Below are 66,302 nucleotides of genomic sequence, written 5' to 3'. Positions count from 1 at the left end.
TTTTGCACAGAGCAGCCCGATCCTTCTCTTCTCAGGTACCCCGCCAGGGCTCCTGGCTTCTCCTGCTGAGTGCCCCCAGGCACTCGTGCCTGCTTGCTCCCAAACCGCCGCATAGACACACAGAGCGCAATTCAGCCCCTCCCCCTCTCCCTCCTCACTGGCTGTGGTTGACAGCATCAGGCGCCAATAGCTCCCACTACTGTGTCTCAGCCAATGAGAAGGGGGAAATCTGAGAGAGCTGGTGCCCCCATGCACATTGCTGGATCGAAATCGGGCTCAGGTAAGGGGGGGCTGAGGGGGAAGCTGCACACTGAAGGTTTATTACCTTCATGCAAAGAATGCATGAAGGTAAAAAACCTTCAGCATTTAGAATCACTTTAATGGTATGAATACCCATCTTCCCACTAGACTTTCACTGGGATAATGATCCTGCATAAAAAGCCGAAAAGGTTACAAAGGTTATTGAGCTTATTACCTCCTGGCAGGTTCAGTCTGATATTTTAAATCTCCTAAACTGAGACATTATTAGGATTATTGGTATGACTAGTAGAAATGTTTGTAGAGAAACATATCCAAAATTAAAATTTACCTTTCAAACAAATTATTTTGAACTTTCTAAATCTAAAACAGACCAATCAAATCCTAAATATTTATGGCCGTAGTACAACCAAGGTATAATATGTTGGGTCAGAAAAATGCCTATGGGCAACATACACTATATTGCCAAAAGAATTGGGACGCCTGCTTTTACACACATGAACTTTAATGGCATCCCAGTCTTAGTCCGTAGGGTTCAATATTGAGATGGCCCACCCTTTGCAGCTATAACGGCTTCAACTCTTCTGGGAAGGCTGTCCACAAGGTTTAGGAGGGTGTCTATGGGAATGTTTGACCATTCTTCCAGAAGTGCATTTGTTGATGAGAAGGCCTGGCTCGCAGTCTCCGCTCTATTTCATCCAAAAGGTGTTCTATCAGGTTGAGGTCAGAACTCTCTGCAGGTCAGTCAAGTTCCTCAACCCCAAACATGCTCATCCATGTCTTTATGGACCTTGCTTTGTGCACTAGTGCTCAATCATGTTGGAACAGGAAGGGCCATCCCCAAACTGTTCCCACAAAGTTGGGAGCAGGAAATTGTCCAAAATGTCTTGGTATGCTGACACCTTAAGAGTTACCTTCACTGGAACTAAGGGGCCAAGCTCAATCCCTGAAAAACAACCCCACACCATAATCCACCCGCCACCAAACTTTACACTTGGCACAATGCAGTCAGGCAAGTACTGTTTTCCTGGCAACCGCCAGACACACACATGTCCATCAGATTGCCAGACAGAGAAGTGTGATTCATCACTCCAGAGAACACGTTTCCACTGCTCTAGAGTCCAGTGGTGGCATGCTTTACACCACTGCATCCGACACTTTAACTTAAATAAAGGAATGCGCTAAAACCACAAACTATTCCTAATTTAGTGTAGAAACATTAGTGCAAAAGATATATACAGTATATCTATTCTCAATTAATATCAAAAAATATCAAAATTATGTGCAAAACTATTTTTTAGTGCATAAGTAATTTAAATAATTAAATTAAAAAAATGTCCAATTCTGAATTTCTTCAAATGTCCAAACAAATCCTTTTCAAATTCAGGTGCTCTCAAAGAAATTGTGACAAAATCCACCACCAAAGTAAAGTTGGGTAACTCACCAGAGCTCCATGCTGATCAATCTCTAGAACAGCAAAAAACGCTTTTTGCTCTGGGAGCAGATGCAATGAATCAACTTCTCAGGTGTGATGATCAATAGCTACACAATCATCCATAAGGTAGGTATCCACCACTCAATATAATGGTTCCAGGAGCATTATATCACTCTCTCTTTTTATATCTCTCCACCGAGGTCATGTTTGGGAATGAAAGAGAAAATCATGGTGCAGCCAGTTTTTTTATAAAAGTATCCACCAATTTAATAAAGATTTACACTCACAAAACGGGTGTCTTCACCGACACCAGTATAACAGCATAAAACAGCAAATGGTATAACAGTCTCCTGTTCCCCGCACACTCACTACAGCGCTTGTGACTCAATTTTCTCCACAGACGTCAACATCCAGCAAGCCAAGCCCTACTAGTTTCGTCATGAATGACGTCTTCAAGGGGCGGCATCCGACACTTTGCATTGCACTTGGTGATGTAAGGCTTGGATACCGCTGCTCAACCATGGAAACCCATACCATGAAGCTGTTGTTGTGCTAATCTGAAGGCTACATGAAGTTTGGAGGTCTTTAGCTATTGACTGTGCAGACAGTTGGCGACTTCGGCGTACTGTGCGCTTCAGCATGTGCTGACCCCGCTCTGTCATTTTACTTGGCCCACCAGTTCATGGTTGAGTTGCTGTTGTTCCCAGTTGCTTCCACTTTGTTATAATACCACAACAGTTAACAGTGGAATATTTAGTAGCAAGGAAATTTCACAAATGGACTTATTGCACAGGTAACAACCTATCACTCTTGAATTCACTGAGCTCCTGAGAGCGACCCATTCTTTGACAAATGTTTGTAGAAGCAGTCTGCATGCCTATGTGATTCAATTTATACACCTGTGGCCATGGAGATGATTGGAACATCTGAATCCAATGATTTGGAGGGGTGTCCCAGTACTTTTGTAAAAATGGTGTATCAAAAATTGTTTGCTATATTCATATCTTAGCTGTAAAAGACATATTAGGAAAGGATCCTTTCTTACTTTTCAGATGAATAGTGGTAAATAAATTCTTCATATCATTAGAATTGCCAACATAGTTCTGGATTTAGGAGGTGAAACTTTTGTAATCAAGGAGTCCTGGAAGAATCTTGTAATTTTTTTCCTAAAATGTTGCTTAAATTGTAGACCCTTCAAATATACTGAGCACAGCACCTAATAGTGAAATCCATAGGGTCACTTTTTATGGGTGCCAGTCAGTATGCTAAAATAACAGGGGAGGACTTGGGAATTTTGTCCTTGGAGCAATTAACCCTTTCACAGTAGGGATAGGTTTCTCTGGTCTAAAGAATTTGTACTACTCAGTGTTCAATGGTGTCATATTGGTAGGTATGGTAAACAGCAGAACAATGTAGCACAGAAGAGAGTGCACCGATCTTGTGCAATAACTAAAACAATGACTAAACAACTTTGCTAGTACAACTTAAAGGTCTTACAGGACAACTTCATGTGCCAATTGGTGGATGCCCCCACCTGAAATATTGCACTGATAGACCTATCAATTAAAAATGGCACAGATCTGATAGCACATGTGGAAATAAAGAACAACTTGGAATCCAGCGATTACACTATAATTATATTCAGCATAGATCATAGGAAAAGGAGGCACATGGGTAGTGCAAGAGCACTATATCTCAAGAGAGACAACTTTTCTAAACTGCACTCATTAATACAAAATATTAAATGGGAACAAATCCTAGAAGCATTGAACACCTAGGAACATATTAAATATAGGTATTAGCCAGTGCATTCCAATAGGCAACAAATATAAAATAGCCAAGATTAAACCTGGGTGGCTAGTCTTTGAAGTGAAAATACATATTAAAGAAAAAAAGTAATTTAAATAAATTATAAGGCATAGGAGTCATTGCTGGCATTGCAACACCACAAGGAATGCAATAAGAAGTGTAAGAATCCAATCAGGGCAGCTAAGGTAGATTACAAGAGACACATCGCGAGGAGAATAAAATAATCCCCAAAAATTCTTTAAATGTATTAATACCCTGTTTCCCCTAAAATAAGACCTACCCCGCCATTCCGCCACCTCCGACACTAGCCTTGCTCACACCCATATCTACTGTCTCTTATAAACACAGAAGCACGGCTGAAGTGACAGCACCATCCACTCCCACAGAACCTCCCTACCTCTGTACTCACTGTGGGACAGGGAAGGAACAGATATCTGCGGGTGCAGTATGCAGTGTGTTTAGGGGCGGGGCATCTCCTCCTGCAGCCTAATGCATGGAAGCCGATGCCCCAGGGGTGATCACCAGCCAGTGGGGAAGAGGCTGAGTGGAGAGTAAGTGCGCTTGGTGCACTGTGTGGGAAGATAGGACCCGAAATGGGAGTTACTATAGAGAGGGACCGGCTGCTGACAGCTGTGTTTTGCAAAGCTAGCTAACAATATGAGGGCAGTGGAAGGGGAGGGGGGGGGTGTGCAAAGGTGAGCTGCAGTCAGGTGTTGCAGAGGTAAAATGAGTTAGGTGAGTTGCAGACAAGGTGCATAGGTGAGCTGTGGCTGGGGGGGTGCAGAGGTGAGCTGAGTTGCAACCCATCTTTGCACCCCCCAGCCACAGCTCAGCTCTGCACCCCCTGGCCACAGCTCAGCTCTGCATTCCCCATCTGCAACTCACCCCTACACCCTGTCTGAAACTCACTTGTCAAGTCACCCCTGCAACATATGACTGCAGCTCACAACTATCATTAGTCGGCCCTCTCCATAGTAACCCTCATCCACAACTGCCTGCAGCTCACCTCTGCACCCCCTGTCCACACTTGGACATTTAAAAAATAAGACCGACCCCGAAAATAAGACCTAGTGTATTTTTTTTGAGCCAAAAAAAAATAAGACAGTGTCTTATTTTCGGGGAAACACGGGTAGTAAAAAGGCAAGGTCAGAACATATTGGAATGATGAAGAGAAGTTGGTTACAAATATCAAGGAGAAGGCTGTACTAAATGCATTCTTCTCAGTTTTTTCCAAAGGAAAAGGAGGGGTATAGTAATCAAGAATGTATCATTAGTAATGCATCACAGTATGTACCCTTGTGGCTTACAGAAGTGAGTGTACGAAAAAGACTTGAATAGCTTAACGCAAATAAATCACCAGGACCAGATGGTTTACATCCGAGGGTCCTCAAAGAACTCAGTCAGGTTTAAGCTAGACTGCTATTCCTAATTTTTATGGACAGCATACTGACAGGAATGGCACCAGCGGATTGGCAAAGGGCCAACATGGTACCAATATTTTAAAAAGAGCAGAGATATACCTGAAAACTACAGGTAAGTCAGTCTAGCATCAATAATATGTAAACTTCTGGACAGGATGTTAAAGGACTATATCCAAGATTTTGCTATTGAATATATCATTAGTAGTAATCAGCATTGCTTTACGAAGGTCGTTCTTGCAAAACCAACCTGTTAACATTCTGTGAGGAACTGGGCTGCCATGTAGATAAGGGAAGGCATGTGGTTGTGGCGTACCTAGATTTTGCAAAGGCATTCGATACAGTTCCCCATAAGCACTTAATTTACAAACTAAGGTCTGTAGACTTAGACCATAGGATTGGTATATGGATAGAAAACTGGTTACAGGGGGGTGTCCAAAGGGTGGTGATAAACAATGTGTACTCTGACTGGTCTGGAGTGGTAAGTGTGGTACCACGGGGCTCTGTCGTGGGAGCAATTCTGTTTAATTTATTCATAAATGATATAGAGAATGGGCTACATAGCTCAACCTCAGTTTTTGCTGATGATACAAAGCTAAGCAGGGCAATAACTTCACAGCAGGATCTAGAATCTTTGCAAGAAGACCTCAATAAAATAAAGGGGTAGGCAACTACATGCAAATGAGGTTTAATGTTGAAAAATGTAAAGTAATGTACATGAGGGCTAAAAATATGAATGCAAGTTATTAGGGGCAGAAACCAAATTCAAGATAGGAAAAAGTCTGAGGGTCCTAGTTGATGACAGACTCAACAACGGCATGCAATGCCAAGCTGAAGCAAGAAAAGCTAGCAGAATATTAGCATGCATAAAAAAGGCTATTTACTCAATACATAAAACCTACCACTTTATAAAACTCTGATTTGGCCACATCTAGAGTATGTAGTAAGGGGACTGGAGGACCTCAGTTATGAGGCATGACTACAACCATTAAACTTATTCTCCCTGGAGAAGAGACGCTTGGGAGGAGATATACAAATACCTCAATGGTGATTCTAGCATAGGGAATAAACTATTCAGTCTGAGGGAGAATAAGAAGACACAGGGTCACTCAGTGAAATTGGAGGAGAAGCAGTTTAACCTAAAACTGTATTGGGGGTTTTTCATTGTCAGGGCGGTAAGGGTGTGGAGTTACTTTCATAATCAGTAGTGTCAGTGGGAAGTATTGATAGTTTAAAAAAAAACCCCTTAGATGGGCATCTTAGCAAGCACAATATACAAGGATATGGGATAGGACTTTTGGCATGAACACACACTTCCACACGTTGAACTTGATGAACTGGTGTCTTTATTCAACCTTACCAACTTAGTAAATAAACATATAAAATGCACTTATATGGAGTAGGAAAAGTTTGAGCATAACAACGACCTTGCTGATCATTCCACGTTCAAGAGTAATGCAAGACAATCTGTTACCTTTGCCCAGGTCTAGGTGGGGGGACTCAGAGAGGACTTTTATTGAATTAGTGGAACAGTTGGTCCCAGTGTCCACTGTTCCACAATCAGCAAGGGCATTGATATGCTCAACCTATTCCTACTCTATGAAAGCACAATTTAGATGTTTTTACTATTAAAGTTCCTTAACCACTTCCTGTCTGGCCCATGTACATAAACGGCTGGACAGGAGCACTGCAGGAGCTGGTTGCCATTCATAAACAGTGGCCGCGTTTTCACCCTGTGCGCACTCCCTGGTAGCGCGGAGCACCGCAATCTGGTGCCCTCTGTGTCCTCCGGACACAGCGGAACACTGATCGCTGTATGGGACTCTGTGTGAGGTCCCGATCATGTGATCACTAATTGGCCAATCAGTGATCACATGAATAGTAGTAAGCAAGATGTCACTTCTGACATCATTGCTTACTACGTGTAAAATCTGTGAATGATCACAGAGGTCACATGGTACAAGGCTATTTACAACAGCCTTGTACCATGTGACAAGCTGTGACCAGTCACAGCTCTCACAGTATTTCTCAATGGCTGGAAGAATGCAGAAATGATTGCTTTTACAGCCTTATGTGTGTAAAAGCAATCAGTGTAAAAAAAAAAAAAATCTTCATCACCCCCCACAAGTAGTACAGTGTCACTATGGTGACAATGTACTGCTAGGGTGAACGTATGTTAAAAAAATAAATAATAATATAAAAAATTAAATAAAAATGTAAAAAAAGATTTTTGAAAAATTATAATTTTTGGTTATAAACTAATTTGGGTTATTTTTTTTTTGCTAAAAAGATAGCTCAATACATTTTGGCCAAGATTTATAAAGAAAGATTATATATTTGCAACATTTTATAAGGAAAACACTTTTTTTAAACATTTTTGGACTTTTTCATTTATATAGCAAAAAAAATAAAAATCCCAGTGGTGAGTAAATACCACCAAAATAAAGTTTTATCTGTCTCAAAAAAATGCTAAAAAAATCAAATTGGGTACAGTGTTGCATGACCGCACAATTGTCATTCAAAGTTTGACAGCGCTTAAAGCTGAAAATTGGCCTGCACAGGAAGGGGGTGAAAGTGTTCGGACTTGAAGTCGTTAACACAATTGGTACACTCTCTTTTGTGTTTTAATATTTAATGGTTCAAGAGCATCCCTTGTGCTGTTTGGAGAGCTGGAAGATCTTCTTGTGCTATATACATGTGAATGAACTGACAAGGACCACTTATATGGACTAACGAGCGCAGAGCATTTTCTTGGTGAAAAGTGAATGTTTCTAGGAGATGTGGTTTCTTGTGACACACCTTTTCACATCTTCTATCATAGCCCCCTTGTGGCACTCGGCATTCAGTCATATGACATTTTTAAACTGCAAAGGAAGTTTGTGTTAGAAGATTTCCTTGTGCTCAAAGATGTGATCTCAGGCCTGAATGGGGACCAGGCAACTATAAGACACTGCAGGTTCACTCTGATTGATATCTGAATGATGAAGTATCTCCACTCAGGGCTCCGAGACCAACATATCATATAGTACTGGTCCAGGGGGTAAAGGCCTATCACATTCAGCACGTATTATTAAAATGTCCATATCACGTGGATCAACTGCCTGTTTTTACTGCCTCCCTGAGCACCTGTGTGAGAGGAACCCTAAAGGAAGTGGAAAATCAATAGATCTACTGGCTGAATCAACAGGTAATAAATATGTCATTTTTGCTTTTGCACATAGTTGTACCTTACATTGGCACGATCAGGCAATAATCATCTAATGTTTGCAGGCACCTTTAAAACAGCTTTATTTGAATATCTAATTTAATTGTATAAATACTAACAATAGTTAATGATAAACTTATGTTCATAAAATATTGGTCAGGGCACTCTAACCAGACAGATGTGCCAATGTTAACCTAAGTTAATGGCTAACTGATTAAAATGTTTGGGATTCATATGACCGATGGCTATTATAACATAATATAGAAATAAGTACTATATATATATATTGCAGAAAAAAATAGAAAGTTGATAATACTTTAGGTAACATTTAACTAGAAAACCTTTGGTGAGATGGAGATATTAATATCACTTTCATATTTTTAGCTACTTCATCAAAGGATCAGTTTTCGCTTTTTAGTAGTACATCAATTTCCCCAAATAATAACTTTTTTTTCTTTAAGATTTTCAACTGAATAAAGAAAATATTTACAAGACAAAAAGTTTTTTTTCTCTTTTATATAAACATGTTTGCTATTTTCATGGCAATGAAAAGTAAAACAAATTTTTTTAAAAAGAATACAAGATTTTACAAGCTCCCTTCAAACTTTTAAAAATGTATTAAACAATAAATTAGGCACAGTATAAAAATTTCTCTATTAACAGTTTTAAGTGTGCAGAAAAATAAAGCACATACTCCCTAAAATGTATTCAGTCTTGTTTTCCTACTGCCTGCCAAAAAACTAAACAAAAACTTATAATTCTAAGCTTTGTGAGAAATCTTTTTTTCATTTACAAAAGCGACTTGAGACCAGGCTGAAAGTGGTAGTAAACACCGCCTGCTCACTTGACTCTACTGGTAAGCTTATAATAAAGGAGTATTTTCTCCTAAATGTACACCGTTTAGGGAATATTCACTACTTCTCCAGCGGTTGATGTCACCATTGCATGCGAACTGCTCACTGAAGAAACACATGCTTTCCCTTCACAGCCAGGGGTGGACTGACCATTTGGAAACTCGGGCACTGCCCGAGGGCCCTGGGTCAGTAGGGGGCCCCATGAGATGCCCCTGGTACCCTTTTCATAGGCTTTTTTGAGTTTGGGCAAGGCCACAGGGGCCCCATGATCCCATATTGCCCGGGGGCCCCATGAGTTGTCAATCCGCCCCTGTTCACAGCACTGTGCCACAGCCATGACTGTTGTGCGCATGTGCAAATGTGGAGTCATTATAGCTCGACCATTCAAACAGCTGGAGCCTGTGAACCCTGAAGGAAGACTGGGGGACGACAAGACAGAAACCCTGTCAGCAGCAACAGCTTTTGGAATGCGGGAAGGTTTCGTAAGTCACTCATAATATGATAGTTTACAATGCATACTAGCACGTCATGCTCCTAACCACATCAATACCGGGCAGTTTTACCCCCTTCCTGCCCAGGTCAATTTTCAGCTTTCAGAACTGCCACACTTTGACTATTGCGTAGTAATGCAACACTGTACCCAAACTAAATTTTTATTGTTTTGTTCACACACATTTATTTATTTATTTATTACAGGTACTTAATATAGCGCCATCAATTTATGCAGTGCATATATATTATACATTCACATCAGTCCCTGACCCTCAAGGGGCAAACAATCTAAGGTCCCTAACTTACATTCATACATACACAAATAGAACTTTCTTTTGGTGGTATTTGATTGCCACTGAGTTTTTTTATTTTTTTCTAAATAAACGAAAAAAAACTGAATATTTAGAATAAAAAACAAGTTTTTCTTTGTTTCGGTTACAGAATTTTGCAAATGAATAATTGTTCTTCATAAATTTAGGTCAAAATGTATTCTGCTACATTTATTTGGTGAAAATAACCAAAATCAGTGTATCTTATTTAGTCTGTGGGAAAGTTGTAGAGACCACAAACTCTGGTATATATCTGAAAATCGATCAATCATGCTGTATTGATGGCCAATCTAATTTCTTAAAGCCCAAAGGCAAATGAACAGTTTAATGTGGATACAGCCCTGGCCAATTGCAAGGGAAGACAGTCCCATTGCATCACTGGAGGGTTTCACCTGAACGATTGGAAGGAGGCAACCATTTTGTCCATGAGCCTTGTGACCACTGGCATTGAGGAAATTGGGGACTCTGCGTGCTTGCTACCTCCCCTGGAACTTGATAGTCAGTGGGTCTAGAAAAAGGGAACACTGGCTAGTGTTCCAAAGAGTATTGTCCAAGTGCTGCTACTGCAAAGGACTTTGCTCAGCTATGTTACCTTTGGGCTGTCATCTGTCATTTTATACCTGAGGAGCTCAGCCCTGTATCTACTACTACTTCTAAAGGGACTTTGCTCACTCCTAAAACGACTTGCTGCTATATGTTACAAGGAGGTCTGTTACCTACTGTCAGCCAAGACTTCTACAGTGTTCTACTAAGAGATCAGCTAGATGTCCTTAGTGTGAATAGTTCTGATTTGGAGTATCCCCCATACAATTCCCCATCCCTATCGCTAGTTCTGCAATAAACTCCATAAACAAAACATCCCCTAGACTGGTCATTGAAGACAACGAGCTGAAATGTGTGTGAGTGTATTTGGCTGAAGAAATACACTGTGCCTGGCTGCTAGATGAGTAAAGGGGAGCCTGTGGACATCATACAAGGGGCCCTTGTGAGGGTAGCGCTACATGGATGTAGCATTAGCTACATACAGTATACAGCGTTACGTACCAGGAGGTGTACAGAGACTTCCTGTCCTGTTCCCAGAAAAAAATCAGCCATTCACGGGAAGTCTTGTACTTTATTAATTCATAAAAGGCTTTTTTTGTTTTGCTGATGAAGGATGTCACTATCTCCATTTCAGCCAATCGCAGGAAGCCTTGCATTCTTTCATAAAAACACAAAGTGGAGTCTAGGGATGTTATGCAAAAAGGCAGGTGAAACCTCTGTGTAGCACCCTTCTAGTTTAGCTAGGGGGAGCTAGACCCTAATGGTTAGTTAGGAGCAGGGGCGGACTGACAACTCATGGGGCCCCTGGGTAATAGGGGATTATGGGCCCCTGTGTCCTTGCCCACACTCAAAAAAAGCCTATAAAAGGTACCAGGGGCATTTCATGGGGCCCCCTACTGACCCCGGGTCCTCGGGCACTGCCCGAGTATTCGAATGGTCAGTCCGCCCCTGGTTAGGAGCTGATTAGCAGCTCAGGTGAGATAGCCAGATGGGTCAAATTCTGGTCAGGACTGAGAGACTCTGCAGGCCAGCCCCTCTGGAATTTCCCCCAGCTCTGAAGCTTTCAGGGGAGGGACTTGGAGGCAGTGGGTGGATCTAAGGAGTGGCTGGCTACACTCTTGAGGGACCTCGTCCAATTCCCAACAGGAGGCTTGGCAAGGAGCTGGGACTCGCTTAAAAGTGGAAAAGCTTGCTCAGTAGCTGAAGTGTGGTGGTAGGAGAGGAGTGTGGAGCAGAAAGATGTGAGGCTGGAGGAGGAAGGCTGCCAGAAGGCCTAGTGGAATAAGGCCTGCCTGTGAGCTTGAAGCTGGAAAGGAGGAAACCTTGGGACTCATTGGCCTCCTGAGAAAGGACCGCCTGTATGTCAGGGTAGGAACAGCCCAGCTTATCTCCTGCTCAGCAGAAAGTCTCTAGATTGCTGGATGAAGACAAGTTAACCACTTGGCGCCTGGCTTATGGTCAAATGACAGCCGGGCGAATACTTCGTCCCTCTGAGAGGGCGTCATATGATGTGCTTCCAGGATCGTGCTTTGCGCGTGCCCGCAGGGACACGCTTTGGCAAGATCTGTCACCGGCTGTGTACCTCGGACATGACCGATGACAGATCTGTGTACCGGCCCTGTTGCCAGTACCATGTGACCTGCTGTGACCAATCACAGCAGGTCACATGACAGTTGTAAACAATGGATGGCTTCCTTTCCGAGCACTTTTATCCCTTTCCTGCCCAGGCCAATTAATTACTAATAAACACTGCATGTTTATATAAATATTTAGATAATACAGTAATACTGTATATATACATTCCTTGTAAAGAAGGAAGCAGAGTGATTTTTACAGATTCACTTTTCAACAGAGTTTTGTTGAAAATGTTTGGCAAGGCAGAACAATTGATTTTTAGTTTTGTGTTTAAGGGAATTCTAGTGTGGCATTTTAGTAGGGTGCACTGGGGTTGATATACTAAACTGGAGAGTGCAAAATCTGGTGCAGCTCTGCGTAGAAACAAATCAGCTACCAGTTTTTTTTCAAAGCTTAATTGAACAGGCTGAAGTTAGAAGCTGATTGGCTACCATGCACAGCTGCACCAGATTTTGCATTCTCCAGTCTTTTTGTTTTTTTTTTAACATTATTTATAACATAAGTTTTCGATAAGTGCAGAAGCAGAGGACAGGAGTCGAACTAAGTACATTCAAATTGCATAATAAAGCAATTGTAACGACAAAACTATATTGTATCAAACATTAAGTCGAGAACCTTGGCTATAAGGTAAACCATCATAACTATACAAATGAGATTGGCATCCTTTCTGCGTGTACAGAAAAAGAGGAATAGATAAAAGAAGATGAAGAAAGTAAAGAAAGAAAACAGGTACGAGGGTAGAGGATGGGACTTCAAGCCACTGAGTGTTGCTGGGATTCATAATCACTAGAGCAAGTAAAGAGGAACTAGAGGAACTATTGATGGCAGAACCTGTTTTCCTGGCCACAAACTGCAGCCATGATCCTTTCTATTGAGTGCAATTCGTCAATCCTTTTAAACCACATGGAGAGACATGAGGGAGTCTCCTGTTTCCAGAGAGATGGTATGCCGGCTTCAGCAGAATTAATCAGGTGTATTAGTAGGGAGTTCTTGTATTGTTCCCTTGGGAGGTCTGAGTGGAGCAGTAGATTTCTAGCCGGGTCCTCTTCTAGGTCAAAATCTGTCAAGCGTTTAATAGTCACTCTAACTCATGACCAAAATTGGCTAGTTTTCTACAGGACCAAAAAATATGGTGTAACGAACCGCCCTCTTCCTTACAACGCCAGCAGACCTTCGTTACCTCCGGATAGATCTGATGGTACTCTCCAGTTTTAGTAAATCAACCCGAATGTGTTCAGTTGACCCCCATTGCCCCTACCCTGGGTTAATCAAACCTCATTATTGTCACAAAGGCTGCCACCCTCTATATGAATGTGCTGCTTTGGCACAATGCATATCCATGTGCAATTTAGCATACATTTAATGTGCGTGAGTTAATGTACTGCAATGGAACAGCACAGTGTGTAGAGAACTTTTAATAGAAACTTTCAGTGGTTACATATTTAAATATATTATTGAAATGTTTACCTTTAAGAAATTTTAGATGTAGCTTTCCCATGGCTGAATAAAGTTTCATATTTTTAACTTTAGTAATTCTCTATTTCCAGTATTGATTGTATTGATACCAGTAAGTGTGGACAAAAAACTTTCTAATAAATGTCAGAATCAGTTGTGAATTATGTTGTCTTCAGTCAATCTGAACAGACCTATAGCCTTGCAATGATAGAAAGGTACAAGAGAACATAATCATTGCATGGTGTTAAACAGAAGAACTTGAATAAATATGGAATAAGTATGTCTACAGAACAAAAAAAGGATTTTTTTGTAGTTATTTTAAAAAAATTTTCTTTACATTCATTGAAAGACATGGTGGACATTTTTAGATCATGGCCACTAGATTATAGAACCACCTGCAGGAATAGGACAACAGATATAGAACAACTCCTGCTGGTGGCTGAACCCCCCTCCCCCTCCGAAATTCCTATCTTTTCAAGGCAACGCAATTAATAGCAAAGCAGTATATATCCCCAACACTGGCATTGGCAAAACATCTTTGAGGAGAGGGTGTTGTGTCCTTCAGAGTAAAGGATTTTATAGTGAGAACATAGAATACAACAGAGATCCTTAGATACTGACCAATGGGGTGTCTCTAAGCAGTGTCAAAAAAGGGGTGGGCATAACCAAAACATAATAGCAAATGGCCCTTCACTGACAAGGGCACCTAAACCTCAACCTGCAAAACTTTGGGTCCAAAACTAGTATCTGTAGATGCAACATCAGCTTTGTAAAACTTGGTACATGTATGGACAGAGGTCCAAGGGGCTGTAATTAATGAACAGAAGTTAACTGCTGTAGTGCAGAATTCGGGGATGGCTTATTTTAAAGCTCTTTTACTTTATATAAAAGAAAATGTGAATATAATATGAATACCTTATGTAAAAATTGTAATCTTCATAGTATGGACACAGAAACTCTTCTGCAGTTAGTAACCTGGGGACTGCAACGAAACTGCATGGATGAAGTTGTTATACTCTATACCATTAGTTCAATTCAGCAATCATTTTGTTACAGGGCAGAGGTTTCCTTTTAACCACTTCCTGCCCAGCCTATTGTAAAATGATGGCTGGGGGGGACTTTTGTTGTTATGGGTGGACGTCAAATGTCATCCTCCTGGAACGTGCCTTGTGTGTGGCTGTGCAGCCGCGCTGCAGCGAAATCTGTTATTGGCTGTGTCCGCTGGACACAGTCGATGATAGATTGCTGTACCAGTCCATTGCTGCAACCATGTGATCACTGTGACCAATCACAACAGATCACATGATAATTGTAAACAATGAATGGCTTTGATTCATGCCATTCATTGTGTACTATTGTGTTGCTAGGTGTGATTGGTCACAGTGATCACATGGTACATACAGGACCAGGTCAGCCCATCTGTACCATGTGATTAGCTGTGGTAAATCACAGCTGATCACAATAATACACACTGAATGAATCATTTCAGTCAGTAAAAATGGATGCTTGTACCTGTCAATTTCACTGGTATAAGCAATTGTAATGTGTAAAAAAAAAAAATCCTGATCACTTCCTCTGAGTAGTACAATTTTAATATGGTAACATTGTATTACTCTGGCCAGTGTGTTAAAAAAAATTGTTAAAAAAAATAGAAAAAAAAATTTGTAATTTTTTTTTAACATGCTGTCCCCAGTCAGTGTCCCTGTTCAACACCACACCAGTTATATGATGCCATTGTACTGCACTAGTAACAGTATGTAAAAAAAGTGTTTTTTTTAATTTCTTCATTTTTCATGAAATTATGACAATAAATTACAACTTCCAAAAATTTTTCATGCCTCTTACCAAACACATTGGACTGTCTACTTTCCAGATAGGGGTTATTTAGGGGATATTTGTCCTGACATTTTTAGAGCTCAAGAAATGAGATCCACCAGGAAATGAGGCCATCAGTACATCAGGATTGATCAATTTTAAAATATATACCATAGTTTGTAGACTCTATAACTTTCCTACATACTAAATAATAAACACTGATTTGCATTATTTTCACCAAAGAAACGTAGAATATATTTTTTGCATAAATTTATGAATAAAGATTATTTATTTGCAAAATGTTATGACAGAAACAAAGAAAAATGCATTTTTTTCAAACTTTTTTGGACTATTTTTGTTTATTTAGCAGGAAATAAAAGAACCCAGTGATGATTAAATACCACCAAAAGAAAGCTGTATTTGTGCAAAAAAAATTATAACAATTTTTATATTGGTACAGTGTTGCATGACCGCTCCCTACTCCCAGGATTTGGCTGACAGCAGCTGCCCGCTGCTACCTGTGTCTCCTGTGACAGCAAGGAAAGAGACCTGTGTTTCTGAATGCAGGACAGCGCAGGGCAGTGACAGGACTCGGGTAAGTGTTTTGGGATGGCTGGGGGGAACAGGTAGTGTAAGGATTTTATTTTAATGCAGATAATGCAGAAAAACCTTTGTTTGCTGAACCACTTTAACTTCTGCTGCTGTGTGTAATAGTGAGTTGATATGTGTTTAGTTTTGGTTACAATATTTCAGGAGATGAAAGAAAGATAATCTTCAATTAATATAAAATGAATCTCCAGGTAAAATTTTTTGTTGCCTTAGATTTGGCCTCTGCTTAGAAATATTAGGGTAGATAAAGGGGTGTGATAAACAGCTGCAAGAAAACACATTGGGGTGGATTTAAAGGCAAATAGAGCAGTTGCGCTCATTTTCCTTCCATATGATTGGATGATGGAAATAAGCAGAGCTTCACCATATTCACTAAGCTCTGGAGAAAAATGTGTGCAACTGCATTCCCAAAGTGCACAGTCTGTTTGCCTTTAATAAATCCACCCCAATATGTTTTCTTGCAGCTGTTCATCACATCCCTGTTGTTAAACCTAAAACTTTGAGCAGCTCCCCACATTGACGAAGTGTACAGGAAGTTGATTCTCGCATGTTATGCAAATGACATTTTCTGAACTGTTGGCTTTATACTGGCAATACTTGGCTGTTTCAATGCAATCAATGAGTCTAAACTCTTTACGACTTAATACATCCTTGGTGTGTGGAACTCCTCTACAGAGGGCCTTCACCGGGTTGGGAAGTGAATAAATAAAGGTGTTCCGTGCCTTGCAGTTGAACAAGGCTCTTCTCATGACATTATCGCAGTCAACATCCAGGGAACTTGTCAAGTGCTTCTTCTGAAAAGTTTTCCAGTCTTGACATAAGGACGTGTGGGTGAGGCTCAAAACAACTGCAAATATCAGGAGAATGGAGGATTTTGGAAACATTCTGGAAGTCATGATCTGAAAAAGGAGACCAAAGAAAATTATGCTATTCTAAGTGGTTTTCATAAGACATTAAATAGAAAAACGAAAACAAAATTCTTCTTAACCTTTATTCTGCTTTTAATATGCTCACCTTTACTGACAGTGCCAGTGTTCATATTTTTCACATGAAACACCAAAAACACAGAGTACAGATGGATCTGTATCTTTGTGGCAGTTGTGGTGCACCGCAACAATCATGTGTTGGAGATGTGTGCAATGTGTGTTAATGTACATTGCAGTAACGTGTGCAAACAGAGGAGTCTTAATGGGCCCTAGGAGCCTATTTACACTTCTCTGTTCCAGTGAATGGCAGTAATGTGTGTTATTGTCATTGTTACTGCAATGCATATCACACCTCATGTGTTAGCACTGTTCTGGTGTAGAACACAAGAGCTCACAAAACAGTGGATTATCTGGTACCATGTGTCAAAAGCTTTTTAACCCCCTGTGGACCACGCGCCTACAATGGGCAGCCCATACGGGCACAGAGACGTACCTGTAAGATGCTGGCCTCCTCCAGGTACAGGGTGCGCTCGCACTCCCACACCTGCTGATTCCCGCTGTGATTGTACAAAGCAGGCGTTTGTTAGCAGGTCCCGGCCAATGGTTCATGGCCGGAGCCTGTTGATCAGCTGTGTCCTATCACAGCCCAGAGCCCTGTGTTGACAATCAACACAGGACTCTGTACAGAGAGGACAATCTCTCTGTTTCTTCTCCCTGCAAAGAGAGAGAAGAAACAAAGAGATATTGGGTAAAAACAGCACACATTACACAAATTAACACTTGTTATTCACACATTTAACCCCTTGATTACCCAAGATGCCAGCCCCTGTCATTAGTACAGTGATAGTGTATAGTATTATCACTGATCACTGTTTTGCTGTCACTGATGATGTCAGTGACAATTAGTTCCCACCCAATGTCAGTTAGTGTTAGATTCCCTGCCACACTATCACAGTCCCACTATAAGTTACTGATCACCACCATTAGTAGTACAAATTCCAGTATATAGTACATACCATAGTTTGTAGAGGTTATAACTTTCACATAAACCAATCAATATACACGTATTGGGATTTTTTTTTTTACCAAAGACATTAGCAGAACACATTTTGGCCTAATTCATGAAAAAATTTGATTTTTTAAGAACAGAAAGTAAAAAATATTGGGTTTTAAAAACTTTTTTGGTCTTTTTTCTTTATCTAATAAAAAATAAAACACCCAATGGTGGTCAAATACCACGTAAAGAAAAAAATGAAATAAATTTAGTTTGGGTACTGTGTTGCATGACCACACAGTTACCAGTTAAAGTAGCACAGTGCTAAATAGCAAAAAATGGCCTGGACACAGAGCTGTGGTTAAATGTAACTATATGCAAAAATTACTTATGGGCTCGTTCACACCATGCTGCAGAGATGTCAGTTTGTCTGCCCGCGTTCTGCAAGGGCACAGCTAAATCAATTGTTCTCTATGTGCTCTGTTCACACCACAACACTAGTATCACATGCAGATTTTTTATGCACAGGAATCTGCAACGTGTATAAAACTCATTACAGAGCGCATGAAAACTGATGTAAATTGATGTCTCTGCAAGTGAAATCTGTGTGTGTAGAAAAGCTGATGGAAACTGACGCACAGATTTTACTTGCAGAGACATCAGTTTAGATCAGTTTTCATGCGCTCTGTAATGAGTTTTATATACGTTGCAGATTCCTGTGCAAAAAAAAATCTGCATGTGTTGTGGTGTGAACAGGGCACATAGAGAGCAATAGATTTAGTTGTGCCCTTGAAGAACACGGGCAGAAAAACGGACAATTCTGCACCATGGTGTAAATGAGCCCTAAAGCAGAACTAAACCCATCAATTCAATTGTTTCCCCAATCAGTTACATTCAAAGCATGCTGTGGCCAATGATAACTGTCACATTTGCTCTCAGCTAAACTGTCAAACCATCAAATGGCTGGTGTCATAACTGATCACATGTGTAGCACCATGGCAACTGCAGATCAAACAGAGGCTAAGGGCCGTTCACACCTTACTGTTTTACCAACGCTTGCCAAAAGCGTTGGTCCGGTGTTTGCGGAGTGTTTTTAACGCTCGGCAAACGCTCCGCAAATGCCGCATGCACGGTTTAGCAGCTGTTGCTAGGCGTTAAAAATGCCCCACAAACGCCTATAATGAAGTTTAAATGGTGTTACCGCTCCGGAAACGCCCTGCAACCGCATTGCAACCGCGCTGCAAACGCCGGCCGGGCATTTGCGGAGCGGCACCATGGACAAGAAAAGGAGGCTTCAACGTCTCCTGATTCGACCAGAGGCGTCCGTTTTGCCGCACCGCGACACGCCACACCGCTATTGCTCCCGTTAGAACAGCACCATGTGCTGCAATGGGCAGAATTGTCCGAGGCGTTTGGGAAGCGGTAAAAACGCTTCCCAAACTCCTTTCTGCCGCTTGAAAACAAGGCTAGTGTGAACGTAGCCTTAGATGGCAACTTCTTTGGCTGCAAGACTTCATTCACATGGGGCAAACTATATCATATACCCATGCAGGGCCAGGTTTACCTGGGGGGATGCACAGGTTTTTCTCTGCATCCCCATACAGGCAGCCCCATTGATGTCAATTGAGACATAGCGGCTGCACAAATATAACCACTGCTCCCCATTTGACATCCATTTGGGGACTGGTGCACGTGGGAGTGTGTCTCCAATCTCACATTGTCTGCATTCGGGAACAGGGATCGGCACCCAAACGGAGGTCATAATGGGAATAGGAGCTATGTTCATTAAGCCGCTGTGTCCCAATTGGCATCAATGGGACTGTCTGCAAGGGGATGTAGGGAACACTTCTGCATCCCCGTGCAGGTGAACACAGCTCTACATGGGAGTACTGTATAGTACACCCCGTTTGAACCAGGCCTCAAGTATAAAAGGGGTTAAGTTCCACTTTAACACAACATTTGTTATTTTTCTGAGTCTCAGTGTTGTATAATTGTATTAGCTGTTGATCCTTCCAGCAGATACATTATATTTTCACTTTCTGTAACAGGCCAAATAATCCAGCAAAAGCTGTTACATGCTTTGTGACAAATACTGCTAGGGATGCTTACTTTACTAAGGTCATTAGTTCTCTCTGGTTTAAACGTTTTTCTTTTTTTTTTTTAGAAGAAAAGAACACTGTTGCTGTAACACCAAAACATTTTTTAGCTGAGTTTGGCTTTAATTCTAATCTCTTTTAGGGCTCATGTACACTGCAGCTGATAAACGCACGTGCAGCGTTTTTTTCAGCAGCCCCTGATCTCTCCTCTCCCCCCTCTCTCTCCCCCCCTCTCTCTCCTCTCTCCTCTCCCCCTCTCTCCTCCACCCTCTCTCTCACCCCCCGCTCTCTCTCGCCCCCCTCTCTCTCCCCCCTCTCTCCCCCCCTCTCAATCTCCCCCCTCCCCCCCCCTCTCAATCTCCCCCCTCTCCCCCTCTCTCTCCTCTCAACCTATCTCTCTCCCTCGCTCTCCCTCCCCCTCTCTCTCCCTCCTCTCCCTCCCTCTCTCCCCTCCCCCTCTCTCTCCCTCCTCTCTCTCTGTCTCTCTCTCACTCTCTCTCCCACACCCCCCTCTCCTCCCTCTCTCCCTCTCCTCTCTCATCCTCTCTATTCTCTCTTTCCTCTCCCCCCCTCTCCCTCTCCTCCCCCTTCTCTCTTTCTCCCCCCTCTTTCCATCCTCTCCCCCTCTCTCTCCCTCTCTCCCTATCTCTCTCTCCTTCCCTCTCTCTCCCCTCCTCTCCCTCTCTCTCTAGCTCCCTTCCCCCCCTTATCTCCCCCCTCTCTCCCTCTCACTCTCTCCTCTCCCACTCTCTATATCTCCCTCCTCCCCCCTCTCTCCCCCCCTCTCCCTGTCTCCTTCCTCCCCCTCTCTCTCCCTCTCTATCTCCCTCCTCCCCCCTCTCCTCTCCCTCTGTTCCTCCTCTCCCTCTCTCTCCCCCCCGCTCTCTCTCTCTGCCCCCCTCTCTCTCCTCTCCCCCTCTCTCCCCCCTCTCCCCCCTCTCCCTCATCCCCCTCTATCTCTCTGTATCCCCTCCCCCTCTCAATTTCTCCCCCCTCCATCCCTCTCTCCCCCCTCGCTTTCCTCTCCCCCTCTGTCTCCTCTCCCCCTGTCTCTCTCTCTCCCACATCTCCCCCCTCCCCTCTCTCTTCTCTCTCCTCCCCCCTCTCTCCTCTCCCTTCTCCCCCCTCTCTCTCCCCCTCCTCTCTTTCCCCCTCCTCTCTCTCTCTCCTCTACCCCCCCTCTCTCTCTCTCGCCCCCTCTCTCCTCCCCCCCTCTCTCGCTCCCTCTCCTCTCCACCCTTCTCTCTCTCTCCCCCTCCCCACTCTCTCTTCCTCCCCCCTCTATTTCCCCCCTCTCCCCCCTCTCTCCCTCTCTCCCTATCTCCCCCCTCTCTCTCCCCCTCTCTCTACCTCCCTCTCTCTCTCTCTACCTCTACCCACCCCTCTCTCTCTCCTCTCCCCCCTCTCTCTATCTCCCTCATCTCCCCTCTCTCTTTCCCCCCTCTCTCTCTCTATGTCTCGCTCTCTATCTCCCCCCTCTCCCTCTCTCTATCTCCCTCCTCTCCCTCTCTCTCCCCCCTCCCCTCTCTCTGCCCCCCCTCTCTCTCCTCTCCCTCTCTCTCTCCCTCCTCTCCCTCCTCTCCTTCCTCTCTCCCTCTCTCCACCCCTCTCTCTCTCCATCCCCCTCCTCTCCCCCCTCTCCCCCCTCCCTCCCCCTCTCTCTCTTCTCCCCCATCCCCCATCTCCCCCTCTCTCCCTCCTCTCTCTCCCTCTCCCCCACCCCCCCTCTCTCTCCTTTCTCCCTCTCCCTCCTCTCTCTCTATCTCCCTCCTCTCCCCCCTCTCTATCTCCCTCCTCTCTCCCCCTCCCCCCTCTCTATCTCCCCCCTCTCTCTATCTCCCTCCTCTCCTCTCTCCCTCCTCTCCTCTCTCCCCCTCTCTCTATCTCCCTCCTCTCTCCCCCCTCTCTCTCCCCTCTCCCTCTCTCTCCCTCCCTCCTCTCCCTCTCTCTCCCTCCTCTCCCTCTCTCCTCTCCCTCTCTTTCCTCTCTCTCGCCCTCCCTCCTCTCTCTCTGATTGGTGTCAGTGGGAGGAATCGTGCCCCATCATTGGTGTCAGTGGGAGGAAGTGCTCCATCATTAGTGTCAGTGTGGGAGGAATAGTGCTCCATCATTGGTGTCAGTGTGGGAGGAATAGTACTCCATCATTGGTGTCAGTGTGGAAGGAATAATGCCCCATCACTAGTGTCAGTGTGGAAGTAATAGTACCCATCACTGGTGTCAGTGTGGAAGTAATAGTACCCAATCATTGGTGTCAGTGGGAGGAATAGTGCCCCATCCCTGGTGTCAGTGTGGGAGGAATAGTGCTCCATCACTGGTGTCAGTGTGGAAGTAATAGTACCCCATCATTGGTGTCAGTGGGAGGAATAGTGCCCCATCATTGGTGTCAGTGTGGGAGGAATAGTGCCCCATCACTGGTGTCAGTGTGGAAGTAATAGTACCCCATTGTTGGTGTCAGTGGGAGGAATAGTGCCCCATTGTTGGTGTCAGTGGGAGGAATAGTGCCCCATTATTGATGTCAGTGGGGTTTACAGATGAAGGGGTGGATCTTAAACAGGAAGGGGTGGGGCAAATTTAGATGCGGGGGGTGCCCGATTTTATTCTTGCCTAGGGCAGCACAAAACCAAAAAACACCACTGATCTGTAGGCATCATCCCGGTATAGCCACTTCAACCTGGTCATGTATGGGTATGCTGTAGAGGCTGAAGTGCTTAAATCAAGGCTTCATTAGGTGTGCATGTGTGATATAATAAAACAACAACACAAAAACAACACAAAAATAAAGGTCAAGAAAACCACATGGCTGATGCCTTGGCTAACATGGGACCCCTGTACAGCCCACCTTACCCCCCCCCATCTATATACATAACACAGCACAATTACCGTATTTGCCGGCGTATAAGACGACTGGGCGTATAAGACGACCCCCCTACTTTTCCTGCTAAAATGTAGTGTTTGGGCTATACTCGCCGTATAAGACTACCCCTCTTCCAGTGCACACCAGTGGGAGGAATAGTGCCCCATCATCGGTATCAGTGGGGGGAATAGTGCCCCATCATTGGTATCAGTGGGGGGAATAGTGTCCCATCATTAGTATCAGTGGGGGGAATGGTGCCCCATCATTGGTGTCAGTAGGAGGAATAGTGTCCCAACATTGGTGTCAGTGGGAGGAATGGTGTCCCATCATTGGTGTCAGTGGGGGGTGGAATAGTGCCCCATCGTTGGTGTCAGTGGGGGGTGGAATAGTGCCCCATCATTGGTGTCAGTGGGGGTGGAATAGTGCCCCATCGTTGGTGTCAGTGGGGGGTGGAATAGTGCCCCATCGTTGGTGTCAGTGGGGGGGGGGAATAGTGCCCCATCGTTGGTGTCAGTGGGGGGGAGGAATAGTGCCCCATCATTGGTGTCAGTGGGGGTGGAATAGTGCCCCATCATTGGTGTCAGTGGGGGGTGGAATAGTGCCCCATCGTTGGTGTCAGTGGGGGGGGGGAATAGTGCCCCATCGTTGGTGTCAGTGGGGGGGAGGAATAGTGCCCCATCGTTGGTGTCAGTGGGAGGAATAGTGCCCCATCATAGGTATCAGCGGGAGGAATAGTGCCCCATCATTGGTATCAGTGACACCAATGATGGGGCACTATTCCTCCCACTGACACTTGCTGACTCTGTTCTCGTATGGTGCTGCTGCAGCCAGCATATGTGGTTGCAGCAGCACCTCTACACTGACCACTTACCTGCTGGTCCTGCACTCGATTTTCGCGCGGCCGCTCGGCTCCACCCTCTCGCCGGTGATTGGCCGCCTGTGTGCCTTTCCTGAGCTACAGTTCTGGCGGCCAATCGCTGGTGAGGAGGCGGAGCCGAGCAGCCGCGCGAACTCCAGTGGCCGAACTGAAGGCGCAGCCGCGCTTCCTGGACCGGATCGTCGTGGGACCGGAACCAGGTAAGAAATAGCCCCTGTACTTAGTGTCCCTTCCGTTAGGGGAAGGGGGGGGGGCGGCGGCCCCCTAAAAAGTGTCATGTCATGTTATACCGGCGTATAAGACGACCCCCGACTTTTGAGAAGATTTTTAAGGGGTAAAAAGTCGTCTTATACGCCGGCAAATACGGTAGTATCATGCATTGTAGTAAAGTGCATTTAATTGTTTTACTGCAGTGCAAACGTAAAACACTGTGACCTCAAACACTTGTTGATTGTGTTCATGTCAATTGCAGCAAGAGGTCCAGAGTTGTGAAAGTTTAAGTCAATATTACAGGAAGTCACAACTGTTTTTTTGGGATTGAGATGAAGAACTGCAGACTATGAAACTAAAAATATATTCCCATTTTATAAAACCTTACAACATAGTGTTATGAAAAGTACACAGGTGTACAACAAACAACCCTAATAATGTGACAAACAGCTTACACTATAATAAAAACCCTCAAACACTCCATACTATATAACAAATATGGGATGCAGTGAGATGCATAGGAGACTGAAAGGCACCTTAGGATAAGTGACTCAACACTGGTGGGTCCTGTTTTGTGTGCACACAGGAAAGAGGGGGGGGGGGGGGGTAAGTGTTTCTGAAAGGAAAATGTCATTTAGCATACAGGAACCTTCCTTCACAACATCCCCCACTCATGCAAAGGAACTGACACTGGACTGTCTGCGCTCTAATCAGTACTGAGCATCCTCTAGTACTATGGATCCGAAAAGCCAATTGTCACACATTTCTGAAGAAGGTTGTGGGCAGGTGCGGTTTGTTTTGTCAACTGCAGATGGTGCCCAACCAGGGGCGGACTGATCATTTGGAAACTCGGGCACTGCCCGGGGGCCCGGGGTCAGTAGGGGGCCCCATGAGATGCCCCTGGTACCTTTTTCATAGGCTTTTTTGAGTTTGGGCAAGGACACAGGGGCCCCATGATCCCCTATTGCCCGGGGGCCCCATGAGTTGTCAGTCTACTCCTGTGCTCAACCCAAAGAGCACCTCACCCTGGAGAGGAAGTCCTAGAGAAACAACATTTCTCTATGGTTTCCTGGACCCTTGGTGGCTATCTTGGGTCAGCAGGGTCTATTTAAGTCCCTGCTTCTGGGTTTTAGTGCTCTTCTGGCATGTGGCTAGTGTAGGGAGAGAGACCTAGCTTGTTATGGAAAGTAACTAGCGCTATCCTGGAAAGGAGCACCCCCTTGGGACTGGACTAGCAGGTCACTCTTTACCTTCTGAAACAGATGCTGTTGGCACCTCTCCTCCTACAGTTCTGACTACATTGAACTGTGAATTATGTCCCTAGAGATGTTCTCCACCAGGGCATCTGTAATGTTGGCATTCTATTTAATACAAGTTCCAAGTTTACTGCATTGAGACTCTGTGTATTTACTACCCACACCACGCCACACCTACCCACAAGGTTATCGAATCAGATTCAGGCACTGTCCGTGGCTAGTTCAGTTGTGCCTGGCTCCCTTATACGGGGGTTGGTTCCATTTACGCACAGGTCAATATTCTCACATTATAGGACAGACAGCCCTCGCTGACCTGATGGGGGTTGCCTGTATGGGGCATGGGCCCTGTATGGGGGCTGCCTGTATCCCCTCTCGGTGGCCCTGGTTATGTGCGACTTCCTGGTCATAAAAATTGATCTATGAAATTAAATATTGATTGAAGAATTATTTGATCTTTGTATTTTACTGTGTCACATTGTTTTCTGCAATGCCGTGTACTGCATTTATACCTTCAATAAAGCAATTCTGATTGGGAAAAAATATTGATTGAAAGATCAATCAATCTTACAAAATTTTAGTAAAACAGCATAATTAATTGGACAGGGTGTATAGTCAGTTACTAAAATGTTATACTTTTTTTTATTTCATGTCTATTAAGCCCTCAGAATCAGACAATTGTTGGGCCTCTAGATCTATACATATATGCACATCAAAATAATACAGCTATCAAGCTCAAGCAGGCTTATAAAAAATGATTACATTATTTTTAAGCACAGTTCACCAACTCTTAAAGTGTATGTTCAGCCTTTCCATCTTCATCTGGGTAGAGTGGGAAGGGGTTAGAACCCCTATCAAGTGTTTGAAAGATTTACCTTCACTTCCTGTTCTTCTACATACTTTGTACCAAACAGGAAGTGGGGGGATTTCCCAAATTACATATAAATATGCTTTTCTTTTAGAAAAGTAGAGAAAGGCTAGGACCTCTGTCAGCTGTTTATCTCTGTTACAGATTTTCTGCCACTTCTTGAGTGATGAACGTGGAGCCCCAGATAGCATTAAAAACAGATATGAGTTCTAATCCAATCTCCAATGGCTTGGCATGCTAATTAACTGTCTGAAAATGGTAATTCTGAAATTGATCCTGTAAAATGGAAAACCGATTATAAAATATAATAATCTTACCTTCCTTAAAATGTCTTCTCCTCTGGCGTAGTGACAGGTACGCTGTAGTTTAATTACTGGCACCGGCTAGAATTATAAGATGAAACACAATGTCATAGCATCATCATGCCTCTTGGGGTTCAGTAGTTTGCACCCATCCAGTCCTCATACTTACAATCTAAATAAACTCTGTTATACTGAGATGTCCGTACAGATGGTGGATTGCTCTCTCTTTGAGGATCACAAATGTGTGAATGAAGAAGTTTAAACTCCTTCCTGGCAGTACAACCTTTATCTTTCACTTCTGTTTTCCTGAAAACCCCAGTTCAAGTGTAAATACAATATGAGTGTTGAGAAGCTTGATATTCAGAGCATTCAGTGATTTACATTCTACTTGTCTGCTCCACAATCAGAATCTGGCTGCCATATAGTTAAAAACTCACTATGTTCCCCAGTGAGCATTATGTTAGGTGGAATTCTTACATTTTAAAGTGACCCTCTCCATATACTAAACTTTCCAAAAAAGAGTATACTTTATATTTTTAACAGTTTTACTTAAAGTGGACCTGTTCCCAGACTTTGGAAATTAAACTACTTACATTAAGTTTGCCTGTTTCCAGGGGACACTCCCTGTTATGAGGGGTCTATCCCCAGAAAATGGGTCTCCCCGGATTTGTGTCTGGGGCCAGGCACCACAAAAATTGCAGTGCTCCAACCCATCATAATGCTGAATAAGAAATTCAGAAATGGAGCCGCTAAAGGACCCTGCATGTGCATGGCAATTCATGGTGCAGGAGCTGAGATCAGAAGGTTAAGCGTCAGAGCACCAAATGTATGGTGATAACTAGGCTCCTGCCACTCAGTAATGTAAATTGTAATGTAAAGAGATAAGCCCATGAGGTGGCCTTCTTTCAAATATTCAGGGACTGCTTAGCAACCGGGAATAGATACTTTGGTCAGGAGTAGGTCTATAAAATATAGCAAATAGAGTGCAGGGATGAGGAGTGCAAGGCTTAGGTGTACATAATGTACAAAGCATCTGGGTTATGAGTAAATAATGCACAAAGCGCAAAGGCCAGGAGTATGTAAAGTACACAATGTAATGCAAGGGTCTGGAGTGCATAATACACAGAGTGCATATTACATGAAGCACAAAATGCAGGGGTCAGTAGTATGTCACACAAAATTCAGAGCACATTGTTGAGGGGTTAGGCATCTATAATATACAGCATATTTTATCTATATACATTTTATGAGGAGGTCCTTGAGGTTTTACCTTTTATGCTAGCAGCTTTATACCAGTTATTATTTATCCTTTTACCCAGCACTCGTTTATATCTTCTTATCTTTAATCTATAATATACAGCCCAAAGTACAACAAAGGAATCAGAGTATGTCATGTACAGAATACAGTAGCCATAAGTGTGTAACATAATTAAACCACAATATGAACACGAATGTGCAACTGAAAAGACTCTCACATGTAGTGAAAAAAAAAAACAAAACTCAAAAGGCAACAGCTGTCAGAAAAACTGATATACTTTATAAAGTCTCTATAATAACACATATAATTAAACTGCAGTACTTGTAGTGAGACTCCTTGAGCCAGGAGCCAGATGCTAAAGAAATAGCTAATTTTAAAAGAAAAATGTGGGTTGTCACAATGTTAGGACCTGGGCCACCAAGCAGGAGATGCAGATCATGTGCCACATGTGCTCAGCACTTTTTATGTCCCTGGCGGGAAGTCAGCTGGGATTAAGAGCGATGTTGCAATGTGGTTAAACCAATGGGACTGTTCTGACTAAGAGCTTAAAGTGGTGCTGCAGTCTCTGATGAAAAAAATAAAAGGCAGCAGCTACAAAAACTGCAGCTGCTGAATTTTAAAAAACAGCCGCTCACCATAGCCGGGTGCACCGACTGGCCATCCTCTGTCCTCAGCGCCAGCATCTTAAGTGTGGGCAGCCCAACAGCCAAATGAAATAGTGAACATGGCAGACAACACTGTTGCTAATTGCAAGGCAGTGGCTTAGTGTTGTCAGTCTTAAAAATTGTAATCTCCATAGTCTGGACACCCTGTGCAATTCTTCTGCAGTAAGTAACCTGGGAGCTGCAATGAAACTGCATGGATTTATACACTTCCTTGTATCTGGATAAGGCAGGAGGTTTGTTCAGCCTGTATGTACCAAGGATGATGCCATTGCAAACACTTGCTGGCTCAGAGCTACATGTTCAAGTATTCTATGAAGTTGACATATTCTCTATCAGTAGTCCAGTTCAGCAATCATTTTGTTACAGGACAGAGGTTTCCTTTTTAACCACTTCCTGTCCAGCCTATTGTAAAATGATGGTCAGATGGGACTTTTGCCATCCTTCTAGAACAAGGCATGTGCGTTGCTTTGCGGCCACGCTGCGGTGTGATCTGTCACTGGTTATCTCCACTGGACACAACAGATGACAGATCACTGTAACAGCCCACTGCCAGTACCATGTGATTGCTGTGACCAATCACATCAGATCACATGACAATTGTAAACAATGAATGACTTTAATTCATGCCATTCATTGTGTGCAATTGTGTTGTTAGGTGTGATTGGTCACAGTGATCACATGGTACATACAAGGCCAGGTCAGCCAATCAAAACCATGTGATTAGCTGTGGTAAATCACAGCAGATCACAACAATACACACTGAATGAATAATTTCAGTCAATAAAAATGGTTGCTTATACCAGTTCACAATCTTAATGTGTAAAAAAAAAAAAAAAATCTTGATCACTTCCCTATAGTAGTACAATTGTAATATGGGAACATTATATTGCTCAGGTCACAGTTTGTTAAACAAAAATCATTAAAAAAAAAAAAAAAAAAATTTTTTTTTTTGTAACCCATTGCTACCTGGTCTATAGCCAGATGGAGGCCGGGTGAACAGCTCGTCCCTCTGGATGGATGCCTTATGGTGTCCTTTCCGGAACGCGCATTGCTCATGCCTGCAGGGCCGCACAGTAGCGAGATATGTCACCGGCCGTGTACCTCGGACACGGCCGATGTCAGATCTGGGTTTCGGCCCCTTTGCCAATATCATGTGAACGGCTGTGACCAATCACAGCAGGTCACATGACAGTTGTATAAAATGGATGGCTTCCTATCATGCCATCCATTGTATACATGTGTGTCTAGCTGTGAATGGTCACAGTGATCACATGCACAAGCTGGGCCAATCACAGCCCAGCTGTGTCATGTGATTAGCTGTGGCCAAATCACAGCTAATCACAACCCCCCCCCCCGAATTAATTGATTTCATTATTTCAATCAGGTAAATGCTTGCTTATAGCAAAGTAATTCTTTGCTATATGCAAATGGTGTAAAAAAAAAAAAAATACTGATCACTTCCCCAAAGTAGTACAATGTTACTATGGTAACATACTACTTTGGTCATAGTGCAATATGAAAAAAAAATCTGAAAAAGAATAAAAAATTAAAAATATTTAAAAACAAATTCTCAATTTTTTTTTTTTCGTATTGTCACCAGTCAGTGTCCCTGATCACTACCATGCCAATTATATGACGAAGCTGTACTTCACTGGTGACAGTATGTACAAAAAATAATTTCTTCATTTTATGAAAAATGACAAAAAAATTAAAACTTCAAAAAACTCACCATGCCTGTTACGGCGGACTGTCTACTTTGCAAAAAGGGGTCATTTGGGGGATATTTGTACTGTTCTGACATTTTTGGGCCTCAAGAAATTAGATTGGCCATCAGTACATCAGGATTGATCAATTTTCAGATATATCCCATAGTTTGTGAACTCTATAACTTTCCTACAGACTAAATAATAAATACTAATTTGGGTTATTTCACCAAAGACATGTAGCAGAATACATATTGGCTTAAATTTATGAAGAACAATTATTTATTTGCAAACTTTTATAACAGAAACAAAGAAAACGTGTTTTTTTTTTCAAATTATTCAGTCTTTTTTTGTTAATTTAGAAAAAAATAAAAACCTCAGTGGTGATTAAATACCACCAAAAGAAAGCTCTAGTTGTGTGAAGAAAATGATAACATTTTAGTTTGGGTACAGTGTTAAATGATCATGCAATTACCATTCAAAGTGTGAGAACGCTGAAACCTGAAAACTGGCCTGGGCAGGATGGGGGTAAAAGTGCCCGGTATGGAAGTGGTTAACATGCTGTCATCAGTCAGTGTCCCTGATCAATGCCACACCAATTATATGATGACATTGTACTGCAATAGTGACAGTATGTAAAAAAGAATGTGAATTGTGACCAGGGGCGGACTGACAACTCATGGGGCCCCCGGGCAATAAGGGATCATGTGTCCTCACCCACACGCAAAAAAGCCTATGAAAAAGCCAATGAAAGGTACCAGGGGCATCTCATGGGGCCCCCTACTGACCCCAGGCCCTCAGGCAGTGCCCGAGTGCTCGATTGGTCAGTCCACCCCTGATTGTGAGAAAAATGTTTGTTTATTTCTGAAAAAAATTATCACTTCAAAAAACTCGCTATGCCTCTTACTAAACACCTTGAACTGTCTAATTTCTTAAAAGGGTTCATTTGGGGGATATTTGTATTGTCCTGACAAATTTGGGCCTCAAGAAATGAGATCCATCAAGAAATGAGGCCATCAGTACATCAGGATTGATCGATTTTAAGATATATGCCATAGTTTGTAGACTCTATAACTTTCTTACAGACTAAATAATAAACACTGATTTGGGTTATTTTCACCAAAGAAACGTAGAATACATTTTTGCCTAAATTTATGAATAAAGATTATTTATTTGCAAAATGTTATAACAGAAACAGAGAAAACTGCATTTTTTTCAAACTTTTTTTGTTTATTCAGCAGGAAATAAAAGAAAGCAGTGATGATTAAATACCACCAAAAGAAAGCAAATGGGTACAGTGTTGGATGACCACACAGTTGTCATGCAAAGTGCAACAGCACCGAAAGCTGAAAATTAGTCGGGGCAGGAAAGGGGGTGAAAGTGCCCGGTATTGAAGTGGTTAAAGTGACTGTAAAGTTAATTTTTGTTTTTTTAAATCAAAATAACAGACATGTTATACTTACCTACTTTGTTTACGGAATGGTACAGCACAGATTGGCCCCTTAACTCATCTTCTGGAGTTCCTCTATGGTGCTATCCGCTTGTTTTTCTTACTAGTGCCCCTGATGCTCTCCTGCGCTGGGCTGTGTGTATCCAAAGACACACCCAACACAGCCAGTGTGTGTAATACTGAGTTGATATGTGTTTAGTTTTGGTTACAATATTTCAGGAGATGAAAGAAAGATAATCTTCAATTAATATAAAATGAATTTCCAGGTAAAGTTTTTTGTTGCCTTAGATTTGGCCTCTGCTCAGAAATAATAGAGTAGATAAAAGGGATGTGTTAAACAGCTGCAAGAAAACACATTGGGGTGGATTTAATAAAGGCAAATAGAACAGTTGAATGTGGAGAAGATACACTTTGAAAAAAAACACCAAATCAATAAAAACAATGATTGGATGATGGAAATAAGCAGAGCTTCACTGTATTCACTAAGCTCTGGAGAAAAATGTGTGCAACTGCATTCCCAAAGTGCACAGTCTATTTGCCTTTAATAAATCCACCCTAATATGTTTTCTTGCAGCTGTTTATCACATCCCTGTTAAACCTAAAACTTAAGCTGGATTTCAGCAGCTCCCCACATTGACTAAGTGTACAGGACGTTGATTCTCGCATGTTATGCAAATGACATTTTCTGATTTTTTGGCTTTATACTTGCAAGACTTTACTGCAATGCAATCAATGAGTGTAAACTCTGCAAGACTTAATACATCTTTGACGCCTAAAATTCCTCTACAGAGGGTCTTCACTGGATCAGGACTTGATAAGATAAAGGTGTTCCGTGCCTTGCAGTTGAACAAGGCTCCTCTCATGTCATTATTGCAGTCAACATCCAGGGAGTCGGTTAAGTGCTTCTTCTGAAAAGTTTTCCAGTCTTGACATAAGGACGTGTGGGTGAGGCTCAAAACAACTGCAAATATCATGAGAATGGAGGATTTTGGAAACATTCTGGAAGCCATGATCTGAAAAAGGAGACCAAAAAAAATGATGATATTCTAAGTGGTTTTCATAAGACATCAAATAGAAAAATGAAAACAAAATTCTTCTTAACCTTCATTCTGCCTTTATTATGCTCACCTTTACTGACAGTGCCAGTGTTCATATTTTTCACATGAAACACCAAAAACACAGAGTACAGATGGATCTGTAACTTTGTGGAAGTTGTGGTGCGCCGCAACATTCATGTGTTGGAGATGTGTGCAATGTGTGTTAATGTACATTGCAGTAACGTGTGCAAACAGAGGAGTCTTAATGAGCCCTAGGAGCCTATTTAAACTTCTCTGTTCCAGTGCATGGCAGTAATGTGTGTTATTGTCATTGTTACTGCAATGCATATTATCACACCTCATGTGTTAGCACTGTTCTGGTGTAGAACACAAGAGCTCACAAAACAGTGGATTATCTGGTACCATGTGTCAAAAGCATTTTAACCCCCTGTGGACCACGCGCCTACAATGTACTGCGGATGGGCAGCCCGTACGGGCACAGAGACGTACCTGTAAGATGCTAGCCCACTCCAGGTACAGGGTGCGCTCGCACTCCCACTGTGATTGTACAGAGCAGGAGTTTGTTAGCAGGTCCCGGCCAATGGTTCATGGCCGGGACCTCTTGATCAGCTGTGTCCTATCACAGCCCAGAGACAATCAACACAGGACTCTTTACAGAGAGAACAATGTCTCTGTTTCTTCTCACTGCAAAGCAGAGAGAAGAAACAAAGAGATATTGGATAAAAACACACATTTACACAAATTAACACTTGTTATTCACACATTTAACCCCTTGATTACCCAAAATGCAAGCCCATGTCATTAGTACAGTGACAGTGTATAGTATTATCACTGATCACTGTTTTACTGTCACTGATGATGTCAGTGACAATTAGTCAGGTCCCACCCAATGTCAGTTAGTGTTAGATTCCCTGCCGCACTATCACAGTCCCACTATAAGTTACTGATCACCACCATTAGTAGTACCAATATACACTTATTGGGATTTTCTTTTAACCAAAGACATGTAGCAGATTTTGGCCTAAATTTATGAAGAAATTAGATTTTTTTAAGAACAGAAAGTAAAAAATATTGGGTTTTAAAAACATTTTACCAGTTAAAGTAGTACAGTGCTAAATAGCAAAAAATGGCCTGGACACAGAGCTGTGGTTAAATATAACTTCGTGCAAAAATTATTTATGGGCTCGTTCACACCATGCTGCAGAGATGTCAGTTTTTCTGCCCGTGTTCTGCAAGGGCACAACAAAATCAATTGTTCTCTATGTGCCCTGTGCACACCACAACACTAGTATCACATGCAGATTTTTTATGCACAGGAATCTGCAATGTGTATAAAACTCATTGAAGAGTGCATGAAATCTGATGTAAACTGATGTCTCTGCAAGTGAAATCTGTGTGTGCAGAAAAGCTGATGGAAACTGACGCACAGATTTCACTTGCAGAGACATCAGTTTACATCAGTTTTCATGCGCTCTCCAATGAGTTTTATACACGTTGCAGATTCCTGTGCATAAAAAATCTGCATGTCATACTAGTGTTGTGGTGTTAACAGGGTACATAGACAGCAAAAGATTTAGTTGTGCGCTTGCAGAATGCGGGCAGAAAAATGGACAGTTCTGCACCATGGTGTGAATGAGCCCTAAAGCAGAACTAAAGCCATCAGTTCAACTGTTTCCCCAATCAGTTACATTCAAGGCATGCTGTGGCCAATGATAACTGTCACATTTGCTCTCAGCTAAACTGTCAAACCATCAAATGGCTGGTGTCATCACTGATCACATGTGTAGCATCATGGCAACTGCAGATCAGAGGCTAAGATGGCAACTTCTTTGGCTGCAAGACTTCGTTCACATGCGGCAAACTATATCATACACCCATGCAGGGCCAGGTTTACCTGGGGGGGGATGCACAGGTTTTTCTCTGCATCCCCATGCAGGCAGTCCCATTGATTTTAATAGCAGCTGCACAAATATAACCACAAATATAACCACTGCTCCCAATGTGACATCCATTTGGGGACTGGTGCACGTGGGAGTGTGTCTCCAATCTCACATCGTCTGCATTCGGGAAAAGACATCGGCACCCAAACGGAGGTCATAATAGGAATAGGAGCTATGTTCATTAAGCCGCTGTGTCCCAATTGGCATCAATGGGACTGTCTGCAAGGGGATGTAGGGAACACTTCTGCATCCCCGTGCAGGTAAACACAGCCCTTAATGAGCGTACTGTATAGTACACCCCGATTGAACCAGGCCTCAAGTATAAAAGGGGTTAAGTTCCACTTTAACAGCATTTGTTATTTTTCCAAGTCTCAGTGTTGTATTAATTGTATTAACTGTTGATCCTTTCAGCAGATACATTATATTTTCACTTTCTGTAACAGGCCAAATAATCCAGCAAAAGCTGTTACATGCTTTGTGACAAATACTGCTAGGGATGCTTACTTTGCAACATTTTTTTCTCTCTGGTTTAAACTTTTTTTTTAGAAGAAAAGAGTACAGTTGCTGTAACACCAAAAAAAAATGTTAGCTGAGTTTGGCTTTAATTTTATTCTCTTTTACTTAGCCACATCGGCTCTGGCTCCTTGACACCCATTATAGATCAGAGTAATTTTTACATTTCCACTATGATCCTGTTTATTTCCCGATACTTTTTTCTTAACTTCCGATAACAAAGTATTACATACATAGTTTGGGGAACAAACTAGACTTTTTCTTTTCGCAATATTGTCTTGCAAAACTTGTTTTATTTTGTATGGAGTATATCAACAAAGAATGTAAAAAAAAATAATAATAATAATAATATAATAATAATAATAAAATTTTTTATATATATATATATATATATATATATATATTTTTTTTTTTTTTTTCTATTATGACCGGAATTCATTTTAAAAATAGGACTTTTACTGAAAATAAAAAGTGTACAATATTTTCCTGTTTAAAATGACACTGAAATATTGCTTCTAGTACAGAACCTAGCAAAGTTATTGGAAAAAGAAAAAAGGCAATTTTGCATAATTTTTCCCACAACATAGAAATAATATTATTAACCTTTTGACCTCCAGAAGATTTAACCCCCTTCATGCCCAGGCCATTTTTTGGAATATGGAATGACATTACTTTAACTAACATTTGCGCAGTCATGCAACACATTTTTTTACCTTTTGCTGTAAAAAATCATATTACTTCATAAATTTAGGCAAATATGTATTCTGCTACATATTGCTGGTACAAAACAAATCCCAAGAGGCATATATTGATTAGTTTGCACAAAAGTTATAGCATCTACAAACTATGGTATATATACACTGGAATTTTTTATATACTAGTAATGGTGGTGATCAGCGACTTATAGAGGGACTGTGATATTGTGGCGGACAATCTGACACTAACTGACACTTTGTGGGAACCAGTGACACTAATACAGTGATTAGTGCTAAAAATATATGCTGCCCCTGTATTAATGACACTGGCTGGGAAGGGGTTACACATCTGGGCGATCAAAGGGTTAACTGTGTGTCTAGCCAGTATTTTGTGTACACAGTAAGGTGATTTTAATAGGCAATCTGTCAGCAGATCACCGCTCACAGGATACAGCACTGCCTTGTTTACATAGGCCGAGTAGTGTCCTGTCACTCTCCTCATCGATCAGTGGGTAGTGGCACTCATCTATTGGCCGGCACCTGTTGATCAGCTTCTCCTGTGACTAATCACAGCGGAAGCAGTGTGCCAGGGGTGGACGCCGCCTGCGCCAGTAAGTGTAATATATACAGGTGAAACTCAAAAAATTAGAATATCGTGCAAACGTTCATTCATTTCAGTAATGCAACTTAAAAGGTGAAACTAATATATGAGACTCATTAAATGCAAAGCAAGATAGTTCAAGCTGTGATTTGTCATAATTGTGATGATTATGGCTTACAGCTCATGAAAACCCCAAATCCACAATCTCAGAAAATTAGAATATTGTGAAAAGGTGCAATATTCTCGGCTCAAAGTGTCCCACTCTAATCAGCTAATTAAGCCATAACACCTGCAAAGGGTTCCTGAGCCTTTAAATGGTCTCTCAGTCTGGTTCAGTAGGAATCACAATCATGGGAAAGACTGCTGACCTGACAGTTGTGCAGAAAACCATCATTGACACCCTCCATAAGGAGGGAAAGCCTCAAAAGGTAATTGCAAAAAAAGTTGGATGTTCCCAAAGTGCTGTATCAAAGCACATTAATAGAAAGTTATGTGGAAGGGAAAAGTGTAAAAGAAAAAGGTGCACAAGCAGCAGGGATGACCGCAGCCTGGAGAGGATTGTCAGAAAAAGGCCATTCAAAAGTGTTGTGGACTTTCACAAGGAGTGGACTGAGGCTGGAGTCAGTGCATCAAGAGCCACCACACACAGATGGATCCTGGCCATCCGCTCCTGATAAACAAACAACGTCAGGAGCGTCTTACCTGGGCTAAAGAAAAACAGACCTGGTCTGTTGCTCAGTGGTCCAAAGTCCTTTTTTCTGATGAGAGCAACTTTTGCATCTCATTTGGAAACCAAGGATCCAGAGTATGGAGGAAGAATGGAGAGGCACACACTGCAAGATGCTTGAGGTCCAGTGTGAAGTTTCCACAGTCTGTGTTGATTTGGGGAGCCATGTCATCCGCTGGTGTTGGTCCACTGTGCTTCATTAAGTCCAGGGTCAACACAGCCATCTACCAGGAGATTTTGGAGCACTTCATGCTTCCTTCCGTAGACGAGCTTTATGGGGATGCTGACTTCATTTTCCAGCAGGAGTTGGCACCTGCCCACACTGCCAAAAACACCAAAACCTGGTTCAATGACCGTGGGATTACTGTGCTTGATTGGCCAGCAAACTTGCCTGACCTGAACCCCATAGAGAATCTATGGGGCATTGCCAAGAGAAAGATGAGACATGAGACCGAACAATGCAGAAGAGCTGAAGGCCGCTATTGAAGCATCCTGGTCTTCCATAACACCTCAGCAGTGCCACAGGCTGATAGCTTCCATGCCACGCCGCACTGAGGCAGTAATTGCTGCAAAAGGGGCCCAAACCAAGTACTGAGTACATATGCATGCTTACACTTTTCAGAGGTCCGATATTGTTCTATGTACAATCCTTGTTTTATTGATTGCATGTAATATTCTAATTTTCTGAAAGGAGCCTACGTACGCCGTGACGTCTCGCCGTCAGAGCATCGTGGAGCTCCGGTGGCCAATATTCCTTTCAGGACGGTTAGTCCTTTGTACACTGCAATTTTATTGGATGCATCCTCTGCTACTGTCACATGCTGTTAAAAAATGCTGTTTATCAAACAATACATCACTATGGGCACCTTCTTTTCTTGACCCCTTGTGGGGAGCATCTTTTTTAGACACCTTAACCCGCTCTACCCAGTGAATGAGTCTTACCCTTTGATGGAGCTGTGCCTGGTTTACCCTTAAAGGGAACTTTTTACCAACTATATGCTATCCGTGAATCCATTTTGCCTGAGGGAACCTACCTATCTTTACCACCCAGATGACCACTTGCTGAACTGTAGGATATCTACACTGCACATTTAATGTGCACATCTGGTTAGTGTGCATTTCTCACTTTATTTTACCTCCATTGGGACTATTATTATTATATTTTAGTAATTTATCACTGGATTCTACTGTTGATGTTTTATTTTTATTTTATTTTTATTTTAGCGCTGCACTTTTTTACATATGTCTTTGTGAGGATTGTTATTGGTTATCCTGTGTGCCTAGCTGATTTATTTGAAAAGCGCTCACTTATTATACCATTTCACTTGTATCTCATATATTAGTTCACCTTTTAAGTTGCATTACTGAAATAAATGAACTTTTGCACGATATTGTAATTTTTCGAGTTTCACCTGTATATATATATATATATATATATATATATATATGATTTTGCACAGAATGCCCACCCTGTAGCAGTTTATAGGGCAGTCGGGAAATTGTTAAACAAAATGAAAGAAAAAGAAAAAAAAAATTTTAAGAAAAATATTAGTTAAGGGGAGAAGTGGCAGAAGGAATTAATTAGGCTGACCAGGATTAAATAAGATATCATACCTTTGATCTACATATGTATAGTATGTATAGTAAATATAATGTAACAATACATTGTAAAGCCTACTACACAAGGGCCGAGTGTTGGGTGGCATCGACCGGTTCAATAGAAACTGGCTGACATTTGGCCCATGTTTGTGGCAGCTGGTCCGGTAGAAGCCAGCCGGCCGACCGAAGGCTCATGACCGAAAAAAGGTCTACCAATTGGTTCCCAATCAGTGCTCTCACTCTGATTGGAGTGTTCTGGTGGGGGGAACACAATAGCACAGTAGGGAAGATCACTTGTACTAACATTGGAGAGTTAGTACACCTGCTCCTCCTGAGCTGTCAGGTTTTTTTGTTCAGCCCTCTAGGTTGAATAAAAAAAAAAAACTAGTAGCGTGTACCAGGCTTTACATTGTATTACTCATTAACACTTGTTAACTATCTGCAAGAGTCAGTTTTCAAAGCATTGGCTGCAGTTTGACAGCTGCTCCTATTATAAAATACAAAGCAATTCCCGACTGTTTTTTTTGACAGCAGGTAATTTCTGTTTATAGTGACAGATTAAATGGTGGCAGGGGGAGAGGAGCTGAAGGTAAGAGCCACATCTTATATACTTTTCTGGAGTTTTTAGGATGCATCTTCTATGTATGAAATACTCAAGTGGTTAAAGTCTATTTAAATCTATATGTCCCAAGATTACCTTGTCCACAGAGAGGCAATTTGGCTTTCACCGTAGTATATGTGTGGATTTTATTGACTGTTTCCTAATAAAGATACCGAGGAGTGCAGCAGATTCCAGAATTCTTCTTTATATGTTGGTCGGCAGATGAGCTGTGTGAGCACCCGCTGGACTGGAACGCCTGCAGTGAAAGATACTTGGTGATTCACCTGGAGTGGTACAGGACTGCTCTCTATACAATTCTGCTGTGCAAGTTCACTACAAAACAAACCTGCAATAAAGGAAGTGGAAAAATAGCAGATTTCTGGCAGGATCCAAAGGTAACCTGTTACATGGGGAAAAAACACTAAATGTACTGCAATCCAATCTATTGCACTCCAATCTAGTACACAAGGGCCGAGTGTCGAGTGGCATTGACCAGTTCAATAGAAACCGGCTGCCATTGGGCCCATGTGTATGGAAGCTGGTCCGACAGAACCCGGCCGGATGGTCACAGCGGGCTTGAAATACAACTTTTATTACAAAATTTTACAAAAATATAACCAAAATTATTTGAAATTACTCACATGGCTTAATATCTACAGGGGGAGCAAAACTACATTAGAGGAAACTATCTTTACTTACATCCAATTTCTACGGAGTTCTGACATTGTTCTCTAGAACTCATTCTGATCTCCAGAATCTAATAACTAAAGTAATATTACTCATTAGTTCTCCCTCCAAAAATATACCAAATAAAAAGAGCTCAAAAAATTCCCCAAAATAACTTAATGCCTAACATGTTTCACCTTAACCACTTTAGCCCCAACCCTTTTCTGACACTCAACTATATGTAAAAATTCTATTCTATTTCTATTTTGCTAGAAAATTACCTAGAAGCCCCATGTTTATTAAGCAGAGACCCCAGAGAATAAAATGGTGGGTGTTGCAATTTTTTATGTCACAAGGTATCTGCGCAACAATTTTTCAAATGCAATTTTTTGGGAAAATATACACTTTGGGAATTGTATTGTGTTTTTGTTCATTAAAATTCATTAAACATTTGGTAGAATATAAAAGATGATATTATGATGATTAAATAGATACCTAAAATGTCATGCTTTAAAACTGTGCACACTTGTGGAATGGCGACAAACTACGATACTTAAAGTGTTTCTAAACCCAGGACCTGCATTCACTATATCTGCTCTCTCACAGTACACAGAACATTTAAGTGCAATTATTTTAGTAAATATAAACTGCTAAATGCCTTTTCTCATCAGCAGTTAGAGCAGTCTTGTGACTTCTATCAGTGTTTAGCAGAGCACTGATTAAAGTGTGTAGGAGTTTTCTTTCTGCTCTAGGAGGATGCAGAACCCCTGACCTCTGTCTGGACAGTGCTGAATAACCCTGTGCTGATCACATGCACTCTCCCAAGGGAAAGCAAAAAACCTCTCCAGCAATACACCAAACTGAGCATGTGCAGAATATGATTTGTCTTATCAGGAGCTAAGAGGGGGGGGCACTATAAGACGGGGAGAATCAAAGAAGGCAGGATCAAACAGCACTTTTTCACAATGCAGAAGATTAACCCCTTAGGTCCCACAGTGAGTATATCAAGCATGCTTTACTGCATATACAAATTGACATTACTGTTGTGGGTTTAGAAACACTTTAAAACATCTCCATGGGTAACACTTTTAAAGTCCTTACAGGCTACCAGTTAGGCTGGACATACATTATACAATTTTCTTGTACAATTTTCCTTTAGCTTTACCAAAACCATATAATATGAGGTAAAATCTAAACACTTTCAATTTGTATGCAGTCAGGCAGGCTCTTGCACTACATAGCTGAAGGCAAATCTAAAGGAAATTGAACAAGAAAATGATATATTGTATGGCCAGCTTTAGAGTTACTTAGGAGGTCTAGTGCCAGAATTATTGCACTTGCTCTGATGTTTGTGGTGATATCTCACATTTGTAGTGCGATCGCCATTTACGTGACCGACGCGTGTGTTCATCTTTGCATGTAAGCATGGTAGAATGGGGGAGGGAGGGGCATTTTAAAAAATGTTTTTGATATTATTTATTTGAATTTTTTTTCTACAATGTAACTTTCATTTTTTTAATTACTTTTATTGCTATCACAAGGGATGAACAACATTCCTTGTGATAGCATGGGCAGTGACAGGCACTCTTTACTGAGAAATCGGGGGTCTATTAAACCCTAGATCTCTCCTGTGCCCCTAAAAGCATCTGATCAAACCAAGATTGGTTTGATCAGATGCTTTTACAAGCCGGTAACTTTACATCAGACCAAAACTTGAAGTGACAAAATACTCATTACTTCCATTTTTTTTTATACCATAGAGATGATTGGGGAAGATCCAGTCCCTGTCCACCTCTATGGTAAGTTGGTAGAACCATCGGCTTCAGTCCTGGGCTCCCCAGTGGGATGGGAGAGCCCAGAAAGACAATGACTGGAGAGCTGCGGGCGGGAAGCAGATACCGCTATGATTGCTTTTACATTTAAGCTCAACACCAGTTGAAAAAAAGATCCTGGGATGATTCCTGCATCTGTAGGCATCATCCTGGTATAACCCCTTCAACCTGGTAATGTATGGGTACGCTGTAGAGACTGAAGTGGTTAGATCAAGGCTTCATTAGGTGTGGATGTGTGATATAATAACAACACAAAAATGAAGGTCAAGAAAACCACATGGCTAATGCCTTCGCTAACATGGGACCCCTGTACAGCCCACCTTACCCAATCTATACACATAACACAGCACAATTAGTATCATGCATTGTAGTAAAGTACATTTAATTGTATTACTGCAGTGCAAACGTAAAACACTGTGGCCTCAAACACTTGTTGATTGTGTTCATGTCAATTGCAGCAAGAGGTCCAGAGTTGCGAAAGTTTAAGACAATATTACGAGAAGTCACAACTGTTCTTTTTTTTATTGAGATGAAGAACTGCAGACTATGAAACTAAAAATATATTCCCATTTTATAAAACCTTATAACATAGTGTTATGAAAAATACACAGGTGTACAACAAACAACCCTAATAATGTGACAAACAGCTTACACTAGGACAGGTGGGTCCTGTTTTGTGTGCACACAGGAAGGGGGGGGGGTAAGTATTTCTGAAAGGAAGGTGTCATTTAGAATACAGGAACCTTCCTTCACAACATACCCCACTCATGCAAAGGAACTGACACATTCGGGACTGTTGCGCTCTAATCAGTACTGAGCATTCTCTAGTACTCTGGATCCGAAAAGTCAATTGTCACACATTTCTGAAGAAGGTTGTGGGCAGGTGCGGTTTGTTTTGTCCACTGCAGGTGGTGCTCAACCCAAGGAGCTCCTCACCCCGGAGAGGAAGTCCAAGAGAAACAACATTTCTATATTGTTTCCTGGACCCTTGGTGGCCATCTTGGGTCAGCAGGATCTATTTAAGTCTCTGCTTCTGGGTTTTAGTGCTCTTCTGGCATGTGGTTAGTATAGGGAAGGAAAACATAAGGAAAAAAATATTGATTGAAAGATCAATCAATCTTACAAAAGAGGCTGAATTTTAATAAAACAGCATAATAATTAATTGAACAGGGTGTAGAGTCGGTTACTAAAATATTATACTTTTATTTTTTTCATGTCTATTAAGCCCTCAGAATCAGACAATTGTTGGGCCTCTAGATCTATACATATATGCACATCAAAATAATACAGCTATCAAGCTCATGCAGGCTTATAAAAAAAATTACATTATTTTTACGCACAGCTCATCAACTCTTAAAGTGTATGTTCAGCCTTTCCATCTTCATCTGGGTAGAGTGGGAAGGGGTTAGAACCCCTATCAAGTGTTTGAAAGATTTACCTTCACTTCCTGTTCTTCTACATACTTTGTACCAAGCAGGAAGTGGGGGGATTTCCCAAATTACATATAAATATGCTTTTCTTTTAGAAAATTAGAGGAAGGCTAGGACCTCTGTCAGATGTTTATTTCTGTTACAGATTTTCTGCCACTTCTTGAGTAATGAAAGTGGAGCCCCAGATAGCATTAAAAACAGATATGAGTTCTAATCCAATCTCCAATGGCTTGGCATGCTAATTAACTGTCTGAAAATGGTAATTCTGAAATTGATCTTGTAAAATGGAAAACTGATTATTATATAATAATCTTACCTTCCTTAAAATGTCTTCTCCTCTGGCGTAGTGACAGGTACGCTGTAGTTTAATTACTGGCACCGACTAGAATTATAAGATGAAACACAAAGTCATAGCATCATCATGCCTCTTGGGGTTCAGTAGTTTGCACCCCTCCAGTCCTCATACTTACAATCTAAATAAACGCTGTTATACTGAGATGTCCGTACAGATGCTGGATTGCTCTCTCTTTGGGGATCACAAATGTGTGAATGAAGAAGTTTAAACTCCTTCCTGGCAGTACAACCTTTATCTTTAAAAGAAAAATGTGGGTGGTCACAGTGTTAGGACCTGGGGCACCCAGCAGGAGATGCAGATCATGTTCCACATGTGCTCAGAGCTCTTTATGCCCCTGGCGGGAAGTCAGATGGGATTGAGAGCGATGTTGCAATGTGGTTAAACCAGTGGGACTGTTCCGACTAAGAGCTTAAAGTGGGGCTCCAGTCTCTGATGAAAAAAATAAAAGGCAGCATCTACAAAAACTGTAGCTGCTAAATTTTAAAGAACAGCTGTTCACCACAGCCGGGTGCACCGACTGGCCGTCCTCTGTCCTCGGCGCCAGCATCTTAAGTGTGGGCACCCGACTGTTTGTCAGATAGGCAGCCCAACAGCCAAATGAAATAGTGAACATGGCAGGCTGACAACACTGTTGCTAATTGCAAGACAGTGGCTTAGTGTTGTCAGTCTTAAAAATTGTAATCTCCATAGTCTGGACACTCTGTGCAACTCTTCTGCAGTAAGTAACCTGGGAGCTGCAATGAAACTGCATGGATTTATACACTTCCTTGTATCTGGATAAGGCAGGAGGTTTGTTCAGCCTGTATGTACCAAAGGTGATGCCATTCCAAACACTAGCTGGCTCAGAGCTACATGTTCAAGTATTCTGTGAAGTTGACATATTCTCTATCAGTAGTCCAGTTCAGCAATCATTTTGTTACAGGGCAGAGGTTTCCTTTTAACCACTTCCTGCCCAGCCTATTGTAAAATGATGGTCACTTGCCATCCTTCTGGAACAAGGCTTGTGTGTTGCTTTGTGATCTGTTACCGACTATGTCCACTGGACACAACAGATGACAGATCACTGTGACAGCCCACTGCCAGTACCATGTGATTGCTGTGACCAATCACATCAGATCACATGACAATTGTAAACAATGAATGACTTTGATTCATGCCATTCATTGTGTACAATTGTGTTGCTAGGTGTGATTGGTCACAGTGATCACATGGCACATACAGGGACAGGTCAGTCCATCAGAACCATGTGATTAGCTGTGGTAAATCACAGCAGATCACAACAATACACACTGAATGAATCATTTCAGTCAATAAAAACGGTTGCTTATACCAGTCAAATTCACAGTTCACAATCATAATGTGTAAAAAATAAAAAATCTTCATCACTTCCCTATAGTAGTACAATCACACCTCATGATTAGCACTGTTCTGGTGTAGAACACAAGAGCTCACAAAACAGTGGATTATCTGGTACCATGTGTCAAAAGCATTTTAACCACCTGTGGACCACGCGTCTACAATGTACTGCGGATGGACAGCCCGTACGGGCACAGAGACGTACCTGTAACATGCTGGCCCCCTCCAGGTACAGGGCACGCTCGCACTCCCATGCCCGCTGATTCCCGCTGTGATTGTACAGAGCAGGAGTTTGTTAGTAGGTCCCAGCCAATGGTTCATGGTTGGGACCTGTTGATCAGCTGTGTCCTATCACAGCCCAGAGCCCTGTGTTGACAGTCAACCCAGGTCTCTGTACAGAGAGAACAATCTCTCTGTTTCTTCTCACTGCAAAGCAGAAAGAAGAAACAAAGAGATATTGGGTAAAAACAGCACACATTACACAAACTAACACTTGTTATTCACACATTTAACCCCTTGATTACCCAAGATGCCAGCCCGTGTCATTAGTACAGTGACAGTGTATAGTATTATCACTGATCACTGGTTTACTGTCACTGATGATGTCAGTGACAATTAGTCAGTTCCCACCCAATGTCAGTTAGTGTTAGATTCCCTGCCGCACTATCACAGTCCCACTATAAGTTACTGATCACCACCATTAGTAGTACAAATTCCAGTATACAGTACATACCATAGTTTGTAGAGGTTATAACTTTCACATAAACCAATCAATATACACTTATTAGGATTTTTTCTATACCAAAGACATGTAGCAGAATACAGTTTGGCCTAAATTTATGAAGACATTTGATTTTTTTAAGAACAGAAAGTAAAAAATATTAGGTTTTTAAAAACTTTTTTGGTCTTTTTTTCGTTTATATAATAAAAAATAAAACACCCAATGGTGGTCAAACACCATCTAAAGAAAAAAAATGAAATAAATGTAGTTTGGGTACTGTGTTGCATGACCACACAGTTACCAGTTAAAGTAGCACAGTACTAAATAGCAAAAAATGGCCTGGACACAGAGGTGTGGTTAAATGTAACTATGTGCAAAAATTACTTATGGGCTCGTTCACACCATGCTGCAGAGATGTCAGTTTTTCTGCCCACGTTCTGCAAGGGCACATCAAAGTCAATTGTTCTCTATGTACCCTGTGCACACCACAACACTAGTATCACATGCAGATTTTTTATGCACAGGAATCTGCAATGTGTATAAAACTCATTACAGAGCGCATGAAAACTGATGTAAACTGATGTCTCTGCAAGTGAAATCTGTGTGTGCAGAAAAGCTGATGGAAACTGACGCACAGATTTCACTTGCAGAGACATCAGTTTACATCAGTTTTCATGCGCTCTGTAATGCGTTTTATACACGTTGCAGATTCCTGTGCATATAAAATCTGCATGTGATACTAGTGTTGTGCTGTGAACAGGGCACATAGAGAGCAATCGTTTTAGTTGTGCCCTTGCAGAACGTGGGCAGAAAAATGGACAATTCTGCACCATGGTGTAAATGAGCCCTAAAGCAGAACTAAACCCATCAGTTCAACTGTTTCCCCAATCAGTTACATTCAAGGCATGCTGTGGCCAATGATAACTGTCACATTTGCTCTCAGCTAAACTGTCAAACCATCAAATGGCTGGTGTATAACTGATCACATGTGTAGCACCATGGCAACTGCAGATCAAACAGAGGCTAATACAGGCCATAGACGGCTCGAAAATCTGCCGATTTTTCGTCCGATAAACAAAACATTGGTCATTCGTTAAACCGACGTAACCACCAATGATTACAAAAATCATCTGACCAAGTCATAAAAATCATGACCTATAACAGGAAACGATGTCATTTTTGACCTTTCAGACCCTCCCACACTATACAGAGCCTGACAGAATGAACATCATCATATCGCATGTACTAAAAAAAAAATGCCCAGAAAAATGTCGAAAAGAAAAATTGCCATAATGGTGCTTGGCTTGGTAGCACTGTAGGAGAAAAAAAATAATAAAAAAAGGAAGAGCAGAGTATGGTCCAAAGACTGGCTTCTTCAACGGGCCATGTTTTCCCACATGGACCTGCTTTCAAATTTAAAAAAAAACAATCCTGACGACAACAAAAACTATTTAAGAATGTCACAGCAGTCTTTTGAGCTTCTCCTAAACATGGTTGGACCACGCATTAAGAAGACAGACTCTTGCATGCGCAAGTCGATCAGCGCTGAGGAATGACTCACAGCAACCCTCCTTTACCTAGCAACCGGAAGATCATATGAGGACCTCATGTTTTCAACGAGTATATCAGCACAGTCCTTGGGTAGGATAATCCCAAAAACATGTGCAGCAATATCCAATGTGCTGAAAGCTGACTATTTGAAGGTATTTATTATATAGAGATATATATGACTGAAAAATTATAACTTTTTTTGGTACTTTTTTTTTAAACCAAACAGTTCTCTCCCCTTTCAGCTCCTGCACACTTCTTTGTATGGCTCTGCTTATCTGACCCATGCAAACCAGTGTGCTTACATTGCAACCATTCCCCCAACTTCTCCCCCCCCCCAAAAAAAACCCACCAGTGATCACAAATTTTAAAAAAAAAGACTCACTCATAAATTTTACAACTATTTACATTTATTGTTCGCATAACAGAACAAAAATAATAAATTTAACATTTTTCAAAGATCACATATGTATAAACTGATCTTTTATTTTAACCATTAGCCGCCCGGCCAATGGCCGTTTGGCGGCTTCAGATGTGCCTCTTCATTCTGGGTGCACGCCATTTGGCGTGCTCCCGCACATGCGCCGTTTGCGGTAATGCAGAGCGGCGCAGCAGCGGGATCTGTCACGGGCCGTGCACCTCGGACACGGCCGATGACAGATCCGAGTACCGGCTCCCGTTGCTGGTACCATGTGACCTGCTGTGACCAATCACAGCAGGTCACATGACAGTTGTATACAATGGATGGCTTCATTCATGATGCCATCCATTGTATACTAGTGCCTAGCTGTGAATGGTCACAGCTAATCACATGCACATGTCATGTGATTAGCTGTGACCAAATCACAGCTAAGCACAAAAAAAAAAAAAAAAAAGCTGAATGAATCGATTTCATTCAGGTAAATGCTTGCTTAATTCTTTGCTATAAGCAATTAAAAGTAATTCTTTGCTATAAGCAAATTGTGTAAAAAAAAAAAATACTGATCACTTCCCCAAAGTAGTACAGTGTTACTATGGTAACATTGTACTACTTTGGTCATAGTAAAATATGAAAAAAAATCTTAAAAAAAAAAAAAAAAAAATGTAATAAAAAATTAAATATAATAAAATAATAAAAAAAAAAATATATATATATTTTTTTCATACTGTCACCAGTCAGTGTCCCTGTTAACCGCCATGCCAGTTATATGATGACGCTGTACTGCACTGGTGACAGTATGTAAAAAAAAAAATAGTGAAAATACTTTTTTTAATTTTTTCATTTTCCGAAAAATTATGACATAAAAATACAACTTCAAAAAACTCGCCATGCCTCTTATGAAGTACGTCGGACTGTCTACTCTGCAAAAAGGGGTCATTTGGGGGATATCTGTACTATTCTGACATTCTTGGACCTCAAGAAATTAGATTGGCTGTCAGTACTTCAGGATTGATCAATATTCAGATCTATACCATAGTTTGTGAACTCTATAACTTTCCTACAAACTAAAAAATACATCCTAATTTGGGTTATTTTCACCAAAGACATGTAGCAGAATACATCTCGGCCTAAATTTATGAAGAACAATTATTTATTTGTAAACTTTTATAACAGAAACAAAGAAAAATGTGGGTTTTTTTCAAAATTTTTGGTCTTTTTTTGTTAATTTAGCAAAAAATAAAAATCCCAGCGGTGATTAAATACCACCAAAAGAAAGCTCTAGTTGTGTGAAGAAAATGATAAAATTTTAGTTTGGGTACAGTGTTGTATGACCGCGCAATTGTCATTCAAAGTGTGAGAGCGCTGAAACCTGAAAAATGGCCTGGGCAGGAAGGTGTAAAATTGCCCGGTATTGAAACGGTTAAAGATTGATGTAGTTAATATCCCAGGAAGTATGTAATTGTTCTGGCCAGTATGGATTGCTTTGGGTGGCAAGTAAATGGGGTTGTGGATCTCTAGCAAGAGTATGTGTGGGCCTATTCTGGGGCATATATTGGTGTGCAGTATTCTGTGAAGGAGGATGGGGATTATAGCCTACAATTCTGGTATCATAAGTACCCTGTTCCCTTTGGCCGATGGTTAGCAAATTGTAAATGAGGGGGTCAATTATTTCCCTTTGTTGCTGGCTCATATTGCGCAGCTTGTAGGCAATATGTTTGGCGAAGGCATCGCACTCGGCCTCTTTTTCTGCCAGGGCAGCAGATGCCTGATGCAAAAAATTTGCGGTGTCATATTCTGAGGCTCTTCTTTTTTTGCCTCTGGTAACGGGCAATGCTGGGCTGGGTCTTTCAGGTGTGACTTCACTTTCCTATAACAAAAAAGTAGTGAAAATATGTTTAATGTTACACACATTAAATCATTTTTATCTTTTACAGTTTCCAAGTTGCGCTCAAGAATGGCTGCAGATCGCCAAAGAATTTCAGGACCTTTGGAACTTTCCGAACTGTGGCGGTGCCATAGATGGCAAACATGTGCGCATCACACCACCGGCACACTCTGGATCATACTATTATAGTTACAAAAGCTTCTTCAGCATCATCCTGTTGGCCATTGTGAATGCTAAATATGAATTCCTCTTCCTTGATATTGGTAAAAATGGCCGGAATTCTGATGGAGGTGTTATGGAACATACAGAATTCCTCCAAAGAATGAAGGGTGGACTTCTACATCTTCCCACATTAGCCGAGACAGTTGAAGGACTGAATTTTGTGTTTGTTGGAGATGATGCATTTTCTTTAAGTGATCATATGTTGAAACCATTTCCATGGAGAAATATGACTCACGAACAAAAAGTGTTCAACTACCGGCTGTCAAGGGCATGGTGCGTGGTGGAAAATGCATTTGGTATAATGGCAAGCCGCTTCCGCATTTTTCACACTCCCATCAATGTGGACATAGACACAGTTGATGTGGTTGTGGAGAGCTGCTGCTTGCTACATAATTTTCTGAGGTCTACTACCATGGCCTATATGTCACCAGTATCACTGGATAGAAAAGATCTGTTAAGTGGTGAAGCTCTGCCTAGAGAATGGAGAAACAATAATGGTGGCCTAGAAAATTTGGCTTGTGCACGACCAGTTTTGCCAACCATGACAGCATGTCACAACCGTTTAAATTACATGCAGTATTTTGTGGGGGATGGTGCAGTGTCTTGGCAGGATAATGTGGTGTAAATATATATAATAAAGCTGAATTGATGATGCTGTGCATGCAAAACATTTGTATGTGAGCATATAAAAATTAAATATATTTGAGAGATTTGTGGTCAGTGATTTAATTGTACATTTTCAGGTTACATATGTTCATCTATTGCAAAGATAGATGTTTTACTTCAATTACCTGTGTCTCTGGGATCTCAAATTCCAACTGTGATTGAGGTGAGAAGGATGGTTCATCTGAGGGACCAGGCATCAAAGAGCAATGTGACTCTCTAGGTACATCCGAGTCAGTCAGGAATAGCAGGCTCTGAAAATACCATAGCCGTGGCACATACACATCATCTGCCCCAGCACCAGATTTTTTGGAATTTTCAATTTTATTAAGCTCTTTTTTAAATACTGTGCACAGGTTGGCTATATTATTTTTAACATAATTCACACTCAGGGGCGGACTGACAACTCATGGGGCCCCCGGGCAATAGGGGATCATGGGGCCCCTGTGTCCTTGCCCAAACTCAAAAAAGCCTATGAAAAAGGTACCAGGGGCATCTCATGGGGCCCCCTACTGACCCTGGGCCCTCGGGCAGTGCCTGATTTTCCAAATGATCAGTCCGCCCCTGTTCACACTGTTGCATAAATCAATTAATTTTTTAATAGCCTCACCATGCATCAATCTATTAGAATAATCCTTTGATTTCACCTTCCACAGACATGGCATTTCTCTAAACATGTCTATAAATTGAGGTGAAAAAGCGACAGAGGTGAATTTCTGTGCCATTTCTGTAAAAAAACTGAAAAAACGTATAAAATGCTGATTAAGTATATTTAGAAAAAAGAATGAACTAATTAAAATAGCACATTATGCTTATGCTGTTAACAATAGTTGCAATTGTAGACAGCATCGTGCACATGAGACAGGAAAGCCTTCAACCACTAGCCTACAGGGCACTTATACCCCCTTCCTGCCCAGGCCAATTTCCAGCTTTCAGCGCTGTCACACTTTGAATGACAATTGCGTGGTCATGCAACATTGTACCCATATGAAATTTTTATCATTTTTTTGAGACAGATATAGCTTTCTTTTGGTGGTATTTAATCACCTCTGGGATTTTTATTTTTTCTTAAACAAACCAAAAACCACTGAACATTTTGAAAAAAAAATTTTTTTTCTTAGTTTTTGTTATACAATTTTGTAAATAAGTGATTTTTCTCCTTCACTGATGTGCGCTAATGAGGCTGCAGTGATGGGCACTGATAGGCTGCACTGATGGACACTGATAGGTGGCACTGATGGGCACTGATGAGGAGGCACTGGTAGGTTGCACTGATGGGCATTGACAGGCATCACTGATGGGCACTGAAAGGCAGCACTGATACATGACACTGATACATGACACTGATATATGGCACTGATAGGCGGAACTGATAGGCAGCACTGACTTGCACGTATAGGCGGCACTGACTGGCACTGTTAGGCAGCACTGACTGGCACTGATAGGCGGCACTGACTGGCACTGATAGGCGACACAGACTGGCACTGATAGGCGACACAGGCTGGCACTGATAGGTAGCACTGATTGGCAGCACTGATAGGTGGCACTGATTGGCATTGATAGGTGGCACTGACTGGCACTGATGGGTGACATTGAAAGGCAGCTCAGATGGGCACTGATATGTGGCATTGATGTGCACTGGTATGCACTGATATGTGGCATTGATGTGGCACTGATGGGCACTGGCACCGATGGGCACTGGCACTGATGAGCACTGACAAGTGGCACTTCTGGGGCCACACTGATCATCAGGGCACACTGATCATCAGTGCCCTGATGATCAGTGTACATGTCCCCTCTGCGGAAAGCCAATTACCCGCTCTCCTCTCCTCTGAAGCTGTCAGCGTGACAGCTCGAGAGGAGAGAAATGCCGATAACCGGCATTTCCGTGTTTACATTTGATCAGCTGTGATTGGACACAGCTGATCACATGACCGAGCCAACATCTTCGGCTCTTTCCGTGATCCGCTGTGTCCGAGGGACACAGCGGACCAGCGATCACAGCGCTGTGCGCTCCCTGAGCCGCGCATGCACAGTGAGAACGGTAGGATGTCATATGACGTCCTATCAGAACGAGAGAATCACCTTGCGCCCGTCATTGTACTATAGGGCGGGCGGAAGGTGGTTAAACAACATGTTGCATAAGTATAAACATTTCTGAAATATGAAGTACTTGCAGGAAATGCTGAGTTGTTTTTGTCGTTTTGTCCTAAAAAAACTTGTATTTGCAGAGAAATATCGGCAATTTTTCATTCTGAGTAGATGTGTAGACTCCTCTCTCTCATAAGCAGCGTTCGTTCTGAAGAAAGAACATTCCCGCCAATGAAATGACGTACTCGGTTGGTGCCTTTTCACACTATAAAGTCTTCTTCTCCTTCCTTGCTCTTTTTGTGGGGACAAGATGGAGGAGCAACAGGACAAAAGCACATCCAGTGATCATGATGGCTCAGTGCAGCAGCTTGACAGTGGCAGATACAAAAAGAGAAAGGCCAGCAACATGTCTTTAGATGAGATGGTTGAGATGGTGAGAATCCTGCTCAGGAAGGATTATGATTGCAAGCTCCAAGTTTACAATAACACCAATCAAAGGAAGGATGCAATAATGGGAAAAATCCTTAAAGTCCTTTGGAGGAAATATGGCGTTAAACGCACAAAGGATCAACTGAGAAAAAGATTGTCTGATCTGAAGTTAAGGGAGGCTGATCAGTTCAAGAAAATAAGAAAAATTATCAGAAAAAGTGAGTATTTTCTTCATTGGAATAACATATATATTTATTTTGTTTTATATGTTACATAATGTTTGCCATGTGCTTATGCTGCAAGTGCTATGCCTCATCATGAATCTACTGTGCTGCTTTTCTGATGTTAATTAGAAAGGAAGTGGGTAAAAGGTGTGGTAATCAAATTGTTAAGTGTGATTATTTTACTGGAGAGACCAAACACATGCTATATTTAACTATGTCAATTAATTTTTAAGTGTACATACAATAGAACTTTATTGCTGTATTGATTAATTACAAATACTTTAACATGGGGAACGCATAAAGAAGGATACAGAGGAATCTGTCTGTGAGGATAGCGAAGAAAAGGAGATGGATGACCCAGATGAGCATTCAGAGGAACTAATAATTGACATTCTACCAGTTGCTGATGAGGAGCCAGTCAATAGCACAAGTTCTGGTAAGTATATATATATATATATACATTCATCTATATATACATTAATCTTTGTAAATATATATGTTAATAATTGCAAAATTGTATTAACAAGAAATCCAGATTCTACTGGACTTAACAGTTATACCACACAAAAACTTACTGCAGAATTAATGGCTTGTAACATCCAGATTGAGGATATAAGAGATGCTCTGACCACCTTACAATTCAGGATCAATACAGTATTGGATACGCTTTGCAAACTGATTTGAATCATGTCTTGTATTTGCCTGAACATGTGTGTAAAAAAAGTTATAACCTACTGTTCTAAGTATTTTGGTATGCTATGTGCTTCTCTGTGGCAAATGTTGCATTAAAGGCTGGCCATACATTATACAATTTTCTTAAGATTTATGATTCAGATTTACTAAAATAAATATAATCTGATGCCCTTTTAGAAATAAAAATGGTGTACAGGTGTGACCTCGTATTATACAGTTTATAGTAAATCTTAAGCAAAATCCGTAAGTAAATTGTATAATATATGGCCAGACTATACAATGTGTTTGTGCACATTGTGGAGGTTTTGGCCAATGAGGTCTTGTGCACTGAATGTCTGTAACCTTTTCTCTGAATATTTTGCAAACTGATTTGAGTCATGTCAGCAATTAGGTTTTGGCCAATGAGGTCTTGTACACTGAATGTCTGTAACCTTTTCTCTGAATATTTTGCAAACTGATTTGAGTCATGTCAGCAATTAGGTTTTGGCCAATGAGGTCTTGTACACTGAATGTCTGTAACCTTTTCTCTGAATATTTTGCAAATTGATTTGAGTCATGTCAGTTATTATCCTGAACATTTTGTGTTTTAAAAATGTTATGTAGAACATACTGTTCTAACTTTTTTGGTATGCTAACATCTGGTTTGTGCTGGTCTGAGACAAATGTTGCATTAAAGGCTGGCCGTACATTATACAAATTCTTTCAGATTTTTGCTTTTGATTTACTTAAATAAATATAATATGAAGCCCTTTTAGATTTACCATCAACTATGTGGTGCTTTGACCTGATTATTTGGATACAACTGAAATTGTTGTTAAGATGTGACCTCATATTATATGGACTATAGTACATCTTGATCATAATACTTAAGAAAATTGTATAATGTATGGCAAGACTATACAATGTGATTGTACACATTGTGGATGTTGTGGTCACTTATGTCTTCTATATTGAAGGTCTGTACCATTTTGTCAGAATATTTTTCTAAAAATATATGTACACAATGTAGAGTTATAATAATGTTATGTTTTAAACAAAAAAAATATTTTCATAAAAAAAAGAGAATATTTATGCAAACAAACTGCAAAAGTAAACAATTTTGGATAATAACAAAGTTGCTCAATAAAGCAGTGCTGCTTTAAAAGATCTGTTACGTTTTTTTTATATCTTAATTAAATATTTGTGTATATTTAACTATATGTGAATAATGGTTAATATATGGTGATAATGGACATACAGGTGAAACTAGAAAAATTAGAATATCGTGCAAAAGTTCATTTATTTCAGTAATGCAACTTAAAAGGTGAAACTAATATATGAGATAGACTCATTACATGCAAAGCAAGATAGTTCAAGCTGTGATTTGTCATAATTGTGATGATTATGGCTTACAGCTCATGAAAACCCCAAATCCACAATCTCAGAAAATTAGAATATTGTGAAAAGGTGCAATATTCTCAGCTCAAAGTGTCCCCCTCTAATCAGCTAATTAAGCCATAACACCTGCAAAGGGTTCCTGAGCCTTTAAATGGTCTCTCAGTCTGGTTCAGTAGGAATCACAATCATGGGAAAGACTGCTGACCTGACAGTTGTGCAGAAAACCATCATTGACACCCTCCATAAGGAGGGAAAGCCTCAAAAGGTAATTTCAAAAGAAGTTGGATGTTCCCAAAGTGCTGTATCAAAGCACATTAATAGAAAGTTATGTGGAAGAGAAACATGTGGAAGAAAAAGATGCACAAGCAGCAGGGATGACTGCAGCCTGGAGAGGATTGTCAGGAAAGGGCCATTCAAAAGTGTTGTGGACTTTCACAAGGAGTGGACTGAGGCTGGAGTCAGTGCATCAAGAGCCACCACACACAGACGGATCCTGAACATGGGCTTCAAATGTCGTATTCCTCTTGTCAAGCCGCTCATGAACAACAAACAACATCAGAAGCGTCTTACCTGGGCTAAAGAAAAATAGACCTGGTCTGTTGCTCACTGGTCCAAAGTCCTCTCTCTCTATATATTTTTTTCTATTATGACCAGAATTCATTTTAAAAATAGGACTTTTACTGAAAATAAAAAGTGTACATTTTATTATTTTCCTGTTTAAAATGACACTGAAATATTGCTTCTAGTACAGAACCTAGCAAGGTTATTTGAAAATGAAAAACAGGCAATTTTACACAATTTTTCCCACAACATAGAAATAATAATATCAACCTTATGACCTCCGGAAGATTTAACCCCCTTCATGCCCAGGCTATTTTTTGCAATGTGGAACGGCATTTCTTTAACTGACATTTGCGCGGTCATGCAACACATTTTTTTACCTTTTGCTGTAAAAAATCATATTACTTCATAAATTTAGGCCAATATGTATTCTGCTAAATATTGTTGGTACAAAACAAATCCCAAGAGGCGTATATTGATTAGTTTGCGCAAAAGTTATAGCATCTACAAACTATGATATATATACTGGATTTTTTTTATACTAGTAATGGTGGTGATCAGCGACTTATAGAGGGACTGTGATATTGCGGCGGACAATCTGACACTAACTGACACTTTGTGGGAACCAGTGACACTAATACAGTGATTAGTGCTAAAAATATATGCTGCCCCTGTATTAATGACACTGGCTGGGAATGGGTTACACATCTGGGCGATCAAAGGGTTAACTGTGTGCCTAGCCAGTATTTTGTGTACACAGTAAGGTGACTTTAATAGGCAATCTGTCAGCAGATCACTGCTCACAGGATACCGCACTGCCTTGTTTACATAGGCCGAGTAGTGTCCTGTCACTCCCCTCATCGATCAATGGGTGCTGGCGCTCATCTGTTGGCCGGCACCTGTTGATCAGCTTCTCCTGTGACTAATCACAGCAGAAGCAGTGTGCTAGGGGTGGGCGCCCCCTGCGCCAGTAAGTGCAAAATAAATATATATATATATATATATATATATATATATATGTGATTTTGCACAGAATGTCCACCCTGTAGCAGTATATTGGGCAGTCAGGAAATGGTTAAACAAAATTAAAAAAAAAAAAAGAAAAAAATTAGAAGGAAAATATTAGCTAAGGGGAGAAGTGGCAGAAGGAATTAATTAGGCTGACCAGGATTAAATAAGATATCATACCTTTGATCTACGTATGTATAGTATGTATAGTAAACACAATGTAACAATACATTGTAAAGCCTACTACACAAGGGCCGAGTGTTGGGTGGCATTGACTGGTTCAATAGAAACTGGCTGACATTTGGTCCATGTGTATGGCAGCCGGTCCGGTAGAAGCCAGCCGACTGAAGGCTCATGACCGAAAAAAGGTCTACCAATTGGTTCCCAATCAGTGCTCTCACTCTGACTGGAGTGTTCTGGTGGGGGGAACACAATAGCACAGTAGGGAAGATCACTTGTACTAACATTGGAGAGTTAGTACACCAGCTCCTCCTGAGCTGTCAGGTTTTTTTCGTGCAGCCCTCTAGGTTGAATAAAAAAAAAAACTAGTAGTGTGTACCAGGCTTTACATTGTATTACTCATTAACACTTGTTAACTATCTGCAAGAGTCAGTTTTCAAAGCATTGGCTGCATTTTGACAGCTGCTCCTGTTATAAAATACAAATCAATTCCCAACAGTTTTTTTTGACAACAGGTAATTTCTGTTTATAGTGACAGATTAAATGGTGGCAGGGGGAGAGGAGCTGAAGGTAAGAGACACATCTTATATACTTTTCTGGAGTTTTTAGGATGCATCTTCTATGTATGAAATGCTCAAGTGGTTAAAGTCTATTTAAATCTATATCTCCCAAGAATACCTTGTCCACAGAGAGGCAATATGGCTTTCACCGTAGTATATGTGTGGATTTTATTGAATGTTTCCTAATAAAGATACCGAGGAGTGCAGCAGATTCCAGAATTCTTCTTTATATGTTGGTCGGCAGATGAGCTGTGTGAGCACCGCTGGACTGAAATGCCTGCAGTGAAAGATACTTGGTGATTCACCTGGAGTGGTACAGGACTGCTCTCTATACAATGCTGCTGTACAAGTTCACTACAAAACAAACCTGCATTAAAGGAAGTGGAAAAATAACAGATTTCTGGCAGGATCCAAAGGTAACTTGTTACATGGGGAAAAAAACTCTGAATGTACTCCAATTCAATTTATTGCACTCCAATCTAGTACACAAGGGCCGAGTGTCGAGTGGCATTGACCAGTTCAATAGAAACCGGCTGCCATTGGGCCCGTGTGTATGGAAGCTGGTCCGACAGAAGCCGGCCGGATAGGCACAGCGGGCTTGAAATACAACTTTTATTACAAAATTTTACAAAAATATAAGCAAAATTAATATAACAATGAATATGCTACAATATAGTTGAAAATTTCCCTACAATTCAAGTGAAAATAATAATGAATATACCACAATATAATTGAAAAAGCTCCCCTACAGTTCAAGTGAAATCAAATCCCAAAAATTGTCCAAAATATCAAAAAGGAAACACCAATATGTCCCTCCTGTGTAATCAAGATGAAATAAGTGTGTCCAAAGAAAAAAATATCCTCCCAACGGTTTCCACGATGAATTTTACCTCAAAAAAAGAAGAAATACCACATAGTGCATTATCCTTTTATGATTTAAACATTAATAAATCACTCTAGTGAATATACCAAAAACTTTCCATTGAAAAATTAATGAAAAAAATGTGAAACAAACAGTGAAACCCCACTGTGTATCACTCTTCAGTGCCCAAAATCAAGCAAACACAGTGTACACTTCTAATTGGAATAAGGAGTGGGTACCCTTACCAACAATCCCAAATAATCACGCCTATAATGTAATCCAATCAATGGTGACAAAATGGCCCTCCTGTAGATCTCCACAAGGCATACACAACCTCCACCTGGATACATCAACCATAGTACTCCATGTGTCCCCATACACCTTGCTCCATCCAGATGCCCATATATGAAGGATAAGTATAGTGTAATACCGCCAAGATAACTGAATAAATGAGCTTTAATAAAACTGCTCACATAATTACAGCCTTTAAAACCGCCTAATATATCTGATAAAACCTTTCTGCCATCCAGAAAACGTCCAGGCTATTTCAGATGCTCCTTTCCACTTTCCAAAATGGCTGCTGGTGTACTTCCGGTTTCCGTGTACATCTGACGTCACTTCCCTTGACGCAGCGTTTTGTCTTTGACTTAATCATAACCAAAATTATTTGAAATTTTTCACATGGCTTAATATCTACAGGGAGAGCAAAACTATCTTTACTGACATCTCTTAAATCCAGTTTCTGACATTGTTCACTAGAACTCATTCTGATCTCCAGAATCTGATAATTAAAGTAATATTATTCATTAGTGCTCCCTCCGACAGGGGGAAAAAACTCTGAATGTAGGTCATGCACTCCAATCTAGTACACAAGGGCTGGGTGTTGGGTGGCATTGACCAGTTCAATAGAAATCGGCCGCCATTCTGCCCGTATATGGAAGATTTAGAGGAAACTATCTTTACTGACATCTCTTAAATCCAGTTTCTACGGAGTTCTGACATTGTTCACTAGAACTCATTCTGATCTCCAGAATCTGATAACTAAATTAATATTACTCATTAGTGCTCCCTCCGAAAATATACCAAATAAAAAGTGCTCAACAAATTCCCAAAAATAAATCAATAGTTGAAGGCAAATCTAAGGAAATTGAACAAGAAAAATATATATTGTATGGCCAGCTTTAGAGATACACAAGAGGTCCAGTGCCAGAATTATTGCACTTGCTCTGATGTTTGTGGTGATATCTCACGTGTGTAGTGTGCCATCACCATTTATGCGACCAACGCGTGTGTTCATCTTTGCACATGAGCGCGGTGGGATGGGGGAGGTAGGGACGTTTTAAAAATGTTTTTGATATTATTTATTTGAATTTTTTTCTTCTACAATGTAACTTTAATTTTTTTAATCACTTTTATTGCTGTCTCAAGGGATGAACAACATTCCTTGTGATAGCATGGGCAGTGACAGGCACTATTTACTGAGACATCTGGAGTCTATTAGACCCTAGATCTCTCCTCTGCCCTTAAAAGCATCTGATCAAACAAAGATCGGTTTGATCAGGCGCTTTTACCGGCAAAACTTGACAAACTACTCATTACTTCCATTTTTTTATGCCATAGAGATGATTGGGGAAGTTCCAGTCCCTGTCCACCTCTATGGTAAGTTGGTAGAACCATCGGCTTCAGTCCTGGGCTCTCCAGTGGGATGGAAGAGCCCAGAAAGGCACTGACTGGAGAGCTGCGAGGGGAAGCAGATACCGCTATGATTGCTTTTACATTTAAGCACAACACCAGCTGAAAAAAAGATCCTGGGATGATTCCTGCATCTGTAGGCATTATCCCAGTATAGCCACTTCAACCTGGTGATGTATGGGTATGCTGTAGAGGCTGAAGTGGTTAAATCAAGGCTTCATTAGGTGTGCATGCGTAATATAATAACAACACAAAAATGAAGGTCAAGAAAACCACATGGCTAATGCCTTGGCTAACATGGGACCCCTGTACAGCTGGCCCTACCCCCCCCTCCATCTATACACATAACACACCACAATTAGTATCATGCATTGTAGTAAAGTTCATGTAATTGTATTACTGCAATGCAAACGTAAAACACTGTGACCTCAAACACTTGTTGATTGTGGTCATGTCAATTGCAGCAAGAGGTCCAGAGTTGCGAAAGTTTAAGTCAATATTACGAGAAGTCACAACTGTTCTTTTTTGTATTGAGATGAAGAACTGCAGAATATGAAACTAAAAATATATTCCCATTTTATAAAACCTTATAACATAGTGTTATGAAAAGTACACAGGTGTACAACAAACAACCCTAATAATGTGACAAACAGCTTACACTAGGACAGGTGACTCAACACTGGTGGGTCCTGTTTTGTGTGCACACAGGAAGGAAGGGGGGGTTAAGTGTTTCTGAAAGGAAAATGTAATTTAGAATACAGGAACCTTCCTCACAACATCCCCCACTCATGTGGCTTAGAGAATGAATGTTGATTGTACTAACCAGATAGCGCAATCTATTGCGCATTGGAGTAATTAAGACCTACTCCTGGTCATCCGGATCTGGAGCGCTGCGACGTGCAAGGTCACCAAGCCAATAGCATCCGGGTGATGTGCGTCAGAGGGGGATAGCCCATCTCAGGATATTCAGTCATCAGCTACCAGGAGGATATTCCACACTCTCAAGTATCCGAAAACACCTTGGGGAGGGCTCGTATAACAAAACAAGCACGTCTGGGCACAGGTGTGTGACACTGCAGTGTGGCACAGGTGGGTGCACTGCTGGGCACAGGTGGGTGATCTGCTGGGCACAGGTGGGCGGAGCTAGTGGGCGCACTGCTGGGCACAGGTGGGCGGAACTTGTGGGTGGCACTGCTGGGCACCGATCATCAGGGCACTGATCATCAGTGCCCTGATGATTGGTGCCGATCCTCGCTCTGACAACTGCCGGTTCTCGGCAGTACTTTCCTCACGATCTGACAGCGTGAGGAAAGTGCAGCCGAGAACCGGCACTTGCATTTCCCTGTGATCAGAGTGTCATTGGACACCGCTGATCACGTGATAAAAGGCCGCTGTGATTGGCCTTTTACCACATCACGTGATCAGCTGTGTCCGTAGGAGAGCGCGTTCTGAGAGGCCGTCATATGACGTCCACCCAGAACTGGCCGGCCGCAGTGCAGCCGTCATTCGGCTATCTGCGGTTGGCAACTAGTTAATATATGATACCTATTCTCATCATTAATCTCAGAACTAGACTATTTATTTACACACGTTTATTATATACGCTGTATCTTTGTTTTTAATATTGATTTTTAGCGCTGCATATTTTATCTATATACATTTTATGAGGAGGTCCTTGAGGTTTTACCTTTTATGCTAGCAGCTTTATACCACTTATTATTTATCCTTTTACCCAGCGCTCGTTTATATCTTCTTATATTTAATCTATAATATACAGCCCAATGTACAACAAAGGAATCAGAGTATGTCATGTACAGAATACAGTAGCCATAAGTGTGTAACATAATTAAACCACAATATGAACACGAATATGCAACCGAAAAGACTTTTACCTGTAGTGAAAAAAAACAAAACAAAACTCAAAAGGCAGCAGCTGTCAGAAAAACTGATATAGTTTATAAAGTCTCTATAATAACACATATAATTAAACTGCAGTACTTGTAGTGAGACTCCTTGAGCCAGGAGCCAAATGCTAAAGAAACTGCTAATTTAAAAAGAAAAATGTGGGTGGTCACAGTGTTAGGACCTGGGCCACCAAGCAGGAGATGCAGATCATGTGCCACATGTGCTCAGCGCTCTTTATGTCCGGGGCGGGAAGTCAGATGGGATTGAGAGCGGTGTTGCAATGTGGTTAAACCAGTGGGACTGTGGCGACTAAGAGCTTAAAGTGGTGCTCCAGTCTCTGATGAAAAAAATAAAAGGCAGCAGCCACAAAAACTGTAGCTGCTGAAATGCAAAAAACAGCCGCTCAACACAGCCGGGTGCACCGACTGGCCATCCTCTGTCCTCGGCGCCAGCATCTTAAGTGTGGGCACCCAACTGTTTGTCAGATAGGCAGCCCAACAGCCAAATGAAATAGTGAACATGGCAGGCTGACAACACTGTTGCTAATTGCAAGGCAGTGACTTAGTGTTGTCAATCTTAAAAATTGTAATCTCCATAGTCTGGACACTCTGTGCAACTCTTCTGCAGTAAGTAACCTGGGAGCTGCAATGAAACTGCATGGATGTATACACTTCCTTGTATCTGGATAAGGCAGGAGGTTTGTTCAGCCTGTATGTACCAAGGGTGATGCCATTCCAAACACTTGCTGGCTCAGAGCTACATGTTCAAGTATTCTATGAAGTTGACATATTCTCTATCAGTAGTCCAGTTCAGCAATCATTTTATTACAGGGCTGAGGTTTCCTTTTTAACCACTTCCTGTCCAGCCTATTGTAAAATGATGGTCAGATGGAATCTTTGCCATCCTTCTAGAACAAGGCATGTGCGTTGCTTTGCGGCCGCGCTGCGGTGTGATCTGTCACTGGCTATCTCCACTGGACACAACAGATGACAGATCACTGTAACAGCCCACTGCCAGTACCATGTGATTGCTGTGACCAATCACATCAGATCACATGACAATTGTAAACAATGAATGACTTTAATTCATGCCATTCATTGTGTACAATTGTGTTGCTAGGTGTGATTGGTCACAGTGATCACAGGGTACATACAGGGCCAGGTCAGCCCATCAGAACCATGTGATTAGCTGTGGTAAATCACAGCAGATCACAACAATACACACTGAATGAATCATTTCAGTCCATAAAAATGGTTGCTTATACCAGTCAAATTCACAGTTCACAATCATAATGTGTAAAAAAAAAAAAAAAAAAATCTTGATCACTTCCCTATAGTAGTACAATTGTAATATGTGAACACTACATTGCTCCGGTCACTGTGTTAAAAAAAATTGTTTAAAAAAAAAAATAAAAAAAAAATGTTATTTTTATAACCGGTTGCCGCCCAGCCACCATCAGTCTATAGTCCGGGTAGCAACTGGTTAAAAAAAATAAACATAACATATGGCATCCTTTCCGGAATGCGCATTGCTCATGCCCGCAGGGCCACGCAGTAGCGAGATCTGTCACCGGCCGTGTACCTTGGACACGGCCGATGACAGATCTGTGTTCCGGCCCCGTTGCCAGTACGATGTGACCTGCTGTGACTAGAGATGAGCGAATCGAACTTGGCGAAGTGGAATTCGTTTCAAATATTAGGAAAAATTTGATTCGCACCGAATCCGAATTTTAGCAAACTTCGGGTGCACGAATCGAATTTTCCCCGATCAGCCGGCAAAAAGTGTCACTGCAGAGAGCTCCGCTATTTCTGACAGTTCTCTGACAGTTCTGACAGTTCATTTACAGCGGTTGAAACATTGTATCTATTTGTTTCCATTTAGGATACAGATGTTTTTATTCGGAAATAAATAGATACAATGTTTCAACCGCTGTAAATGTGAAGGAACTGTCAGAGAACTGTCAGAAATAGCGGAGCTCTCTGCAGATACACTTTTTGTTGTACTGGAATTCTTCTTCTTTTCATTCTTCTTCTTCTTTTCATTCTTCTTCTTCTTCTTTTCATTCTTCTTCTTTTCATTCTTCTTCTTCTTTTCATTCTTCTTTTCATTCTTCTTCTTCTTCTTCTTTTCATTCTTCTTCTTCTTCTTTTCATTCTTCTTCTTCTTCTTTTCATTCTTCTTTTCATTCTTCTTCTTCTTCTTTTCATTCTTCTTCTTTTCATTCTTCTTGTCATTCTTCTCATTCTTCTTTTCATTCTTCTTTTCATTCTTCTTCTCATTCTTCTTTTCATTCTTCTTCTTCTTCTTTTCATTCTTCTTCTTCTTCTTCTTTTCATTCTTCTTTTCATTCTTCTTCTTCTTCTTTTCATTCTTCTTCTTCTTCTTTTCATTCTTCTCTTCATTCTTCTTCTTCTTCTTTTCATTCTTCTTCTTCTTCTTTTCATTCTTCTTCTTCCTCTTTTCATTCTTCTTTTCATTCTTCTTCTTCTTCTTTTCATTCTTCTTCTTTTCATTCTTCTTCTTTTCATTCTTCTTCTTCTTCTTTTCATTCTTCTTTTCATTCTTCTCATTCTTCTTTTCATTCTTCTTCTTCTTTTCATTCTTCTTCTTCTTCTTTTCATTCTTCTTCTTCTTTTCATTCTTCTTTTCATTCTTCTTCTTCTTTTCATTCTTCTTCTTCTTCTTTTCATTCTTCTTCTTCTTCTTTTCATTCTTCTTTTCATTCTTCTCATTCTTCTTTTCATTCTTCTTTTCATTCTTCTTCTCATTCTTCTTTTCATTCTTCTTCTTCTTCTTTTCATTCTTCTTTTCATTCTTCTCATTCTTCTTTTCATTCTTCTTTTCATTCTTCTTCTCATTCTTCTTTTCATTCTTCTTCTTCTTTTCATTCTTCTTCTTCTTCTTTTCATTCTTCTTCTTCTTTTCATTCTTCTTCTTCTTCTTCTTTTCATTCTTCTTCTTCTTCTTTCCATTCTTCTTTTCATTCTTCTTCTTCTTTTCATTTTTTTCTTCTTCTTTTCATTCTTCTTTTCATTCTTCTTATTCTTCTTTTCATTCTTCTTCTTCTTCTTTTCATTCTTCTTTTCATTCTTCTTCTTCTTCTTTTCATTCTTCTTCTTCTTCTTTTCATTCTTCTTTTCATTCTTCTTCTTCTTCTTTTCATTCTTCTTCTTCTTCTTTTCATTCTTCTTTTCATTCTTCTTCTTCTTCTTTTCATTCTTCTTCTTTTCATTCTTCTTTTCATTCTTCTTCTTCTTCTTTTTATTCTTCTTCTTCTTCTTTTCATTCTTCTTTTCATTCTTCTTCTTCTTCTTTTCATTCTTCTTCTTTTCATTCTTCTTTTCATTCTTCTTCTACTTCTTCTTCTTCTTCGTCGTGCCCCGTGACTGCCCAAATGAGTGAAGTGTGCGGTGATTCTAAGATCGACGGCACTCATCTGCATGTCATACTGACTGACAGTATTATTTCTCTTCCCCAGCAGACTCCAAGGGCATTTAAATTAAAGGTACAGTGTTCTGCACTAATATAAAGGCTCTCTGAAGCCTAGAAACCCTTTTAATAAGTTAAATTCACAGCGAATAAATTCGCATCGAATCGAATTTCTCCCGCAAATTCAGCGAATCGGCCGAATCGAATTTTTGAATAATTCGCTCATCTCTAGCTGTGACCAATCACAGCAGGTCACATGAAAGTTGTATACAGTAGATGGTTTCCTTTCATGCCATCCATTGTATACAAGTGTGTCTAGCTGTGAATGGTCACAGCGATCACATGCACAAGCTGGGCCAATCACAACCCAGCTGTGTCATATGATTAGCCGTGGCCAAATCACAGCTAATCACAAAAACCCCCCCTGAATTAATCGATTTCATTCAGGTAAATGCTTGCATATATTGTGTAAAAAAAAAAAATACTGATCACTTCCCCAAAGTAGTACAATGTTACTATGGTAACATTATACTACTTTGGTCATAGTGCAATATGAAAAAAAATCTGAAAAAAGAGAAAAAGTTTAATAAAAAAATTAAAATAATTAAAAAAAAAATTGAAAAATAATTCTCAATTTTTTTTTCGTACTGTCACCAGTCAATGTCCCTGATCACCGCCATGCCAGTTATATGACGACGCTGTACTGCACTGGTGACAGTATGTAAAAAAAAACAAGTGAAAATCATTTTTTTCATTTCTTCATTTTCCAAAAAATTATAACAAAAAAATTACAACTTCAAAAAACTCGCCATGTCTGTTATGAAATACAGAGGACTGTCTACTTTGCAAAAAGGGGTCATTTGGGGGATATCTGTACTGTTCTGACATTTTTGGGCCTCAAGAAATTAGATTGGCTGTCAGTACTTTAGGATTGATCAATTTTCTGATACATCCCATAGTTTGTGAACTCTAAAACTTTCCTACAGACTAAATAGTAAATACTGATTTGAGTTATTTTCACCAAAGAAATGTAGCAGAATACATCTTGGCCTAAATTTATGAAGAACAATTATTTATTTGCAAATTTTTATAACAGAAACAGAAAAATTTATTTTTTTTGTTAATTTAGCAAAAAGTAAAAACCC

At 41.0% G+C, this 66,302-nt stretch overlaps 2 long non-coding RNA genes across 2 annotated transcripts; both read right to left on the bottom strand.

Annotated features, from left to right (window-relative positions):
* Positions 1–15,505: 15,505 nt before the first annotated feature.
* On the bottom strand, positions 15,506–26,562 carry LOC149460353 (uncharacterized). The gene is made up of 3 exons (XR_016313098.1): positions 26,407–26,562; positions 26,253–26,318; positions 15,506–16,756 (listed from the first exon to the last, which is right to left on the bottom strand). It is a non-coding gene; the product is annotated as an uncharacterized LOC149460353 (long non-coding RNA).
* A 4,510-nt stretch (positions 26,563–31,072) lies between these two features.
* On the bottom strand, positions 31,073–43,597 carry LOC149460352 (uncharacterized). Its single transcript, XR_016313097.1, has 4 exons — positions 43,446–43,597; positions 43,292–43,357; positions 39,144–39,303; positions 31,073–32,326 (listed from the first exon to the last, which is right to left on the bottom strand). It is a non-coding gene; the product is annotated as an uncharacterized LOC149460352 (long non-coding RNA).
* Between the last annotated feature and the right edge of the window lie 22,705 nt (positions 43,598–66,302).

The sequence above is a fragment of the Staurois parvus genome, unplaced genomic scaffold, assembly GCF_062004578.1.
Source record: "Staurois parvus isolate SC_StPar_1 unplaced genomic scaffold, SC_StPar_1.0 ptg000232l, whole genome shotgun sequence".
Taxonomy (NCBI): Eukaryota; Metazoa; Chordata; class Amphibia; order Anura; family Ranidae; genus Staurois; species Staurois parvus.
Note: the sequence above shows the minus strand (reverse complement) of the source record. Positions and strands in the feature narration are given on the sequence as shown.